General features: G+C 41.3%; 4 protein-coding genes across 6 annotated transcripts in view; all 4 read right to left on the minus strand.

The window, feature by feature from the left end:
- Positions 1-1,238, minus strand: part of BNIP1 (BCL2 interacting protein 1) — a 10,144-nt gene extending 8,906 nt beyond the window's left edge. The window contains exon 1 of the mRNA XM_072146166.1: positions 1,082-1,238. Coding sequence (XP_072002267.1) covers positions 1,082-1,165 — 84 coding nt within the window. The 5' untranslated portion in view covers positions 1,166-1,238. The remainder of the gene's footprint in view (positions 1-1,081) is intronic.
- A 7,576-nt stretch (positions 1,239-8,814) lies between these two features.
- Positions 8,815-36,546, minus strand: CREBRF (CREB3 regulatory factor). 3 transcript variants are annotated; one of them, XM_072146167.1, is made up of 9 exons: positions 36,393-36,546; positions 26,438-26,627; positions 26,212-26,337; positions 24,751-25,837; positions 24,333-24,527; positions 23,085-23,274; positions 21,796-21,869; positions 21,558-21,680; positions 8,815-20,631 (listed from the first exon to the last, which is right to left on the minus strand). In XM_072146167.1, exons 2-9 carry the CDS (start codon positions 26,546-26,548, stop codon positions 20,516-20,518), a joined length of 2,022 nt encoding a protein of 673 aa, XP_072002268.1. In that variant the 5' UTR covers positions 26,549-26,627; positions 36,393-36,546; the 3' UTR covers positions 8,815-20,515. The 3 variants fall into 3 exon arrangements, with proteins under 3 accessions (XP_072002268.1, XP_072002269.1, XP_072002270.1); XM_072146168.1 differs by lacking the exon at positions 36,393-36,546 and adding an exon at positions 35,784-35,831; XM_072146169.1 differs by lacking the exon at positions 36,393-36,546 and adding an exon at positions 35,504-35,743.
- Positions 36,547-42,426: 5,880 nt separating this feature from the next.
- ATP6V0E1 (ATPase H+ transporting V0 subunit e1) lies at positions 42,427-57,187 on the minus strand. Its single transcript, XM_072146170.1, has 4 exons — positions 56,997-57,187; positions 53,739-53,786; positions 45,103-45,215; positions 42,427-44,062 (listed from the first exon to the last, which is right to left on the minus strand). Exons 1-3 carry the CDS (start codon positions 57,098-57,100, stop codon positions 45,122-45,124), a joined length of 246 nt encoding a protein of 81 aa, XP_072002271.1. The 5' UTR covers positions 57,101-57,187; the 3' UTR covers positions 42,427-44,062; positions 45,103-45,121.
- A 5,794-nt stretch (positions 57,188-62,981) lies between these two features.
- Positions 62,982-66,872, minus strand: part of RPL26L1 (ribosomal protein L26 like 1) — a 3,941-nt gene continuing 50 nt past the window's right edge. Inside the window, exons 1-4 of the mRNA XM_072146171.1 lie at positions 66,778-66,872; positions 66,095-66,267; positions 64,824-64,964; positions 62,982-63,145 (exon numbers count right to left, since the gene is read on the minus strand). The exon at positions 66,778-66,872 is cut by the window's right edge and continues 50 nt beyond it. Of these exons, the coding sequence (XP_072002272.1) occupies positions 63,017-63,145; positions 64,824-64,964; positions 66,095-66,262 (438 nt within the window). The 5' untranslated portion in view covers positions 66,263-66,267; positions 66,778-66,872 and the 3' untranslated portion in view covers positions 62,982-63,016. The remainder of the gene's footprint in view (positions 63,146-64,823; positions 64,965-66,094; positions 66,268-66,777) is intronic.

Here is a 66,872-nt window from a genome sequence, read left to right on the forward strand (position 1 = left end):
GCTCTCCTCTCCCCGCACGCTGCCGTGTGCCCGCTGTGCTACGGTACGGCGAGCACCGGTCGTGTGAATCCAGCCTTAATCTGAGAGACAGCTTATGTTGCAGCTAATGTTGCATTTTGGTTACCTGTTGCCCATAGATTGCCCACTTCCACATCCTATATATCAATGATGGCGAACCTTTTAGAGACCGAGTGCCCAGACTACAACCAAAATACGATCATTTATCACAAAGTGCCAATATAAGCTGTAAATTGTTTTTGGTTTTCCTTTCAATCATACCAGCCACCAGAGGACACTGATGTAACTGAAAGCAGGAGGACAAATTCGGACTATCGCTGTAGCTTCTCTCCGGGGTCCTGCTGGGGCATGGGGCCAACAGGAGAACCTTCAAAGATTATCCGGTCATCTCCACACCTTTACGCTTTTCCTTCAGTCCCAAGCAGCCAAGAAATTCTAGGTGCCAGGGATCCAAAGTTATGGCTCCTATATTCCAGGATGTATCTGATACTGTCTTAGCCACTGAGGTGTCTCCTGTGGGGACAAATGAGATATGGCCTTGGCAACTCAAGGGTTAAAATAGCACTGAGATTAGTAAATCTAGACTTGCCTGGGACTGCAATTAGATTCTTTGAGTCCTGCCTGGTAAACTGTGTGCTAGGGAGGTAGCTTGAGTGCCCACAGAGAGCACTCTGAGTGCCACCTCTGGCACCCGTGCCATAGGTTCGCCACCACTGCTATATATGGTATTCCTACCTATGGCATCCATAGATCAGGTACCTACTTTTTCATGGCATCTTACTTCCCATGAATTTAGCACATAATTAGGCAGATCTGAATTATTTATTGAAAAACATCTTTGTGCATCCTAATGACAGCTGGGGTGCTTCACCTTTACCAGAAAAGAGGAAGAGACCTTCTGAGAAACTGAGAACCCTGACCTGAGGATCTGATATATTATGTATATGCATTATATGTATGTATATTTTGTTATAAACTTCCATTCATTCATTCATTTGCAGACCAGGAGAATGTGTAATACAAGTATAACGTATCCTAGAGGTCTAGCAGCCTCCCCCAGTACCTGGATCAGCGCTTTGATCTCCAGATCATACTTGACAATTTCCTGATGACAGATCTCGACGTGGACATCACGGGAAGTCGCCATTGCTGTTGTCTTGCCTGCTACAGAGCGCGACGTGGTACAAATACAAGGGAAAGCGTTCAGGCTTTGCCGCCACCTCTGCTGCTCTGCCGCCACCTAGTGTGTGGATAAGGTGTAGCAATGAGTCTTCTTACCAAGAAATTGTATAAATGTTCCAATAAGATCATCTATTATACTGTGTATAGTAAAAAGGTCACCAAAAGACACAGGACTCACTCTCTCTGCTTCATGGTTTGTGTTCACATCTTCTTCACAATTTCTGTTTTGCTGGTGGAGTGATTGCACAAGGAAACAAATTGTTTATGCATATGAAACGGCCAGGAGTTACTGAATGTCCCCCAGCCGCCCTGTGGTAATGATCACTGCATTCAGATGGTCAGACAGTATCAATAGTACATCCCTGGCCACCGCTGCCAGAGTGCGGGGTGGTCATATCCAAGGACATTTATTTATTTTCTAAGGGACAACATGGCTACAGTTATGGCATATTCTTTTCAGAATGTGAGAATCCAGATATAATGAGAGCTGTGCCTCCAGAACTCCCCCCCCCCCTTCATTTATCTTTCGCCACTTATAAGTCCTTTATTTCTCTTATTCTGAGCTTTGGTATTTGGCTGATGTTATGTATCAAACCAACATATGTGCATTGATACATTTTGTGTACAATTCCACTTAAGGCACATTTCACACAGCTTTGTTAACGTGACTCTGGGAGTGGAACTCTTCTGCATAATGTTTGATTTTTGAAAGGCTGAGTTGATAAATTTATTTAGGAATTCATAGTATCATAGTATATAAGGCCGGAAAAAGACGCAAGTCCATCAAGTCCAACCTTTAAGAATTAAATAAATGTTTTATCCCCATAACCCGTGATATTTTTGCTCTCCAGAAAGTCATCCAGGCCTCTCTTGAACATGTACATAGAGTCCGCCATAACAACCTCCTGCGGCAGAGAGTTCCACAGTCTCACTGCTCTTACAGTAAAGAACCTTTGTCTATGTTGATGGTAGAACCGTCTCTCCTGTAGGCGTAGAAGATGCCCCCTTGTCCTGGTCACAGGCCTAGGTATAAAAAGATCTTTGGAGAGATCCTTGTACTGTCCGTTCAGGTATTTGTACATTGTAATGAGGTCTCCCCTCAGTTGTCTTTTTTCTAAACTGAATAATCCCAACTTTAGTAATCTGTCATTGTATTCTGGTCCCCCCCATTCCCCTAATAATCCTGGTTGCTCTCCTCTGCACCCGTTCCAGCTCTACTATATCCTTTTTATACAGTGGTGCCCAAAAAATTACACAATATTCCATGTGTGGTCTGACCAGGGATTTGTATAAGGGCAAAACTATGTCTTTATCATGAGAATCTATTCCTCTCTTTATACATCCCATAATTTTATTTGTTTTAGCAGCAGCCGCCTGGCTCTGGTCACTAAAATTAAGTTTACCATCCACCAATACCCCCAAGTCCTTTTCAGCTCCAGTTTTACCAAGTAATTGACTGTTTAGACCATAATTATACTTTTTGTTTCCATGGCCCAAGTGCATAACTTTACATTTATCTACATTAAACCTCATCAACCATTTCTCTGCTCTGCTCTCAACCATTTCTACACATCCCTCTGTAATGCTAAACTATCGACCTCAGTATTTATTACTTTACACAGCTTAGTATCATCTGCTATTATTGAAACTTGACTGTGTAAACCCACTACAAGGTCATTAATAAAAATATTAAAAAGAAGTGGCCCCAATACTGACCCCTGTGGCACTCCACTGGTAACGTCAACCCAATCTGAGAATGTGCCATTAATGATGACCCTCTGTTTTCTATTACTAAGCCAATTGCTTACCCAAATACACAGATTTTCCCCTATTCCCAGTCTCATTTTATGTACCAATCTTTTATGCGGCACAGTGTCAAATGCCTTTGAAAAGTCCAGATATACAACATCCACAGCCTCCTCCAGATCCAGCCTGGAACTTACTTCCTCGTAGAAACCAATCAGATTAGTCTGACAGGAACGATATCTCATAAACGCTGGGTTATAAGGTTATGCACAGTGAGTTACTCGAGGATAGCATCTCTAACAAACCCCTCAAATATTTTCCCCACCACAGAAGTTAGACTCACAGGTCTGTAGTTTCAAGGATCACTTTTTGATCCTTTTTTTTGTATATTTGTACCACATTTGCTATGCGCCAGTCCTGTGGAACATAATTAGTCCTCAGCAAATCTTGAAATATTAAAAATAACGATCTGTCTATCACGGTACATAGTTCATGCAGAACCAGGGGGTGCTTGGGGAATAGAAGTGCTTCTCAATCAATTAGAATATAAGCAAAATGTTATTTTTTTCCAGTAATTCAGTTCAAAAATTGAAACTAATTTATTATATATAGTCATTATAAACAGAGTGAACTTTTTGAAGTATTTATTTATGTTGATGATTATGACTTAGGGTAGTTTCACATGACATTGGTACTGTGCATCCATTGCATTTTGTCTACGTTGTGTCTCCATGATATTTCTGTATTTTCTCTGCGTCCGCAAAAAAAAAAATGAACGTATAACATTGCTTTGAAAACATCACACCTGATATCTCAGCCTCATCAGTGACAAAAAAAACTTTTCACAACGTGTCATCAGTTTTTTTTTGTAGACCTATTGACTTCTATTGTTTTCCGTGATCTGCAACGGTGCAAAAAATAGGACAGGTTCCATAATTTTTTCCACTGAAAACGGATCATTAAAAAAAATAAGCCAATGGCTACACTGGGTAAGAGCCCTAACAGCCAAGGAAAACCCAAAAGTCATTATTTTAGAAAAATAGAATAATAAACCCAAAACACCTGCAAAGGCTAGCTAAGTGTTTTTAAAAGGTCCATTCGTCTGTTTAAGTATGTGACAAAATCATGGTGAAGACTGCTGGCAGACTGTATCAAGGCAGTCCTTGACACAGTCAAAAAGGAGGGTAAGCCACAAAAGGTCATTACTAAAGTTGAGTGGAAGGAAAAAGTGTAGTAGAAAAAGGTGCACAATCAACCAAGATAACCGCAGCCTTGACAGGATTGTTAAAAAAGAGCCATTTAAAATTTTGGGGGAGATCCACAAGGAGTGGACTGCTGCTGGAGCTTCAATATTCTAAATTTCTGAGGTAATGACCCTTAGGTTTTCCTTGGATGTAAGCCATAATTATGAATATTAACATGAATAAACACTTGAAAAGGTTCACTCTGTTGTAATATAAGAGTTTCACTTTTTGAATTGAATTACTGAAAAAAACCAAAAACTTTTTGCTGATATTGTAATATATTGAGAAACACTTGTAGGTCTTTTCCTGCCAAACAATGAGTGTTCACTTGATAAATGCTTGGAGCAACAGAACGCACCCCTTCAGGTAGAAGGAACCTGACCACCGTTTATTGCACACGTTGCGGATTGTCATGCAAAAAATTTTCACACAATATGCACAGTTTTTATGTGCATTTATTTATGCAGCTTGATCTATTTTGTGTTTTTGTGCATTTTATATGTGGATTTTCCACATGTATTTTTCCCATCCCTTTAGGCGCATGGAAAACTACACATGAAGATCAATTTCCGCACAGAAAAAATGCATCTTCTACATTACTTTTTTAAAATCACATTCACTTTAATGCTACTGTATTACACTGTGGATTTTCCACACCAAAATCTGCGTGTGAAATCTGCACAGAATCTGCAGCATGTGCAGATAGGCAATAGGAGTATTACTTCAACAACCCTATCTTGGATTCTTCAGTGTCTAGAACAGTGATGGCAAACCTTTTAGAGACCGAGTGCCCAAACTACAATAAAGACCCGCTTATTTATCGCAAAGTGCCAACACAGAAATTTAATTTGTGATTTATACTCCCTTCTCGGTCACAGTTTTCATTGATACCAGCCCCTGAGGCACCAATAAAGCAGAAAATAGTCCCAGGTAGAGCTGTCACTTTAAAATAGCTCTGTGCACAGCAAGTCCTGGGCTGTCTGGGACTGCAGGAAGATACCTGGAGTCATCTCTGGTGATGGCCTGAGTGCCCACAGAAAGGGCTCCGAGTGCCACCTCTGGCACCAGTGCCATAGGTTAGCCATCACTGGTCTAGAACAATGGTTTTGGTATCATATTAAAGAATATGAGCTCAGTGGGTAGAAGCCCTAAATCACAACATGAGAATGGAGGAGATGAGAGTTATGGAGGGTCTAGTGCAGTGGTGGCGAACCTATGGCACGGGTGCCAGAGGCGGCACTCAGAGCCCTTTCTGTGGGCACTCAGGCCATTGCCCCAGGGGCAGAACTTAAAGAATCTTCCTGCAGTTCCAAGCTATTTAAAAGATGCTGCTTTCCGTCATATTTTGATACTTACTTCGCTACTTGGGTCTGTAGAAAGAGGGAGAATTAGACATGGTCAAATTATTTTTGGAGGATCTCCTGCTGGCCCCATGATTCTCTATGCACAGAGGGACACTGGAAAGAAGCTAAAATTATACACATTTCCTATATTTTTACTGTTTTGCTGTCCTCAGGAGGCCAATATGATTGAAAGTTGTTGAACAAGGAGCAATACGTTACTGCTGTAATTTTTGGTTGGCACCTCGCAATAAATGAGCAGGGTTTTGGGTTGCAGTTTGGGCACTCGGCCTCTAAAAGGTTCGCCATCACTGGTCTAGTGGATTCTCAGATCACTAGATTCACCAAGATTTGGTCCTTCTGAATTGATTTACGCAGCTCAACAGAGTTTGCCTCTTGGGCGAGAGGTTGCTGACCTTTACCCTGTCACATGCTTAACTGGGTACGAATTATGAAGTGGCCAGCTTTAAATTTGCTTTCATTTTCTCCCCCCCCCCGTCTTCTTCCCCCTATGTGTTCTTCCCTATAGTTTTTTTATCCCTCTTTCCGACCTTGACTAGTCATATAACTGCGTTTATCTCCAGATTCATAGATCATAGAACCACAGGCCTGATCTGAACTGAAGGATAATGAAATGTATATAGTGGGGAAAAAAGTATTTAGTCAGCCACCAATTGTTCAAGTTCTCCCACTTAAAAAGAGAGGCCTGTAATTGACAACTGTGAAAGACAAAGTGTGAAAACTCCTCTGTCCTCCACTCATTACCTGAAGTTAGGGGTGTCGCTAGGGCAAATGATCCAGGGCCCAGATCTTTAGCCCTAAGGGTGAAGACACACATGGCGTTTTTGGGCCGTTTTTGGGCCGTTTTTACTAAGTGCGTTTTCAGATCGTCAAAAACGCATGCGTTAAAAAACGCATCCGTTTTTTGAAAACGCATGCGTTTTTGTCCGGTTTTCCGAAATTGCGCAATGAAAAACGGACAAAAACGCATGTGTTTTCAAAAAACGCATGCGTTTTTAAAAAACGGATGCGTTTAACGCATGCGTTTTTAACGATCTGAAAACGCACTTAGTAAAAACGGCCCAAAAACGCCATGTGTGTCTTCACCCTAAGCCTCAAATATCCTGCTGTTCAACATCATGTTAATGGGATGATTACCGTATAGCAGCACTACAGAGCCCAAACAGCTGTTTACATCGCGGCCATGAGGTCAGAGTTAAGGTGCGTATTAGAGTTCATTTTTTTTTTAATAGTAAAGTGTGTGTGTATGGGGTCTGGGGCATTCCTAAGGGCGGTTTCCCACGTGCCGTTTTCGTTGCATTTTTAAACTAATCCAAAACGCAAGTGGGAAGGGGTTTGGCCAAAATGCATATGTGTTTCCAATGAAACACAAAGAAACGCATGTGTTTCCTATAAAACGCATATGTGTTTTGGCCAAACCCCCTCCCACTTGCATTTTGGATGCGCCCTAAGGCTATTAATAAATAAGGGGGACTATTAGAAACTATGTGGGGGCTTCTTCTATAAGTGTGTGTTGGGGTTATTGCTATATGTGTATGGAAGCTACTATAAGTTTGTGGGGGGCTATTACTATAAGTGTTTGGGGGCTATTTCTTTATAGATGTTTCATCATGACAATGATCCCAAGCAAACCACCAGCGAAGGAGCGGTTTCATAGGAAGCATTTCAAGGGCCTGGAGTGACCTAGCCAATCTCCAGATCTCAACCCCAGGGACAACCTTTGGAGGGGGAGTTGAAAGTCTGTGTTGCCTAGCGACAGCCCCAAAACATCACTGCTCTAGAGGAGGAATGGGCTAACATACCAGCAGCAGTGTGTGCCAACCTTGTGAAGACTTACAGAAAATGTTTAACCTTTGTCATTGCTACAGTAATGTGTGGTTGATACACTGTCTGTACAGTAAAGGAAAGATTTGTTCACCTACTATGTTTTGTAACTAAACCAAGTTGTAGGTAGTGGGTTTACCAAACTATGGAAACACAAGGCATTTTTTCTTGTTGCCAAGACTTCACCCAATGTATGTCACCAGTAATCATGTGTGTCCTAGTATAAGGGCCATTACAGTAGGGAAGAGGAAATAACCGTTTGAAAAAAAGTAGTATTCTAGAAGTAAGGATTGATGTAGGTAGTAAATGTGTATAAGTGGTATTAGACTCACTCCATCTTGGGAACTTCTGAGCAAATATCCATCTTTACCCGGCATATAATGTAATGCTTTTCATGGAGCCAACTTTGCTGTCCTACTATGGCTCATGCATAAGGCTGGCCACTTAATAGGGTGTAGTCCTGTGTGTTGCATTTGACCTTCTAAATCCGTATATGCCCATTGTCTACCCACTACCTATGAACCACCCTAAAATGTCCTTTTACAGTTTTAGTTTTCATGGGGGCAGTCACTCTTAATTATTTGATAATTTCAATGCCCAGCATTAACCAACTTAGGTTCCGGTTTTAGGTCACTCAAAACATATTCCCTTAGTGTCTAGATATCCTGGTCCATGATGCCAAACTCAGATTGCGTTCATTGTTTCATGGTGTGATGTTACATGCAAGTATCACTACATGTTATTTACTGGACAGCATAGAGTGAACAGCAGATATATAATCTTTTTCCTAGGTTGCAATCCTGATTTTGGCCCAGTCAATGTGGATGTCCGATAATTTATGCCAAATTCACATAATGCCTACATACGTTGGAACAGTCAGGATTCAGCAATATATAGCAGATAACAGTATTTGTGCAGAGGCTGAACATGTGTTTGACTGTGGTATTTTCTGTAGCCACTGAAAGACATCCATCTGCATTGGATCTGGGTCCTTGCATCTTCTGAATTAAGACGACCTGCATTAATACTATTCTTTGTATTGCAGCTACATCCTGTGAATATTCCATAAATTACTGGAATGATCATTTAGCAGATTTTGGAAAGTTGAAGTAATGGGGCTACACTACCAGGAAAGATGGATGGATTATTATGTATGTATTTATATGTATGTATTTATGTATCTTTGTATTGTTAAATTTATCCTATCAATGTGTATGGTGCCTTGTATGTGAGAGTAGGAGTTTCTCTGATGTGCCATCACCTGTTCACAATGAGAACAGGGACAGATCTTTCAGAACAAGATGGCATATCAGTAAGCTCACTTTCTCATAAGGTCCTTAATAGGTCTGAAATGCAAGGACCTCAATGGTCTTTTTGTTTTGTTGTGCAAGTTATTGCAAAACACAGATCGCATCATTAAAGCACACACACAATTTTTCTGTGAAGAGACAAACAGCTTTATTAAATAAAAGGCAAACAGAAGATAACAGACTGAAAAAAACTTAAATACCAATATATATTTTTACAGTATCTTAACTTTTTTTTTTTCATTACAAACTCCAGATTCTGTTCCAGCTGCACATCCTCCTCCTGTGTGTTTATTGTCCATGATGTAGAGTCCTACAGTGAGTGGTACAATGATGACATATGCACATCGAAATACAGACCAAGGCAGTCTATATGAATACTTTACCTATTGTGGAATGGAAGGCTGCTCTATCAAGCAAAGAAAAGTGTGCGAAGGCCAAGTACAACAAACCAACCAATGCCTTTCATATAGGACTTTAGAATCGACACTCGCTGGAAGGAGGGGACTGAATTTCTACACAGCTTACAACTATGGACACCATTTAGCAGCCTGTCAATAGCAAGTAGAGCAATATCAATAGAAATGTTTATGGGTCAAACCCAATAGAATGAATTAGCAATAACAAACGTCTAAAATCTTAAAGTGCCATCTGCTAGATCACGTGCAAAAATAACATGGAGACCAAAGAATATGGGGCAAGGTTATCTTGTCATAGGCGTCTTTACAATGACTTGTAGCAGCATCAAGCAGAGCTTCCAGAGTATATCCAGTCCTGGGAAATGACTTGTCAGTGAAAAATTCCACAGTTTAGGAAAAGTTAAAAAAAAAAAAAGTTGAACATGAAGAAAAAAAGTGATGCAGAGGCACTGAAACAAATAGTGCAGAAAGTATAAGAATGTCCAATGACTACACAATAGTTCTCATTAGGATGGAGTTCTTCTTTATAAAACTAGCTCAGTCATATAGCTAATTTATTATTACATTAAGGAACGTCATTATGAGTAATTGCTTAATATACGCAAGAAATATAGATTTAGGTATATTTGATGAAGGTGCCATTTGCAAGCATGGAGCTCTCTCCCGGGGACCTTCTGACCATAGCAATGGCAGAATAAAAGTTGTCCACAACTCTGTGTACTGTAATTGTTTATATTACAGAACTACTGATAGAATTCTCTCAGAATAGATACATTGCGTCGATCAAGTAACTAAACTCACAAGGTAAAAGGGCTGGTATAAATACAACAGTGCTCAGATGGTCACTTGACTTTAGCTAATCCCTCAGTATACAGCCTTCCTTTAACAATACATACCAGTAAATAAGATGTTTGCTGTAACGGAAAAGGTGGGCGAGATTGACAAGAACATGAATGTATATGTCCATAGCACATAAAACGGAACCTGGCATACAATATCTTGTATTCGCCTTATCCCACACACAGAGATTGTTTGAAATCATTGCCCATAACAGGAGAGAGACACTCAAATAAACAATTTGTTTTCTTTGTCCATAACACGCATCATAAAGTTTTTGTCTTCAATGGTCCATGTCAACAAGGGCCTAGGACAAGCCCCATTTCAATTTAGAATGTACAAGTAAGGCACAGTTATAAAAGCCACACCACACGCACGACAGGCAAGGGCAGCAAACATAGGTCTCCTGAATAAGTGCTAAACGTGACCACCCCAAAAAAATGTACACGGTTCTGAGACCTGTTAGGTCTACTGCAGCAAACACTCCAAGGAGTATTTAGAGAAAATACAGTAATACTGGAATATAGTTTGTGCCCAATAACCTTATTTGGATGTTGGCTTCAGAATCAGGTATTCAGAGCACAAAATTTGGACAAAAAAGTGAGAGACCACCATGATAAATGCACCAAATACGGGCAAGTACCACAAGTAAAAAGAGAAATGCATGGCGGTCGCCTCTAAAGTGACAAGTATCTGCAATTCAGCGTTCTCCCCACAAAGGAGAGAGACAACCTAAAAACCCTAGAGAGACATCCCAAGGTGAAAAATCCAGTACGGTGAAATCCCTCAGCCTTGCGTGACGTGTGCATGCTGTGCAAAATGAAACATTGAGTCTCTACATGTTAACAATACACACACAAAGGTGAGTTATACAAGCAGAACCCACACCTATGTCACCTTACATAGCTGGAATCTGGCCATCCCCAAAGTAATGTACACAAAATGCAGAAATCAACACATATATTGTTGTTTTACACTGATTTTTTTCATGACAGCATTAAGTACACTAGAAGATTGACAATATCATATATGTACGGTATATATGTTTTATGACAATAGAGGAAGCAGAATATTACTGGCATCAAAGTACAACCATATCTAGACTGTTTTATTAAATACCACAGAGTCTCCTGGTTAATGTGTAAAGCCGCACAGCTTTCCTACAAAACTGTGTCATTGTGTGGAGGGTGCACGGTGGCTCCTGGTGGTCTGGGCCAGGCAGACAGTCTACTACTTGAAAGCTTTTATTGAATCATATTGGTCCTGGGTTACAACGATTTTGTCATTACCCTATACTAGATTGGCCTGAGAAAAAGGATGCGGGTGTTGATTTGTAAGAGTTTTTTTATATGATCGGATAGTTCCAACAAACATATTGTATTTAATACCTAGGATTTATTGATAAGAGATTTGAGGCAACTCTGCAGAGAGAATATTGAGTAACGTGAATGCTGTTTATGGAAAGAATCATAAAAAGTCCCTTATTGTACCCTCCTCATAAAGCATATATTTACCTTTGTTCCACATATATTTACATAAAAAGGTTAAATAACTTGGTAAATACATTATATTAGGATATATTCGCATCACAAGCCTTCTGTGCTATAAATGAAGCCCAAAGAGCCCATTGACTATTAAGGATCCAATTAATCTTCCATCATTTGGTTGGATGGAGACTCTTTACAGAGATTATGATGCAGATGTTAACTCTTAGTCTTAAGGGTCATGCACACTAATGTGTAACCCGTGCAAGTGATCCTTACCCCACCCCAAGCTGTGTGCTCTCAGCACCATGACAGAAGTCTATGCGGGCCTTAGGTTGTCTGCACATGAATGTGCTTGATCAGTAGAAACAGACCCATTTGCAGGTCAGATTCCACAGACTAAGCATATTGCAGTGGATAGGAGTCCTTGTATCATACAGAAATAAAAACAAGGAGGCTGTGTTTGCCAGCTGAACAGCAGTCTTGGCACCGTTACAGTGGTTACAGCATTGACGTTGTTGTTCAGCAGGCAGACAAGGACTCCATGCCTCATAGGTCTCTATGATGCAAAGACACCCTTCCATTGCACAGTGTCCAGGCCGTGTTATCCGACCAGCACACAGGTCTGTTTTCAAAACTCACAAACAGGGGGCCTAGCACCACATGGCCTTTCCAGTTGGCTGGTCAACCAAGCTCTTCCTACTACTCTCCATATACAGTATGCTATAGTGATTTTAACAATACAATTACACTCAATTAGCATTTCGGTAAGTTGTGATCAGATGTTTCCAATAGTCACCAGCAAGAACAATAAAGAGATATATATATTTACAAAAGTTATTCAACATATACTGTGTGTATACAATATATATATTTATTATATACAAAAAATCTGTAAAATATAGTGGAAAAGGTTAACATATGCTTTACGTAATTTGCCATGCAACTTATTCATGACCAACATTCAAAGATTGCACATTATTCTTGAAAAATCTCATGCAAAACAACATAGAAAGGTGTTAATACCACAACAATCAGGACCTGTCTAGAAGTAGTAGGATACAAATTTCGGGACTGTCTGACCATGTCCCTGATGACAAAGTCTAATAGACTACCATGTGATTTCAACCTAACCTGAGGCGTAACGTCCCTCTGTATCTTTACTGCCAGCGTCATTTATCTGTTATCATCAAGTATTGCTGCAGCTTACAGAGCAGTCCAGAGTTAGCAGCAAATGGCAGGAAACTAAATATATATAGGAATATAGATTGTTATGTAAAACAGATTTTTTTTTTCCTTAGAAACAAAGTGCTTTTCTTATATACACATAAATACTTACAAAATAAAGTGTCAGTTGGAAAAAAAAAAACAACCAAAAACTAAACATAAAAACTAAATTATCAAGTCTGCGCTCTAAACAAGCTGGCAATAACACCTCATGGCCAACTAGAGGCAGGAGAAGCAATGTGAAAAATAGCTGGGGTTAACCCTTCTGCGATTGCCTTTATTCATAAAATAATGGGAAGCGTGGCCTTCTTCTAAGATCGACTTCAGTTTTAGTTGCATAGAAAGACATAACTAAATCATGTTACTACTAGAATGCAGTAATTCAGTCTTTCATAAGTTGTGGTTATATCATTCTATGGAACTAAAATCATAGGGTAAATTGAAAGCGCCGGTGTGACCCTGGGCTAAGGGAAACACGTTCTCCACCATCTGTAGCGTTTACAACAAGAAACCAATTTTGCCGCTTTTCATTGCTCATTCAATGCAGATTTCAGGCTCACATGCAACAGATGATGTCCTACAAAGGTAAATCTGTAGCATAAGTGGCCCATTTACATCATGAACAAAAGGTATTGGGGAACAAAGTATAATATTAGGTTAGCAACCCAGAGAAAATGATAGTTGCATTGTGACTGGTTGTTCAGTGCAACAGATAGCATCGTAGAACGCCCCCATAATTCACCATGTTCAGCCTCATATATCAAAACGGTGTAGCAGCAAAACTAGTTCATAGCGACCAATCAGATCCGTTTTAATTTAATCGAGAAAGCTGGGCTGTGATTGATGGACAACAACACGGCCAGCTTTGTGGTCAGTCTTACTCAATTCTGCTGATGTTTTGCTTGTAGAGAAATAATTTACCCAATTATGGTACATTTTTAGCTCCCAGATTGTGCGGTAACTGAAAAGGGGTTGGCACTTTACCTCATATTTTTGTAGTGTGTGTGTGTAGTAAGTGTGGTGGGCAGGATATTAGGTAATTTACCAATATATATCTATTAATAGTTCTGCTCTGCTTCCTTAATATGTAAAGTGAAGTCTCCTGTCTTTTACCTCATCAGCCGGACATCCCTGACCATAAAATAGCAGGGCAATTGCTCATGGACAGAGATCATATAACCCTCCATCTGCGGCCATTTTCTATTCGGGAATGTCTGGCTGATGAGGTAAAAGACAGGAGGCATCACTTTACATATCAAGAAAGCGGCAGAACTATTAATAGATGTATTGTTAAATTACCTAATATCCTGCCCCAGACACTTACACACACGCATTACAAAAAACATGAGGTAAACTTCACAAAAGGAGGGCCTGAGGGCATTGTGCCAAAATAATAGTAACATTTTAAAGGGGTGTAGAAAGAAAACCTGTGGTTTATTGCTAATAGCAACTACTTGTGGCAAAGCTTTTATTTTTTTTTTATAGTACTCTTGAAAAATGAAAGCTGTGCTGTGATGGGTTGCTGTAGTAAACAAATATTTTTTCATTAAGAGACATTTTTATAAAATCTCAATGGTTCTCAAAAGGAACCAAGTAAAGTTCTAGTTTTTTATATTCAGAATGCACTGAAGAAATGAAGCGAAATTGGTTTCAATGAGAGACAACGCCAGTTTTAACCGATACAGTGTTGATACATGAGACTATGTGGTTAAAATTTTTCTCAACTCGTCTACAGCATACCAAAATACACAGGAAGTAAGTAAATACATTTTCTGCCACTTACTCTTGATGGTTACACTTACAAAACCATCTACGGTACATAGTGTAGGATGAGTACAGCAAAGTATCTCTACAAGGCAACCGCAAATAAAAGCACAGCAATCGCAAGTCATATCAACATCATCTTTGTCATTGATGACAAGGCCTAGCAAAGAGGAACCATAACATCTCATTCCAGTCCAATAGCAATCTAGTATACATGAAATCTCATAGGTTTCTTAAGAAGATCAAGCTCCCTTAAAAGAATATATATAAATGTGAAAAACATCAAACCTAGTAAAAGAGCCCACATTACATTGAATTGTATCAGCGTGTTTCCTGAGTCATTTGTGCTTTTAAAGACATCAGAGCAAGTATACTGGTGTGGACAGAAGCGTAGGTAGCAAGCTGTATCAGCCAGATGGTTGGAGTGTTTCCTGACATAGCCCTGTGTTTGTCATAAAGCAGATGCAAAAATCCAACGGATCGGATCTGTGGAAGTTGTGATGTGTTTTAAAGTACATTTTACTATTGAAATGGCTTGGGATTGTTTTTACAGCAGTAAAGGGCTGAAATATACAGTACATAAAATACCCTCTAGCAGTTACACACGGTAAAGGGTTTTGGCATTATAATTGTGCGCTACTCAGACAGGCACCCGCTGATGGTTGCCAATCTAATGGCCCTCTGTGTCACAAAGGATATGAAAAGTGCCAGCAGAGCACAATTGCGGCTAAAGAGGAATATTAGAGAGAATGTATCCTTACGAAGCCTGTATGTTACCAAGGAAACCTTCTTGTCCTCAAAAGCAGACCTTGAGGAAGCATACAAGGAAGCAATACCAGTTGGTTATAAGGCACTCCAAGATTTCTACCAACTCCAAAACCTAAACCACCAATAAGTTAAAACAGAAATGTCATGAGGAAGGATCTGGCCTTCTATCGGACAACAAAGTGCAAAAGAATAGGAGCACCTCCCAAAACACAGTTGGGCATTAATGTAGCAGCTGCTGAAGAGGAGGTCTTCAGTTTGTGGCCATGAGGCACACACTTATTATAACATAAGAGTAATAGGAGATCTGACAACTTACTGAGACTGTCTGTATTTGCTGCTTACATCAATCAAAATGCAATGCAGTGTCTACGAGATGTAAAGTACTTCATTTCCTTTTTCTATTAAGTACGGTAATCTGTCAATAATAATGGATAGAGATGTCCTTACTCTATTGCACCCAATAGGAGCGGGGGCAGGTTTTCACAAGCCCCGCAGGGGCAGACTGTGCACCCAGTTATCTCTCCATAAAAATAAGAGAAGGGACTAATTCAATGCATGAAAAGTGACTATGCAGACCTGATATAGGGTAAAAACTTACTGGGACGCGTTGTATATACAAGTAGAACAGGATATAGGTCGAGTTACCTATAGGGTTTTTTTATCAGAATATATAGTTGTCTATTAATTGACTTGATATTTTCATGAAAGAATCTCTCCCTTTATCCTGTTCTGCTCTTATCCTCCTATCAAGGAACTGACAGTTCCACTTGCAAGGGAATCTGTCAGCAGTTTTGAGCATAGCAAGAAGACAGTGTTTAATGGCAGTCCTGGTGTATTCATACCTTTGTATGTGTTGCTAGCAGTGGCATGAAAGTCAAGAGTGAAGTTATAATCCAGGTCTGCTGGGCTTTCAATGGCTGCTCCCAAGCCCCTTCCCTATGCTGTATCAGCATTTTGGTTGGATACTTACAACAGAGGGCAGGAGCTTTGGAATAGCTCATTACAAAGAGAAGAAAGCTCTTCAATATGCCAGAACTGTGTGAAGTTTATTATGGTCAAAACAGATGACAGAATCCCTTGAAGAATCCCATACAATGTACGTTTTTTTATCCTAAAGGCCCTCTCATATGAGCTGACCCAGCAGGCAATTATTGGGAATGGATAATTCCTAGGAATGTTCATTCCTCATCATTGTCCACACCAAAGCTGCATTTTAATGCAGAAGATGATCCCTACTATATGGGCATGAATACACCATACCATTTACAGGTGATCATTTTTATTTGACATGAGCCAAATATTGGTAATGACTATACCCAAAAATGTTACTTTCTGACATTGGGTTGATAATAGGGCCATAATACAAGCCTTTTTGTTAAAGTTTTGACTTCAGTTGAACTATCATACGTGGTGTTACTTGTGCACCATAAATCATGCCATCTTTTACAGTCAGCTACTTGTGTTACTACATCAGTAAGAAAAATTATTCTCAATGCCCACTGCCTGCAATGGAACATGATTGATTGCATTGATAATGTGCTGGAAAATAGTTTCAAGAAATATCCGTTTTTTATGATCTTGTCAAACAACCATTTGTACGATTTTATAAAGTACTATATCTATTGTAAGGGTGGAATCAAATCAGAAGCAAAACAAAACTGTGTATGGCCAGCTCTCTCTCTCTCCCTCTCTGTACCAAAACCTCTCATCCTGCATCTGGCTAGCTTGGCGCATTCTCAGGGGTACGGGTCAGAAATCTTCAACAGGTAAATCTAAAAACAACAGGTCCTATTAAATAAAAATATACTTGAAAAGTGCAGTAAGTTTTGGTATCAAGATATTATGCGATTTCGATGCCATGAGCTATTGTGGGAGACACATGACATGGTGCATGATAGAAGGGAATCTTCTTGTATCCTCCCTCACCATCAGAAGGTCATTTTTCCTGCGTTTGCCTATCTATGTGCATGCAGTGCCATGTCTGCAGAGAGTGGACCTCATTTAAAGGCTTTTTACACAGTCATATTTTTGTTTTGTTATTAAAGATTTCAGTTTTGACTTGGGGGGGGGGGGGGGGGGAATGTTGGGGTTTCCATCTCCATCCCCTTGTTTCAGGATTAAAATTCCAAAGAAGAAAAAAATAATTTTAAACGGGATGTAAACAGTACAAAATGACGAACACCGTGTATTTCCACCTCACAGCATCGCAATTTATACTGTGGGTTGAAGACACATTTGGATTCATCATAAATATTCTTAAGGAGAACTTCCGAGGGTGATTTTGGACACTAAACTAAACAGGTCCTTATGGACAACAGTGGCTGGTTTAGTGCCGCACACTGCCCTGGCGGTTTCCCCTTGAGGTGGCATGTAGGTTACATTTGTGTAGGAAATTATAACAATTGCCCTGCCATACACTTGTCTGGACAAGTATTCATGCATACTTGATGGGAAATGAAGAATAGGCCACCACGAGACACTTTCTGTGAGGGTTTATACCCTAGAGAGCATCCTGTACATATTAGTTAGGTTGGTCACCTAAAGTTTATTGCCACTTTTAGTGTATTGAAGGGCATAGCCACATTTCAATACTAAAAAGATCCCAAAGAATAAAACAGCCATGGGCTGACTGTATACGGCTTTGTACGTCAAGATATTGGGCCAAAAAGGGAGAGATTTCACATATGTGGCATGAACAGAACCAAAAACATTGCTGTGTAAAAAGCTTACCCCCAAGCAGGTCAACTGAAACAGACCCGTATACCATACAAACATCTTGTTATGGCCAGCAGTCCAGATATAACTCTACAACTACTAGACTCACCATTTACTAAGCACAAACCAAGATGATGAACTACAACAAACAAGTTGTATGTCCCCTAATACTGAAGGTTAAACCACTGATACCAGTTCTGTCATATCATATACCACGCCTGCATTCTCTATATACCTAGTGTGTACAAGGTATCTAAAATTCAAGGAAACTTGTGATGGATATTTCTGCATCACACATATTATTTTGATCATTTTGTTAAGACCTAAAAAAATAGAATCAACCCCCAAATCTCCAAAATACGTAAGGCACATCTAAGGGAGCCATTTCTCTTTTTGGCATAACATCTACCACAGTACCAAAACACAATATAAAACAAAAAAAAAGGCATAATCCACAACATTTATGCTTTATGGCATATACTTGAAGTCTCTTTTGGAATAAGTGGGGACAGAATGCACCAACACCATGGATACATGGGTGAGAAATGGAAACTCACGCACTGCTGTTTGCTTTACAGGGCAGAGACTGATCCAAACATAGAAAACAAGGGCTAGTGAGCCAACTACAGACTGGTCAGGTCCGAGCCCGAACACACATCCATTTACAATCACCAAGGTTTTTCTTTCTTACAGAGTTTATTAAACCATTCCCCTGCTGCAACTCTCTCTACCAAAAACGGAGTATTACTACACTCCATGCATCTGCAAAACTACTACATGCAGGATAAAACAAATACACATCTGCGAACATCCAAAGAAGCAATTCCTGCAGTACTAATACAAAAATATAAAATCTATTTTTTTTTATTATTATTATTATTTTTTTTAACATCATAAACATTTTACTCTTTTATGTCAGGTCATGCTCTGAATGATCAAGAACATTAAGAAAGGAATATTGGCAAATATTACAATATCTATTTTTCTCTCTCACTTTCGGTCTGAAGATTATTATATTGAGGTGCATGTTACAATAGCAAAAATAGATATTTATTTATTTATATATTTATATATATATCTCTTCTTTTACAATGCCAACGGGCCTACAAGTTTCATACCACCTGGCTAGGATGGGAAATATCAGATTGTGGAAGTTGAACTAGATAAATGAAATGTAGCAGCTCCGCCTATCCTCCAAAAATCTGAAAATTCTATATCTTAAAAAAAAAAAAAGTCTTTGTTTATCTACATAGGGAAATCGGTCTCTTGGATGTAGACAGAAGACTGTGAATGCACCCTCCAAATGTACATATGGATACTCGTAAAATTGGACCACTACTAAAAAAAAAAAAAAAGAAAGAAAATTCACAGTTTATTAAATTCCTTAGCTATCCCAGAATTCCGCTGACCTCAGTTTTATATTTATATATTTATATATATTTTTTTACATTCATTACAGTATCTTATAAGCTGTGCAAATCTTTACTTTGACTGGCAGTCTGCCACCTCAACGTGTTTTTTTCTTTGGTACAAAACAAAAAGAAAACAATCAAAGTAATGTGCAATTTTTGTTTCTCTCTTTCCAAGTAAAAGTACCAAAGAGAAGAAAAAAGAACAAACAAGGAAAAAAAGTGCGGCTTATAGTTCGAGAGCCACCTTTTTCATTTTTTTTTTAAACTTTTTTTTTTTTGCCTTTTAAGCTTTTTTTTGTTTTTTTTTTTAACCTTTTTATGTTTCTATTACAATTCACAGACTCTGTGGCACATATCTACATTTTCAACATGTTCCTATGTACATTCGGAAAAAATAGGAAGTCACAAGGATTTTTTTTTTTTTTTTCTAACATTTAAGCTTAACCCGATAATAATGCACCAAACTATGCATCTTAGGCCACTACACTACAAGGTTTAAAATATCTTAGAACATTTTTCTTTTTAAAGCATACAAAAAAATCCTTAACGGCTTTAAGCTGTAGGAGAGTCTTTTTCACTCAGCATATTACAAGGCACAAAGATAAGTCTTAAGATCATAGTCTCACTTGCGACAAACTATCAGCTATCGCAATGTTATTTTATCAGCATTTACACATTTTAGATAAAGCCACTTTTTATCAATTTGCACTTCTCCTGCATCATTTAGTGCAGTGAACCTGCATCCAAGTTCTGCATTTAGAACAGGAATTGTGCTTTCAATTCCCATTCCATATAGTGGCTTGTTATCACTTGTGTCTGAAGCTTATTCCAGCTAATTTTGGCATTAGCTCAAAACTATGTGAACCTAAAAAGAAACAAAAATCTGTTTCTGACTCTAAGACAAACACTACAAATACATATTTCCTATTTGCTTTTGCACATTTAAGTTGAATATATAAGATCTATGGCAATGATAGAATTGCTGCCAATAGTACTCTATGAACAAATAGCCACTAACAACCAGACATTGTGATAACACAGAGTTCCATGCAATGGGTACTCGCACATGTCAGCATGTTGCTTTGCTTATTCCGCCCAACACACCTGCTAAATATAATCATAACAGATGATGAGAGGATTTACATGCAAAAATTGAATGTTTTTAGTGCAGACTTGGGAGAAGACATGGGATGAAGACGCACTGGCGTCACACCTTTGAAGTGGGAATACGGAGTCCCACTAGGCCACCAGTAGGATCTCCCTCTGAAGTTTTTTCCAAAACCTGATTTACAAATTCAGATGTCTGGCCTGCCACTGACGAACCTGGGAAAAAAAAAAAATAAAATAAAAAAAAATAAATCAAGAACAATACCCAATTCAGTTTTAACATTTTATACACTTATAGTATGAAACTTATCACCAGCGGTCCCACACATAAATATATTTCTTTGTTAGATCACATAACAAATTAAAAAAAAAAAAAATATATGAATTTGGAATAATTTTTAGAAAATGCTCCCACATCTAGTGTTTCACTGATAAAACAAAGATTGTCATTGTTAGTGTGGAGCTGGCCTTAAATGAACTAAAAGTGAATAGTAACAAAAATAAATATACAATATTGAAACACTAATTTTTTACACCATGCTTGTAATCATCCCATCACATCAAGCATTGTACCAAGTAGCAGCATAGTCCCATTCAAGTGAATGAAGCCAAACTGCAATCCCATGGATATCCCTTAAATAATGTACATTGCTTGTCCAAATGCTGTGATCCATGGGGTATAAGGGTGTTAGACTCCCATCAATCTGATATCTATCCTTCAGTCCCATGCAAGATTTTCAAGGGATTTTTCAGTCAATATTTTGAATGGCCTACTCTCAGCATAGGACATCGATAAGGCTTTTTAGGGACAGCCTAACAGTTTTCCTCTACTTGTCAAATGGCCAAATGACATATCTGTAGGCTGCTATGCAGCTATCAGATCAGGTATCAGGCAAATATGGATTATAACTGCCGATTTGGTACAAATTGGCAGAACGCCTTTACAATAGACTATAATGGCCAAGATATAGTGACCAGGACAAGTGTGTGGTTCAGATGATGTTTGTGGCATATCCTGCTGACCATCCACAAGTTATGATGCTGCAGGTATTGGATGTATATCCAAGTTGGTCTTTATAGTACAACCTATGCAATTGCAGGGTAAAATGTAAAGTAAAAAAAAAAACCAAATGTACACATACCAAGGGTATCCTTAATAAGGTTATCCAGTTTCTCTTCCATGCTTGCTGACCATTCCTCCCATGGAATCTGCATACGAGTCATGATCTCTTGCTTGATTGAATTGATCACAAAGAGCAAATTATCTGGAAAATGGAAAGTATAAATATTCATGCAGCCCTAGCCTTATTTTTACTGATCCCCAGAAACAACTATCTCGACACCAGCAAGATATTATACAGAATATTATTGAGAACTCACCGTATTCGGTATTCAGACCCCACAGCTTTACTTTATTAGCTTCGTACTGCGCTTTTTTCTTTAGCCGACAAGCTCTGCATTAGAAAGATAAGCAAAGTCTGTGAAGAAAATTCTCTAGTCTTATCACTAATGAATTCAAGGGATGTCAGAAAGGTCAGCAAGGAATGCTCCACACTGTGAGAACACTGCAGCATAGTGTACATTCTGTGCTTCCTAAACAGGAAGGCCCATGTAGGAAAATATCACCAGAGAAGCTGCAATGAAACTCACTCACCAGTGTAGAGGGCGATCCAGAATATACCTTTGTTTATATCTCTTATGGATTCCATGGATCACTTCTGTATATTACTTCCCTGGTTACTTAAAGCCAGAAAACACATGGTATCACAGCATCGCACAAATATAAAAGTTTAACGCACTAAAAAATACCAAAGCAGGCTTTAATCCTGATTTATCCAGCTAACCTTTAACCTACACAATTGCAGCTTCTAGTTTCAATGGTTAGGCCGCACTTCCCAGAATGCAAGTCATCAAAGAAAGGTGAAAGATTTTGAAGCCTGTAGAAATGTGAAAGCTAGAGACCGAACTTCAGGATCCAAACAAGACAGATAACGCATACTTTAGGTGGAGCACAGCAGTGCGAGAACACAACCCATATAAAAGTTATGTTCTCCAGGCCAGCTATCCATCCTTCACAGTTTTGTACATACAGCTGTATTCAAAGAACAGCATACACTTTAAAGAACATCTACCACCAGGATGAAGGATTGTAAACCAAGCACTGACATGCTGGTGTGTGCCCCTTCTGGCAGGTTCTGCTCTTCCTTTAGCTTCTTGGGACCTTGTTTTTACAGGAAAAAAAAAAAGTTTTAAAACTATGCAAATGAGGCTGAGGGGCGGCAGGCTCCATAGATGTCTATGGAGCCTGGAGCTCCTAAGGCTCATTTGCACAATTTTTAAAACCTTTATTTCTTAAAAAACACGGCATAAGAAGCTTAAAGAAGAGAATATCCTACCAGAGGGGGCACACACCAGTATCAGTGTGCTTGGTTTACAATCCTTCATCCTGGTGGTAGATGTCCTTTAAGAAGTCCCGTGGTTGAGCAGAATTGCATTTTTTCAAGGACCGAAAATACTTTTGCCATTTATAGACCCAAATAAGACAAAATGTTCTTATAATTCCACATAAGCATTTATACTAACCTTGATCATTTTGAAGAAATCTCTTACACCTCTCTTAATTTAGAGCGGTGGTTTAATCATTCACTGTAGAATAAGGGGAAAGTTACCTGGAAGCCAGTTTGTTTTTCTCTTTTCGAGAGCGAGGCCTGGCAGTCACAGGAAGCTCGGATACAGGCGTCAGGTCACTGATCACTTTGTTCAGTTTACGCAACTCTCCTCCAATCTGTAGAAGTTTCTTGGGGTTGGGAGTTAAATCTTCTACATCTGTTCTGCGAGACTTCTTCACAGTGTATTTTCCTGCAGGAGAACACATTCATTGTCACCAGTGATTATACACAAACATCAAATATATATTCATAGATATATAAATGGTCCATACAAAAAAAATATGGTGGAAAGTTGTTCCAGTTTAAATCAAATCAAAAAAGACAAGGGAGCACTGTCTCCGTCTGGAGAAAACAAGGTTTAATCATCAGAAGCGACAGGGCTTTTTAACTATGAGAACTGTCAATCTGTGGAATAGCCTGCCTCAGGTGCTGGTCACAGCAGGGACAGCAGAGAACTTCAAGAAGGGTCTAAATGCCTTTTTACACCTAAATAACTTTGACGGCTATGTTATATAGAATGGTTTCCTCTAAATCCCTTCCTCATCCAATCTGTTCCCTTCCTTGGTTGAACTTGACGGACATGTGTCTTTTTTTTTAAACTATGTAACACAAAAGCGATTAAAGTTAGGAAAAGTTATTAGTAGGCCTTGGTAAGCACACACATATAGAACATAGATGAGCCTACAAAACAGCAAAACCCAGTATATTACAACTAAACTGGTTAAAAGACAAAAATAAAGCATGATAAACCAGGGACCCTTACTCATAGCTCCAGGCACTGACCGTGGTAATTTTCTTATATTTGTTATCCATGGCCTCTACCCTACCAAAATCAACTTTTAAAAATATACTAATGAGCCTGAAGGACTCCTGTGCATTTTACCAGAGTCCCTTCTTGCTTTAGATTGACATGCTGTTAGACGCTGCCCCCTCAGCACTCTGCCCTCCTTCTGTCTGATGTAATCTTACTGCAGCAGAGTAAGTTTCAGTACACAGTGGGAGGGAGGAAGTGCTCCTATGCAGTGTAACAGCCTCAGAAGCTACAGCTTAAAGAAGCTCTGGTAACTCCCCTCCTTCATCTCCAGACACATGAGCATAATTTTAAAAGTTAATGTTAGAAGTAAAGAGGCCATAGTTACCAAATATAAGAAACGATCACAGTGCCGGATCTATGAGTAAGTGTCTCCAGTTTATAATGCTTCATTTTGATGATAGATTTTGTTTAATAACCGCTGAAGAAATACCTACCATGATGGAAACCATTTTTCTGGTACATGTTACTGGGCAGCGTGTCTCTATTCCACTCAGATGGTCTCAGCATTGCTTCTTGTTGAGATGGCATTAGTTGCTCACTGTATTCCCAAAAGTACCGCCGCTTTCCTCGTTTTCTCGATGACACAGCAGTTATCCCTTTTAAGTCATCAACTGAATCATTTTCATAACCTGTTTTAAGTAGAAAATGCGCAAACACAGCAGTCATTGGTGGGTACAGACACAGTCAATATGAAGCACCAGGTTCAACTCATACACCCAGGATGTTAAAGTGTCTACCATGAACTAAACTTATTAATGGGGTTATTGGGCATACAACATACTGTACTGTGCATGGGGTGATGCCCATAGTTATACCATATAACAGCTCATCTGTATATATTTAAACCATTACCTGGTTCAGAGAAGGTGTCACTAATATCATCTTTATCATCTTCAAAGTCTTCTTCCTCTTCTTCTTCCTCCTCCTCCTCTTCCTCTTCATTTTCAGAGAGCTCATGCTCACTACCAAAACCCTCGTCATGATCTTCTTCCTCCAAATCCACCTCCTCATCTTCTTCTTCCTCCTCCGCACGTGGTGCTTCACTAGCAACTGGCTCAGTAAGTCCCTCAGAAACAAAAAGAGAGTAGTTGTGTTCCTCCTTCTTTTGTGAGGGGTCGGACACAGAAGCCAAAAGCGTAACATTCCCGTCAACGGCAGCTACTGTTGCCACATTCTGTGGTGGGCAAAAAAGCTTTTGAGTCTCTCTGAAAGGCAAGATGGCACAGCTTTTGCGCCCAATAGAAGTCTCACCAATTGTCCTTTCCTGCTTTTTGGCCATTGCTCCACAAAAACAAGTGTTCTCTTTAGCTGCATCGAGTGCAACCACTGTGCTTGTTGGACGAGCAGGAAGTACGGAGCTGATCTTTACCTTGGCTTTTTTTACATAGTCCTTGCATTCCACATGGATATTGATCTTCTCCTCACAAGAAATATTAGTCTTAGCTGCCATCTGAGTACTCGCAGCTGCCTTGGCAACTTTTAGTGAGCAATCAGGCGATGGCATATCTGTTGGAGAAGTCTTAGATGTGCTAACTGGTGCAGTTAGTCTTCCAGAGGACACTTTTTTCCCTGGAAGAAATGCAGCTCTGACTCCTAACAAGCCTTCTGGGTAACAAAGGGAGTCCACCACCGACTGAGAATCCTCGCTATTAAGCTGAGCGAGGGTAGGCGTTTTACTGATAACCTCTTCATCCTGATAGGGACTTGAAAAATCATCCAACCCAAGATAATCCACCTCCTTGGTTCCCCAAATATCACAGCTTGTAAGCTTTGTATACTTGGTTAGATCCTCACAATAAGTGTCCCACTGCTCCCAGTGACTAGACAGGGGTGGACTCGTATCAAGGATGTCAGCAAAGGTGTCCAAGGATTCCAAATCTTTGCAGTCTTCAAGCATCAAGTTATCTGTAGGGCTCTGCTGGTAGCCTAACTCTCGATCCTGAGAAGAAAACATGATGATATGTAAGACATTTTGAAGTCATTAGCCCTGTACTTATGAGGCACGATTAGGGTAAAGGAAGCAGTGTAGAAGCTGTGCTCTTTTTTGCATTTTGCACTTATATTAACAACTGAAACAAGTGTGTGACTGTTTCAGTCTAGTAATGAGAAAGTTGGCAAGCAAACTGCTTAAAAACTATGGCTCCCATCTTGCCAACAGATTTGGCACTGCACATCAAGTGCATAGTTGGTTATGCTGGTTAGGATTCAGAACAACAAGAATTGGACCACTGATGTTATCCAAATGAAAACACGTGCATTTAGTAGAGTCCAATCACAGACAAATATGTGGCCTTTATGGCGACTGAAGCTTACCAATTCATACATGAAGTCTGGGTCGGAGGTGCTCGCCAGAAGTTCTGTGCTCATTAGAGACTGCTCTGCAAATGCTGGACTGCGAAAAGCATCTCCAAAAGGAGGATCCATTCCACTGACACTTGGCTATAAGAGGAATAGAAAACAATATTAAAATTGTCAAACATTACAAGGTACCACAATTCTACCAAACCTCTGCCAAGTGTAAACAGCAATAGAAACTCACCTGAGGCATTTCAAAGTCAGGCTCTTCCAGACTAAATCCAAAATGGGAATTCTTATTCTCCAAAGACCTTCTAACCAGCTTCTCCTTTTTTGTATCAAGAAAAGTATACATGCACTGAAGAGAGAGGATTCACAATAGAAGACAAGGGAATCACAGGCACTCGGTCCGGAGCCTGCTTCACGTACAGATCCTAAAAGGGACAGAATAAGCAAAGTAAAGACTTATTACAGAAGGAACTAAAATACCATTAGCTACATATGGGAAAGCTTGTTACTAAAATATTGTAATACTGCGACAAGAATCTCATAACAAGTAACTTATCACATCGAACAGAATGTGATCCTGTCAGGTGAGTATTTTCTACCCTATCTAGGGGAAGTCCATCATGCAGAAAGAAGCTGGGGATATAAAGAAAGCAGAATAAATCCTGACATGGATATTTTAGGGGGAGATTTATTGCGTCCATATAATATAAGCCCTGCCGGATACATCAAGAGGCATAGGGCTCCTGATTTAACTGGCGGGTAGCTGCACCGGCGGCCAAAACTACGCTAGCTGGTGCAGTTTTTCGCAAAAAAAAAAACCTTGCGACTGTTTACTTTGGAAGTTCGCACTTCCACTAGGACTGAAATTGGACCAAAGTTTGATGATTTTCACTGACCAACCACAGCACATACAGGTTTAAACTTTGAGGATCAGCCTTGTATTACACCCCAGAAGTTTCCAGTGCAGGACTACTGTATAACACATCCCACATCTAACATGTATGGAGCTCACAGTCCGCTGAATGCATCCCCCTGTGCATGTATGGCATGTAGTTACATCAGGGTTAATAAACGGCTAGACGTGCAGTATGTTAGTAAGGCTGACAAGCCTCTCTTACATAACCTTTCCTCTAGATTACACAACCCATCAGGATTCTGACAAACACAACATTTAGAAACTATGAATAAAGGATTGGAGGCAAGGCACATTTGTCACTGCCAGTATATGACAAATTTCACCAGTGGAAAATCTCTGCAGATATCAATGACAAGGCATTGCTTGAAGCAGAGAACAAAGACACTATATTTTCGGTGTAACAGCATATTCTTGAAAGTATGGAAAACCAAAAGCAAATCAGATTATGTTTTTCAACTCCTGGGTTCGACTTACAAAATATTATTACATGCAGCTACACAAGAACATTCCAGTCAGCCAGAGAATGGAGCAGTAGCTGAGCATTTGTACCATTATTCCATGTACTTGTGGCACCTGGTAATTGTGAGGACTAGATGCCCCATATTCTTCTCCAAAACTACATAGTCATATGCTCAGCTCCTCCTGCTCTACAATACACCTTAAGGGTGCAGTCAGCCACGGCGATTGCACTGTGTTGTGTTTATAAACGCAATGCAAGTGCACAGGGTGGGCCGAAGCCCAATCACATGTATTTCCATGGAAACACATGCAATCTGTAACCACCACCGTGCATTGTCTAAAGGTTGTATTCTACACACATTGGGGGTCATTTACTAAGGGCCCGATTCGCGTTTTCCCGACGTGTTACCCGAATATTTCCGATTTGCGCCGATTGTACCTGAATTGCCCCGGGATTGTGGCGCACGCGATCGGATTGTGGCGCAACGGAAATCGGGGGGCGTGGCCGAACGAAAACCCAACGTATTCGGAAAAACCGCCACATTTAAAAACCGAAAAAGTGTCGCTTGGGGAGCGCTTACCTTCACCTGGTCCGAGGTGGTGCATTCCGGCGCGATGAGATGACTTTCAGCGCAGCAGCGCCACCTGGTGGACGGCGGAGGAACTACCTTCATAAATCCCGGCCGGACCCGAATCCAGAGCAGAGAACGCGCCGCTGGATCGCGAATGGGCCGGGTAAGTAAATCTGCCCCACTATCTGCAGCAATAAATTGGGGATTGTAACTCTGCAGCAGAAACCCCCAACACTACACTAGCACTAAAGATTTTCTGTGTGCAGCTTTGGTTTCTAAATGCTATAATATAAACGTGGCTAACACAGACAATTTCCCCCCACTAAGAGTTAAAAGGGATATTCCAGGAATCAGAATAATTCACATACAAATGAGTACATAAAATATAAGCTAATATGTAATTTGCTGTTATTTAAAATTTTGCTCCCCTTAGCAGAAAAATGCTGACTATAATGAACAATTAAAATACTACTGGCCCTTTCATCAGTCCATTGATTTCCTCCGTGCGGAGAAGACACAGGACAGAAGATGGCCGCTAGTCACATGTCCACATCACATGTCCTGCACCTGCCTGGGGTGAGACGTCATCTCAGTGATGCAGAGCAGTGATGGCAGTTACACATCATTACTATGGTAACAGAGCAGGACAGTCTGTTAGATCATCACTGGGAGCAGAGCATAAGAGAGAGGAGGAGGAGTTACTGAGAACTAAAGGATCATGGGACTTGTATTTTTCAGTGGCAGCCATCTTGGTGATAACTCCGCATACTTTAGAAAGGCCATACAATTTTGTGAATCATAAAATCAAACTACTGTATTTAAGCTCTGTTTTTCTGACAAACGACATTGGGTTTTATAAAAATTTATATATATCATCAGGAGGTTTTGTATCATATTCGACATTCATATTTCCAGAATAACCCTTTAACATTTATTTTAGTTGCCTTTGAGATGAGCCCCTTAAAAAAGGCATTTGAATAAGCCCATAAAAAACAGCTTAGTCTGAATATAGTGCATAAAACCTATAGTTTCTCCAGATTCATGATACAAGGTTTTACATTGTTTTACATATGGGAACTCTGTTTTTTGTGATCTACTTGGACCCCGACAGATCAGCAAGTTATTCACTTTTCTGTGAAGAGGGGAAACTGTGATATAGTTGAACAATCCCTTTAAGCTGCAGTGACTCTGTTCAGTCACTACAAAAGCTTCTGCTTCCTATTTTTTCCCCACTGTGAGACCTGTGAGGTGCCGGGTGTTGGACCACCTCCAATCTGATATTGATGACCTACAATGTTATACCAGAAATCACATTTGACGCCTCATTCACAGGTTGCATTTAATGCAATTCACAGGTTCACAGGTTGCATTTGCAAGTAGTCCAACGCAACGTATGAATGAGGCCTAAGGCTGGGTTTCCACAAGACGTTTTCATTTTAACCACAGAAGATGGGCTGTTCCTGCAGCCTTAAATGTATGACTCTACACCTTAAAGGGATTGCCAGGAGTAACTATAGACAAAATGTTTGATGGAGTATACTGAAGTGCTGGCCAATCCCTTTAATATGTCATATTATGGCCCATAGCAAGCAATCACAGCACAGCTGTCATTTTACCACAGCAAAACACAACAAGAAAGCTGAGTAGGGGTTGGCTGTGACATATTTCATAAGTTTTATATGTAAACATCAACTATAAACTTGTTTTTTTCCCTCATAGAAGAGAAGTCACTCAGACCTATGGATTTCATATTTTAAGGCAGGCGGTGGCACTACCTGGAATATGGTTGAGGCAATAAGGTTTACATACTGGTCTCAATGTTGCTAATGGAAACCTGTTAAGCTAAGAAAATGAAAGCTAGAATCTGATTGGTTGCTACGGGCAAAACTAACACCATGATTTACATAGGATTCATACTGACTTGTTAGCACCAGTGAGAATTGTGATTTCATTGTATACTCTGCAGTGTGAAAATGAAAACTGAGAACTGATTGGTTGCCATGAGCAACATCAACAGTTTTGTTTTCAAACAATTTTAACAAATCTTCCTCTAAGTTGCACATATCCCTACCCATAAACTGTGTGTGAGATGTACGTATATATATACATATACATATATATATATATATATATACACATATACACCCACACACAGACCTCTTCCAGTACTGTGTATGTATAGTTTACAACCTGGTGTATAATATATATAAATTCAGACAATGTATGCCAGCCATAACGTAGTACGGCAGGCATACATCGGCGCTGCGGAGAGGAGCAGGGGATGAGCGCATCTCACCCCTGCCCCTCTCCATAGGCATATGCAGCGCAGAGCGCCGTATCACGTAGAAAGATAGGACATGTCCTACCTTTCTACGGGCTACGGAGCGGTACGATGCCATGAGCCCGTATAAGTGTATGGGGGACGTATGTTGGCCGTATATATACGTCCCCCATACACGTGTGTGAATGCAGCCTTATATAGTTTATACCCATTCCCATATACAGTGTATGCACAACCCTCACTGTATAATGTGCATTTATATTTTATGCAGTATATAACCCCAATGTACAATTCCCAAGGGTTTGTAGACTTCCTTTAAACACATTCGATTATAAACAAAACAACTTTTCCGTAAGTCCCCCCCATTTATCAGTTTTCCCCCACAAATAAGCAGCTTTTGTCATGTTGGACAACTTTGCCTGTTACTTTAACAATAAGCAGCCGTTCCTTTGCTACCCTCCTCAGGTTAGCCGATCAGAGCAGCACACTGAAAGGAGGATTTATCACAACTGGGAGCTCAATATACTAGGAGGCTCTGGCCAGAAAACTAGCATACAAGCCCTGATACAATTCACCTCCATGTCTTTTTTTAATCACAGTTTGTTTACACATACGAAACTGTACATTAGCCGGCTAGATGGGAGCAACTGCTGCTCGATCTTGGACAGGGTGCGATCTTGGACAGTTCTTGGGGCGTTTTTCTTAAGTGTAAGCAGGAAGTGAAAGCAGTTGTGAAACAGATTCAAACCAGCCAAACAAGTGGTAAACATACATAAATGCATGTGTTTTCAGCGCGTTTAAAAACGCACCAGGAGCAGTCCAATAACACACTGTGTGTCAGCACCCTAAGTCCCTTCATCCCAGTCTGTACACAACTTTCTGTGTTTGTTTCCGTGTATCAGGCTGCACCACAGACTCCTTCAGCTGCAGCTTATGCAGACTATACCGCTTCTTCTGCTGTTAAAGATTTTTTGACACGTAGCCGCAGAACAAAACAATGGAAATAAATAGGTAAGCAACACAATATGAGTATTGTTATGTACATTTTGATAGCTGGAATCCGGTACAACAATTTGTATAAAATAATAATAAAACCAGAGAGATGTTTAAAAGGGAAATACTACATTTTGCATTGATTTATTTAAATATATAAGAAAACATACAATGTTCTAACAAACGTACTGTATATACTAGAGTATAAGCCGAGATCCCAAATTTTAACACAAAAAAACTGGAAAAACCCATGGACTCAAGTATAAGCCGAGGGTGGGAAATGTATTGGTCACTGCCCCCTCCAGTATATAGCCAGCCAGCCCCCTGTGGTATATAGCCTGCCGGACTCCTGCCCAAAATATAATGCCTGTAGGAAAACAAATAAACAGTGTACTCACCTTCTAACACATCCCCGGCAGGTCCGTCTATACAGCGATGCTCTGGCATCAGCTCCATGTTTCTGTGCGGTCCGTCGCTAACATCATAGTGTGTGCTGACGCCGGCGCACGTAGTAGAATGTCAGCGGCTGACGTCACGATCCCAGTGACAGACAGCGCGGGGACACGGAACCGATGCCGGAGCCATGCTGTATAGAAGGACCTGCGTTGGAAGGTGAGTACAGTTTGTACGTTTTCTTGACTCTGGGAATTTATTGTGTGTCTGCGTATGATAGAGGTCACTCAACCCACCCACCCCCTCCCCCATCCCAGCACATCACGAGCAAGACTCCTTATGTATCCATCAGCGGGTGCACTGCCGGGCAAATCTACGTCAGGTCCAATTTGGAGTAGTTTTGTGTAAAAACGAGCAAGCTAATGTTATAAAGTACCGCGTGGATGCGCTTCCACATTACATGTGGCTTAGACAGAAAAAATTATCGCAGAGTGCAAGAAACTTACTTAAAACCTGGCCCTGAGTAAGCAACTTCGTCAAAACATATCTTTATTAAAGCTACATCACAAAGTGTGTATTTTTAGGGCAGACCATCTCTAATTGATGATATCACATTGAAGAAAAAAACCACATCATAGTACAGCAGAAATGCACACAGTTAAATAACTTATATTCTATAAAACTCTTAGCCATCTGTTGGGGGAGAGTTTCACGTTATGGCCCCTACCAACAGACAGCAGATCACTAGTGTATTAATTTACGACTGTTCGTGGACTATCACTTTTGTACTTTATAGGGGTAAAGAAGAGTCTCACTGGGATATCCTCTTCTGCACTAAACGATGTCCCGCATTATGTCATAAAGCTTCCTGAAGGTCATACTTGATGCCAAGTGAGCTGCCTTAGGCCGCGTTCACACGATGCTTATTTTTTTTTTGCTTTTTTTGACACATTCCAAAGGCTTTAGTCTTGATCACATGCGGAAGTTACATTGCGTTTCAACTGCACTTGCTAAAACGCAGTGTAACTTCAGCATGTAATCACGATACAAGCCTTTGGAATGCATCAAAAACACACAAAAAATATATAAAACAACGCAGTGTGAAAGCGGCCTCACAATGTTGCTAGAAGAGGCGTGGTTTTCCTTATCCCATTCTGGAAAACTTTTATATTTTCGCAGAATCCACCTAGGGGAGCATCCACGGCTACAAGTCTCCACACACCTACACGGCGGCCATAATTGGCAGGAGAACTTCCCCTCCCTAGTCATAAGCCTCTTACTCAGCCAAACCAGTTCCCTACGCTGTACTGAGGAGACCCAACCAGGTCAAAGAAACAGTGCTGTCTAGAGTTGGAAAACTGTTCCTTCTGGAGTAGATATACAGGTTTGGTTATAATCCCACATCATAAGGCTTCATATAGGCCATGCTGGATGTCAAGGGAGCTAAAAGTGGCATGGTTTTCCTTATCCCATCCTAGAAAACTTTGCATATTATCCCAGAGTACCACAGGAATAGTATAGTTAACATAACCTACCCTCAGAAGCTCCCACCCAGCAGTTGACTTCTAATAATGTAGCCCACCAATAGGACCTCAATAAAGACAGAATTGGAAATCCACTGACTCTTTCCTCCCACGACTCCATACAGTATATTTGAAAAGAGTATTCAAAGGGAAGCGGTCATCAACAATAAGCCTAATAAACTACTACCAGAGTATTGTCAAGCAGTGTTTTTTGTTTCTTTTATGGTCCAGTGTGGTGACATTGTCCATAATAATGAACTTTGAAATGAGAGGAGTATAAGTTTTATACAGTCAAGGAGGAGGAGAGTTGAACTCTGAAGTCAAGGTGAAGTCACTGAACGCCTCCTTCTCTGGGATTGGAATCATAAATCAGACTTCAGGAGATCAGGTTAGTGATGTTAGGAGGCTTTCTGAGGAAGAGAGCTTGACATCAGTGTTAAAATCTCCACCTTCTTGACTTTATACAACCAATTTACATCTCGCTTCAAAGTAGATTTTAGTAATATGAAAATTAACTGCAGCGGCTATTGGGGTGTGGAGCAGCCTTACCTCCCAGTGCCCGGCCAGGATAGTACAGTAGTCTCTGCAGTTAATTTACATTTTAAGAACTTTTATTTTATTAATAAGTTAGATTATGTTCCAGGATTATTAAATTACAGATCAGGGCAGTGGCAGGCAGGAGGAATCTACCATCAGACATACTTCTGATGGTAGGTTTCTTTTAATGCCAGACTTACTGTAAAGTACTTTTAGATAAATTAACTTTCATGGCCTATCCCCAGGCCCCTCTACCGAGCAGATGTTCAAGCACAAACCAGCAGTACACTGTTTTTGCTGGCTAGAAACTGTAACTGCAGCCACAGCTCCCGTAGAAGTGAATTTGAGCCTCAGCTGCTTACAGTTATTGCTTACAGTCACTATATAGAACAAGGAGTCTGTGCTGAACAGATGATTGTCGTAGGGCTTAAATATCTGTACCCCTCCTACCAGAAGCTGACAGACTATCCCAAGGCTAAGCCTTCAGTGTTAGCGTTTAGAAAAATTGTGAAGTAAAACCCTTCAAACAAATAACTTTGTAATCTGCCAGGTGCATGGAAGATTTTTGAAGCAAGTTGCCCATGCATACTGTTAGGCTAAGTTTCTGCAAAGCAGACCATGCGTTGGCCAGATTTCATTGACTGAGTACAGTGTTGGGGGCAGGAATTGTGGTGATATCTGTAATAGTTTGGCACTGCTGCTTTGTTTCCTTGCATCACACTTCACTATGACATAAAGGGCGCATGTATCAAACTTTTGGCTTGCCGTCTTCTTTCATTTTTGAGACTTTTCATGGCGTTTGTGTTCATTTGCAACTTTTTTTGCGCCTTAAACTGTCTCCCTTCAAAGTTCGCCATTGTCTAGTTTTCTGCAGTGTTCCCTGAGTTATCACCTGAATCCAGATGCGAATTTACAACTTTTTAAAATAGTCGCACATTTTGGTGCAAATCTAAGGCTGCCCCTTACCAGATGTAAAAATTAAATTTCGCAGACTTTGAATTCACTGTAGACCAAACGCCACATGTACCAATAAGGAAAAACCGCTGAGATACATCTGACCAGCATGAAAGCCAAGAAAAGTCTCAAAAAACAGACTAACAAAGCCAAAATTATGATACATGTGCCCCACGGAGTCCCATCCTTTGCACTGTGTTTGGTCCACGATCCAGCCAGCACATAGTCTGGTGTTTCACAGGTCAAGCACAATAGTTTGGTGCTGACATTTTATTGTGGACCAGGTCCATAGCACACCTATGATGTTGGCTTCATATCCCGCGTCTCCTAAGGATTGTAAGCTACCCTAAAATTTCAGTGCTTGACGAAAGCTAAAGTAAAAAAAAATAATAATATAAGCAATAATCAGACTAAATCATTACATTTCAGCATGCAGATAAACATCTTGGATAAACGAAGATGCAACACCCTGGAATTACTCAAAATGACTCTGCTCTGTGGATGGGATGTCTGTAACATTACAGCTCCATTGGTTATTACAGAATTCTTACCGTCCCACAGAGACAGCCCTATAGGGTGACAGTATCACCGCACTGTTACCTTATACATATGTATCTATATTATATATACACAGCTTATTAGCACTATGATGACACTGCATATCCATCATTACCTGCTAAGATAAAAAGTGCAGCTACAGCTGTCCCATGTCCCACAGCACTTTACATAATGTCTTGTGGTGGATGTAATAAACAGCAAACACAAAACATTTCTCCAAAATACAGAGCCTGGAAAGTTCCAATGTCTCAGCCTTGTCTTTACCCTCAGCTGTGCCCACACCCTACAGCTTCAGCACGTAGTACAAGGACAGGTAAAGCAGGTGAGGAGAATGAATGGCATGGAGGTGGCCTGCACCCGGAGACACAGATACAACAAGGAACCTGCATACACACCCCTTTTCTGGTGTACACAGCCAACATGGCCTCAGCTCCAGCTAAGACGCAGCCTAACTTTAACGTCATTCCCCATGCAGCAGCTAATTGGACGACAGGCTTGCCATCAGTGCTGTGATTGGTCAGCTCAGAGTGCCATTCATGCGCACGCTCCCGCCCTCTTCCTTACAATAAAGCTTCTGTGAGCGGACACATAAACAATCTCCTGCTCCATTCAATGTGAGGGGCGGGAGGGAGAGGGGAGAAGGGAGAGCACCACCGCCTCCTCCCCCCACATCATCACAGCTAACAAGGGGCCAGGAACAGGAGCTAGCAACAGCGGAGGATGGTTATGTAAAAGAGCAGGCTCCGCCCCCCGGAGCTCACACCCCCTGGACATGCAGAGCCCTCTACCCAGCAACACACCCCCTGCACAGGCAGCTCTGCAAGTAAACAACAGGCTGGGCACTGAGCTGCACTGCCATGTAGAGAGCGGCGCTGCCACCCGTGTATAGAGGTCACTAGCCTGGGCACCACGCCCCCTGCCGTGCCCGGGCACACTGCTCCTGCCACATGCCCTGCTCCCTGACAAGTGTCCGCTGTGCCCCAAGCAGCTGCCCGGGCTCTCACCCGTCACTCGGGGCGCTCAGGCCGTGCTCGCCGTGTGCTGTCAGCCGCTCATCTGCCGTCGCCGCCGCTCTTCCCCCCGGACGGTCTCCATGCTTTCTGCTTTGTTTTGTTTATTTCCTTCCTGACGGGTTCCCGGAAAGCGCGTGACTCCCCGCCCACGTGACCAGAGGCAGGACCAATAGACGCCGCTTGGTACCCGAGCCTGGCCAATCAGCGGCGCAGCTGTCAGGGGTGGAAATTAAGTGGGGGGGGGGGGGGTAAGTGAAAAGAAGTCCCGAGCAGGAAGAGAGAAGGAGAGAGGGCACAGCAGAGAACTCGTGCCCTGCCCCACAGCCCGCTCCATCACTGCTCCCCATACTACTGGTGCGGGCACAGCGCCCGGGGGAGAGGGGGCGCCCCCTATGTGACGTGCCGCACAATGTGCCCCCGGTGTGTGTGGTGCGGGGAATCCCTCAGTGGGAGGGCTCTCCATTCATTCATCTACATAGCGAGGAGGGGGCGGATGACTTGTGTGACAATGTGATGTGAATGTAGTAAGCGATCAATTGTACACGTTACACATCAACATGGCTGGGAATTATTTGGTTGTAACTCACTGTCCCCCCACCCCCTACATGTAGCTTCTATGTCCTACAACACCTCAGCGAGTCTACATTGGCATCTGTCATTCAGCCCCCCCCAGAAAGTATGATAGCCCTCCCTTACATTAAGTTATGTACCCCTAGTAGCCCGACTTCTTGTGGAGCACTCACTCTGTATATTACCCCCTTCTTGTATAATCCCTCACACACTATATGGATGCCCCCTGATGTGACCCATCAGCTTATAATGCCCCCCTTCCTGTAGACCCATTGTAAAAACCAGGGCCAACCTTAAAAATATGCCTTCCCCCTTCCCAAGGTAGTACAATGTATGCATTGTCCTCCAAATTAATAACAAATTATAACATAAACAATCCCCTCTTTAATTCAGATATGTAGAATGTCCCTCAAATTATGATAATATATTAATAATATTATTATAAAAATGCGTTGCATATGTGAAGTAGCATCAAAAATGAATTGTGGATGAGTTTTTTGACTGGGTCCTCATCAAATGAACTTATTTCACAAATAGGCCATATAGGCCTTTTTTGTGAAATAAGTGCATATGTGAAGTACACAGATAAAGCACCAAGCTCAGTATGTTTATACAGCACCATAACCAAGTGTAGTACAGAAAGATAGCCCCAGAATTGGAACACAACTAAGCACATAGATACAGCACCAGAACCTAGCTCAATTCATAAAATCAGTACCAGAACTGAACTCCAAACACAATTACAGCCTGCATCCAAAGCACATAAAAACAGCACCAGATTTAGGATCCATACTTAAAGGAAACCTACCACTTGAAGTGGCAGGTTTCAGAAGAAAACACAGAGCACCAGCTCAGGCTGAGCTGGTGCCGGTGCTTATTTTTGTTAGTGTTTTAAAACGCGGTATCGCGGTTTAAAACACTTTTTAAACTGTATAGCCGGCGCAGGGAGGTACACGCTCGGCGCTTACCATGCGCGTGACTACATAGGAAGTGAAGGAGAGCCGCGCGCATGGTAAGCGCCGAGCGCGTACCTCCCTGCGCCGGCTATACAGTTTAAAAAGTGTTTTAAACCGCGATGCCGCTGTTTAAAACACTAACAACAATAAGCTCCGGCACCAGCTCACCCTGAGCTGGTGCTCGGTGTTTTCTTCTGAAACCTGCCACTTCAAGTGGTAGGTTTCCTTTAAATACATGATGAGTGGAGGCCACAATAAGAGGTTGAGACAAAAGGGGGCCTACACCAAGAGGGGTAGATGAGAGGGGGCCTCGATAAGAGAGGAGAGAAGAGGGGGCCACAATATAAGGGGACCACAAATGAGAGAAGTGAGAACAGATGGGCCACAAGATAAGGGCCCACAAGATGAGGGGGGGGGAGTACCTTATATACTCGAGTATAAGCCTAGTTTTTCAGCACAAAAAATGTGCTGAAAAACCCAAACTCGGCTTATACTCGAGTCAAAAAAATAAATATATCTAAACCTTTCCAGCGACCCCTGTATATCTTCTGTGTGATCTGTCCGGCAGCGGCGGCAGGCTATATACACTGGGGCAGGGTCTGGCAGGCTATATACACTGGGGCAGGGTCTGGCAGGCTATATACTATGGGGCAGGGTCCGGCAGGCTATATACTATGGGGCAGGGTCCGGCAGGCTATATACTATGGGGCAGGGTCTGGCAGGCTATATACACTGGGGCAGGGTCTGGCAGGCTATATACTATGGGGCAGGGTCTGGCAGGCTATATACACTGGGGCAGGGTCTGGCAGGCTATATACAATGGGGCAGGGTCCGGCAGGCTATATACTGGGGAGGCTGTGACCAATGCATTTCCCACCCTCGGCTTATACTCGAGTCAATAGGTTTTCCCAGTATTTTGTGGTAAAATTAGGGGCCTCGACTTATACTCGGGTCGGCTTATACTCGAGTATATACGGTAAGTAGTTTCCATAAGAGACGGAGATAAGACTGGGTCCACAATAAGAGGTAGAGATGAGAGGGGGACAGCAGGAGCCGAGGCTTGCTTTCAATGTACCTCACTTTTCAGCAATCTTGGGGCTCAGCACTTTCAGCTGGTGGGTGGGATTTTTTTATTTTCTATGTCATACAACACCTCAGTGAGTCTCCATCTGTTTTGCTAGCCAGATGAAATTCAGGAAAAAAATTACATTAAAATTAGATTATGAGGGACGATGATATTTTATTGCATTCACTTGTACCCCTGATTTTAATGTAAATGTCCACTTTTAGCCTTTTCCAAATCGGAGAGCTCATCTGGCCATTTCTCAGTAATTTTCAATGGGGCGGGTACTAGAAAGGGCACCTGCTTTCATAGTTACTTTTAGCCTTAGCCATTGGGTCCTCTTGGCAAGAAATAATCTGCCAAGGTTCCTGCATCTTCCTTACATGTGCCCGCTGCTAGTTCCCAATTAGCCCTTTGGTGTTATACATGGCCTCCTGTGTTCATTTGACTGACAGGGCCCAGAAGATTTAGTGTTTGCTCATTACAGACCATGAAATCCCAAGGAGGTATGTTAGTTCTGAATATGTATTATTATTTTCATCCTTTCAGTTACTGTAGTTTATGCGTCTTGGTGTATTGACCTTGATCTGGGCAATACCGAGGGCCAGTACTTTGGTTGAGTGAGATTCTTACTAATGCATTTTACCACTACAAGTCGCCCAGCTCTCGGCTGCTTCTGATCTGTACCGTGGCTAGCGTATGATCGGCCCAGGCTCTGATACTAATGAATACCGATGTTTACTCCCCAGAAATCCAATTTGGTCAATCCCTGATAATACTGTTTTAAACACCACTTCCTAACTGGGGCCCCCTTTGCTTGTTAGGGGGGCTATTACTAGTTATCTAAAAGGGCAACATACAATTTCTGGGGCTACTTATTTCCATTATCTCCACCTGCCGCTTGCATTTGTGGGCACTATTCCAGTCCCAAAAACACAGAAGTGGAGAACCCTGAACTTGTCAAGCTCCATACACATATATCCTATGAACTTGCAATTAATTTAATGAATGCTTGTCCCCAGCATTTTGCTCTACCCTTCTTCTGCTGACGAGAAGACATTGCTGATCACTTAGTGAAATGGAGAGAGAATTGTCCTTCTTTGACGCCATGGTTAGTGTATGGACTTTAGTCATTCAGTCTAGGTTCCATCATTTTATATATCATACCCTCACAACTTCAAAAAATTGGTTACCTTGCGTTGGACCCCTGCTTCCACTGCCAAACTGATGCAAGGGGTTGTGTGTGTTTTTGCTTTGGCAGTGCAATGGCTGCAATGTTAGGATGACTGCATGGCCCATGTTTGCAGTCCTGATGGAGTGGTTTTTCCATGAAATCTTTCCAGCACACGGCCTGTGATTCCTGGAGAGCCTTATAGTCACATTGGCTTCTTTATAGTTTGGTTATTTAGATCCGCTGCAGTGATGGTTTGTTGGTTGGAATGTATTGTTCTACTCCATGTCTTGGTTTAGCACAAATGCACATGGATAAAAAAAAATAATTAAATATTATATTTAGCTCCAAAATTGTGTGCTTTATATACTTTATACATGTGTACTTGAGCTGCCGGGAACCTTCATGTTTATTTCACTAGAGGTGATTCAACATTCATTTTGGGATTCAATACCACTGAATTGTAATGAAAACCCTCAGCGTGCTATTGCATTGCTGAAATGGAGAATAATTCCATAACATGATTCAAAGTGTGCCGCTATAAATTCTGGAGGTATAGTATAAACTGTAGAAAGCCATGGGTCCTGTATTACAAGAAGAAAACAAAAAAGAACTCCTGCTGCTGCTGCTCCTTTTTTACAGAGGCAGGCGCTTCGATCCAACAACGTCCGGTCACCAACTACAGCGTTGAATCTAATGTGGTGTCTGACACACGGCAGTGGTGGGGTGGACTTGCCCTGCTTATTTATGCAGATACATGGCACGAACAGGAGACGGAGCAGTACAACGGTAGCGCCAGAGAGGGCGAGTATAACTTTTTTTCTGTTTTCTTAGACCCCCAGCAGGTTATACATTTTTGTTTAAACCCGCACAAACCCCTTTAATAAAAAATTTTACACTGTACTTGCCTCCTCCTGCACCCTTGCAGCAGCTCTCCTCTCCTGCTGTGTGTAGTACTGAAGCTGGCAGGCAGGCTGATATCATATCATTGTGCCTACTGGAATCTACACACAACAGCAGCAGAGGAACAGAAATAATGTAGAGAGATGACAGATGTCTGTATTATCACTGTATACAACCCTGTCGTTGTCCTGAGGATGCCCAAAGAGTTTATGTCCTGGGATAGAGCCCGAAATCCATGACAGTTGGGAACTATGAGTGAAGTACTGTGTCTGGTCACTGTTGCCCCTTCATTCAGCAGATTTGGCAGCAGAATAGCAGCTTAACCCCACACGTTACAAATTAATCTTCAATCCTAAGGAATAGCCATGAAAAGTCTGTTTAAAGAAATATTTGTTGACTGCTGGCTCTCACCCAACTTACCGACCAGTACTGTACCAATACTCAAGGGTATAATGCCATGAAGTTATATACAGCAGAGGTTTCTATAATCACCAGCTTTATTGTACATTTAGTCTTCTTAGCTTAATTTTTGGAAATTTGATTAATAATGAATCCAAAAGGAAGATAGCAGCTGCAAGAGTGCATTTGCATTCCCTATGACATTGACTATTCAACTTTAAGAAATAGCTGAGTCACTTGTAAGAGACATGTTTGCTATGGATACAGCTATTCATATTAAATAGTGTTGTCACACTGTCCAACCTTGGCAACTTGCCTTCCCTATAGCCACATTAATTATATATATTTGTTAAGTAGTTATTGATTGGGAGAAATGACTGGAGAGGTCGACTTGAGTGTGTGTAGTGTCTATGTATGATAAGTAGACTTAATTGCATAATGCTTTATGCATTACTAAACCTTTGTTGTGAATATATATTATATATCACACACACGCCATGTTTTGATTCTTTCTTCTCCTGCCGTGAGCAGTGTTTCTGAAAGACTTCTCAAGTGTGCACACAGCAGATAGATAAGGACATAAGGATAAAGATGAATTCTGCACACTTTTTTCCATTATTGAGTATATACATATCACATATATAGGCAAGTGGAGTCTCTGTATACCTTACATACAGCAGGGAACACAGAATTAAAAAGGATAGACAACTATGCTTTTTTTATTCTGCTTGCTGAAAATAAAAGTGAATGTTTAGTGGAGGCTATAAACAGTGTATGGGAGACTGATAATCCCAGCCTCCAGTAAAAGTTTACCTATTTTTGTATTCCCCTTTATATTGACATGTGAAATGACATGTTTGATTGTAAAATGTTAATTTAACAACAAGCAATAAGATAATTTATATATAAAAACATTCAACTTTCAAAAAGAAAATGACGTTTTACACAGGACCTACACCAAGCTCATGTTCCATACAACTATTTTTATTCTATTAAAAACACAAATTCCAAGAGTCTGACTAAAGGCACACAGTGATTGGTGGTGAGGACAAGAACCAGGAACGGCATGTGCTTTGTAGAAATTACGAAGAAATTACATAATTGGGGCACACATATTTGGAGATGATTCAAAACTGAAAAGAAATAGACTCAGAAATGTCCAATAAGTTATAAAAATACATAAAACATAGAAAATCCTTTAGCCACTTAAGTGGTCCGTTTCAGATTTAAGAGATCTAAAATTATTTGGTGATATTAAGTTAAAGCATAAAGGAAACCTACCATCAGGAAAACACCAACTGAGGTGTCCTGATGGTAGATTCCTTTATGGTTACCAAGACCTACACTGCCTTTACCTAATCTTTTCTCATAAGGCACTAAAAACTTTAGCTGTGTTCATGCAAATGAACTTCAGAGGCTACTGGGTTCCGAGGCTCATTTGCATGAAACACAGATATATTTTTTAATTAGGAGAAAAGATTAGGTAAAGGCAGTGTAGGTTTTGGTAGTCAGAAAGGAATCTACCATTAGGAATACCTTAGTTAGTGTTTTCCTGATGGTAGGTTTCCTTTAAGTTATCAAAAACAGAAGTAATTATATCTTTGTGCCCTGCTGATCTTAACCCATGAGAGGAGTAAATCAAATGAAGGCTGTAGTGCTGTAAAGTCCCAGCATTGAGCAACCTTGTCACCAGTTCTATTGATGTGTACATAGTGTTATAACAAATGAGCAACAGTCACATGATGAGTTTTATATACTGTATATAAAAAAGGCCAGAATTGTGGCGAGGAAAAAAAATACTGTAAAAGTTTCCATTTTTCCTTAGGTTTCAAGTTTTCAATATAACCAATATAACCCTTTAACTAATTTCCTTTTAGAGAATTCAGCATCGGTGTTGACCATACAAAAGCTGCAGACAGTGTTGGTTACAGGCCCTAGAGAACCTTGTAATAAGTAACAGCAGGCCTGTGAAAAGTGAACTTTTAATCCTGGTTTGCAACTCCTGAAAAAGTTCTGGCCTGAAAGAGCTTTCTGCTCTTTGTAATGAACAGTTCCACAAAGTCTCCCCTCTGCTTTGATCCAAAATCATGATACAGCTCCTACTCCTAGCCGAGGGGCTGAACAATTTTAATTTCTTTTCACAGTCATGCTGCTACTAGCTACATACAAAGGTATGCTCACACATCTCTACACCTTCTACTCTATATGATCAAAACTGCTGACAAATTCCATTTAAGCTGACCATTCACATGTGATGCATATCAATTAACCTACTAACTTTGGGGGCATCAGCTCACAATGCAATGTGCATGGGGCCTCCTTTCAGTCCCAAAAACATCAAGGGAGTAATCCTTTTGTCCTTGGAGAGATAAGACACCACATCTATGTTTATGGAAGGGTCAGCAGGGGCAACCCAGTCTTAAGATCTCAGATAAAAATTTCATTAAAAAGTCAAAGTGAAATCCAGACGTATAGAATAAAGAGATGAAACGTTGTGTCAAAGTATTAGAAATGCAGGAGCAACTGAGGAATTTCAAGTAATACACATTTTAAGGCATTTAGGTACTGGAAACATTAAGGCAGGTCTTCAGGTCTCTTCCTAAAATAAGAAAAACAAATAGAAAACAGAACCGTTAATAATTATTATGATTATCATCATTATTATTATGAAAGCAATAAGGAAAGAACATATATAATATTCATTGAGTTACTCGCATTGACCTTTATAAAGCAGTATGTCCCTTACAACAATTTGACATGACTGTAGAAACATGGTCCATGTTGCTGGCTGTATCTTCCAAGCCAAAATAGGAACAAGGACTTCCAGCCACATATCAATGATGCTTTTAAGGTAGTCACAGCCTACCCACAGGACTACTACATTGATAAGTAAGCCTGTTTTCAGTATACATATGTCTCTCCAGGAGTCAGCACCTCACAGAATTACAGAGAACAGCGATGCCAGTAGTAGATCTGTAGAATTACACAATTTGCAGATGGGGGCAGAGGTTCATTTCCCTACCATGATCCGCAGAAATAAGAGACATGACACTTATTTGCTGCGGATTACAATTTGGCTTTGTAAACGCATTTCTGGTGCACATTTTGTCCACAATGTAGGCATGGGATTGCCATAAATCACAAACACTACAATACTACTGTACTATGCATGTCTGCATATAATACATAATGTGTGCAGATACCCTTTGGGTGGATTCACATGTGGAACGTTTGTTATAGATATCCGTGTAAAGGAGTCGTGGAAACGGCAAAATACCTGCTGCAGGTGAACATATCCTTACAATGACCAGTTTTGTAGTTTTAGATCTTCAATAACCTGTGTATGTAACTGGGTTTTCCAGGTTACAGATAAACTACCAATAGGTAATATCACCAATAGGGGTCAGATCCACTGACAACTTGATGTTGCACAAATCAGAATGGGGTTTGTAAGAATTACGTGCATAACCCTACATTCTCATTTATGTAACAGAATTTCAGACAAAAACCATTTCTCTACCAGAAGACACAAATGCTCAGCAAAGAAGGAGACAGCCAATGTATAAAACAGTGTGATTGAAAATGACAGGCACAGCCCACCTCTGGCTTCATTACATAGTAGTCACTTTCTATTCTTACCTGGAGAAGGGGATCTGTTTTAAGGCCAATGGTTTTTCAGATAATAGATCACTTCAGAATTTAGCTGAGGTCCAAATAAAGGATTTAACTGGGCCAGTATTGCAATAAGCCAGCTGTATGGGAAAACAGATCACAGATCATGACCAAATATCACATTTCGTATATATTTGCATATCCCTTATCAATGCAATAAAAAAATATGATGCAAATGAGGGGAAAAGGACATGAGAAAATAAAGCTATTTCCGCAAAGGGGAAACAATCAAGCATTGTAGTTATGTAATAAATATGTTGCCCTATAGTAATGTATAAATGCATTATATGAACATGTACCCTTTCAGCTGGAGACACATGGGGCACACACACTTCCCAGTCCACCCAGTGGTAGTTTAAACATGTAGAAAGCTCTCGTCATCCACTATACAAGGGAGCGGTTTAACCCGTGTATGCCCAGTATAATAATGCGCTTAATCTATAGAGGGACACACATTCTATAAGAGCTTATTTACACAGGGCTCTGATCAGCTGAATAACTGTTCACATGATTGTTTGCTCCCAACCATCGCTCTGTGCCAATGTTATTGTTTGTATAAAGAGTTAAAAACAGCTGACATGGGATATAGATCACCTACTGGGGGCTAATGGCCCAAACCTCACATAATACAAAACAATGGCTCACTGTACATTGAACAAGCAAGCACTGATGGACTAGCTAGGAACATCAATCTGTGCTCAATATGGGAAGATTACCTGTAAATTAAATCTCCCCCCTACTCTACACTTTTATTAGCAGAAGGAAATCTACCATCAATATCAAGCACAATAAAGCAGGGGAACTTAGGGCAGAGTCAGGCAGGAGGAATCTACCATCAGATCTACTGACCTGATAGTAGAATACTCCTGGTAGGTTTCCTTTAAAGGAAATCTGCCATCATAATCAAGTATGATAAACCGGGGACACTTACTCATAGATCCAGGCACTGTGACTGTGGTAATCTTTTTAAAATTGTTTATCATGGCCTCCTTCCTCAAAAAGCAACTTTTCAAATTATGCCAATGAAAGGTTCTGGGGGGAGTTGCCAGAGCCCTTGTAAGCTTCACAGGTTGTTATACTGTGTCACCCTTCTCCCTCCCTCTGCCTGCTGTAATCTCACAAAGTGGGAGGGGGAAAAGCTCCTGCAGAGTATAACAGCCCCTGAAGCTACAGCATGGAGGGGCTCTGTTAATGCCCCCAGCGCCCTTCAGGCTAATAATCATATTTTAAAAGTTGATTTTAGAAGAAAGGAGGCCATGGATTAGAAATTAAGAAAATTACCCTAGTAACAGTACCTGGATCTATGTGTAAGTGTCCCTGGTTTTTAATGCTCGATTTCCTGTAAAGTGAACCTGTCACAAGGAATTTTTAAATGATGTCAGGTTCCAATAACCTATGCTATGCTGGTTATACAAACGCCGTTGTCAGCAGGAGTGTATATAAGTGTTATAGTAATGTCACATAGAATTATCACTTCTACCGTAGGAATATTAGTGTTACTGAATCCTGTTCTCCACTCTGGTGCACATACGTCAGTACATAAAGCCATGAAAGCAGTATAGAAGAAGCAGTGCGCCATGCTGTGCATTATTCTGTATCTGAACAGTGCACTGCTGCTGTGTGAGAGGAGCATCCTCCGGAGGTTCATACGCCGCACTCTTCAGCTTTGTTTTGTTGCATTGCAGGGTTTAGGGAAAAAAACACAGCAAGCTAGGCAGAGATTGCCGAGCTCCCGGATGGAGAGTGGTTATGTAACGCTGCCCCAGAAATTCCAGCAGCTACTCCAGAAGGATCCCTTGCTTCAGTACACTGCTGGAAAATAACATGAAGTATTGTGATGGCCATAAGAAGAATAACTTCCTTATCGAGAGAGAAACGACTGACCTGCCACAGTGTTACAACCACAAGGACAGCGCACTGTCTCATCAGGAACATATCCTTACATTACAATGTGCCAGCACAACCTTATAGATATAGTAGCATGGTTGCTAGGTTGCACATTGGAGCCGTGTCAACTGCAAACATTTCACAGATCAAAGACTACACTAAGCCATGGTGCTTCTATCCAAAGCGGAATTTTAAAGGGAACCAGTCACCCCATTTTTCACAATTACAACTAGTGACAGGTTGCCACAGAGCCCTGTTAACTAAATCCCACCCTTTTTTTTTTAGCTAAAAATTGTTTTCCTCACATCCCCATAAAATCAACTTTATGTTATCCTACCTGGCATCAGAGTGGGTGTGTCCTGCTTATACAGCCGCTCCCATCTACGCCTCCCCAAGCCATATGCCTACTCACCATTCAACACTTCATGTCATGTAACCAGGGTGTGGTCATCCAAGGTCCTTTACCTCCTAACATTAAAAGAAAATCTACCACAGGATCAAGCATTGAAGACCAAGCACACTGACATACTGGTGTGTGCCCCCTCTAGTAGGATCTTCTCTTCTTTTAGCTTCTTATGCCCTGGTTTTTAAGGGAAAAAAAATGATGCAAATAAGACTGAGGGAGCTTGGAGCCCCTAAGAATTATTTGCATAATTTTGTAAAAGCAAGGGCATAAGAAGTTAAAAGAAGAGCAGATCCTACCAGGGAGGGCACACACCAGTATGTCAGAGTGCTTGGTCTACAATCCTTCATCCTGGTGGTAGATTTCCTTTAACATCTACCTCATGTATGTATCTGATCACATGAAATCACAGCATGCCCCCATGAACTTATAGTTTTTCTTACACCTCCACAGAGGAACGCGATGATTTACATCATCAGATACATACATGGGGTAGATGTTAATGTTACTGTGTAATGGACCTTAAATGACATCACCCTGGTCACATGAGATGAAGTGCTCAATGATGTAACGGAACTCTCTCGACGTTCCAGCAAAGCACAGTGTAAAACATTTGACACAGGTTTTTCTACCCCTGATAATGAGTAAACAGCTGTATATCTCAGAGACTACAAGTTCTTAAAAGCAAGCACTCACTCCTATTGCTCTATATTACTGTTTGTAATGTATTATTTTATTTGTATATGTCCCCTATAATTTGTAAAACTCTACGGATTGCAATGGCGCTATATAAATAAAGATTATTATCATATGTCTGTAGTTGGATATTGGCAAACGGTCCCTAAAGAAAGGAAGCATTTAGGAATAAGGACAATGATTTTTTATTCATAATTTTGTTTATGAAGTATTTATTCTGAGTGGGTTAATTTAAATGACAGGTTTCCTATAATTCATTCCTTATAGATAGGGGTAATGTGCTTGATGGCTAAAGAGTCCAAACCAAATGGTAATGAAATAAATCACTTCAGATCTCCTACAAGCAGCAGACTAGTCCACTATGGTACAGCTGGATAGCCAATCTCCTGAGACTGAGGAAGAGTTTGTGAGCTCGGTCCGATATGAAGTATAGAAAGGCCTACGGCAGAGGCGTCACTCAGTGAAATTCTGAGCAAACATTGTATGAAAATAAACTTTTCCAATGTTTAATCGAGCTGTGCCCAGAATATACCCCCTAGTGCCCTGGAAGGTGCATCTACAGTAATTCATGACAGGGCACAGGCCGCCCTATGAGTCTGTAGTAGGTGACTGGAGTCATCAGCTTTCACGTCAGAGTACATAAATCCACTAGAGGCCGATGACACCATCTATTTCCTGCCCTCCCTTTATGGAAAATGGCAAGAAAGGAGTAAAGCAAAAAAAAAAATCATAATACATGCCCTCAATTGGGTGGTTCAAAGAGTTGGGCAAGGATATAGAGAGAATAGGACTTACATCTTCTGTTCCCTCCTCTACACACTCTGTGCACCATCTTCTTCTGATCTGGTGATAAAACTCAATACCAGATCAGGAAAACTGATTGTGAGAAGCAAATGGAAACCTAGGGTGGACATTTGACTAGCTATCAGATGCCTATATTGCCATATAGGTTTCCTTTAACCCCTTAACGCCACAGCCCTTTTTCATTTTTGCGTTTTCATTTTTTACTCCCCATCTTCAAAAATCTATAACTTTTTTTATTTTTCCATGTACAGAGCTGTGCGATGGCTTATTTTCTGTGTAACAAATCTGTATATACTCGTGTATAAGCCGAGTTTTTCAGCACAAAAAATGTGCTGTGTCCTGAAGACAAGTGGCGCGGAAGCCTGAAGAAAAGCGTCGCGAACATCGGGGGAGCAGCTCTGCACATCGGGGCCACCAGAGGGTGAGTAAATAAGTTTATTATTTTTTAATGATGGGGGCAGGCTGTATTCCACTGGGGGCAGGCTGTATTCCACTGGGGGCAGGCTGGCTATATACTGGGGGGGGGGGGGGTCTGTGACCAATGCATTTCCCACCCTCGGCTTTTACTTGAGTCAATAGTTTTTCCCAGTTTTTGTTGGTAAAATTAGGGGTCTCGGCTTATACTTGGGTCGGCTTATACTCGAGTATATACGGTACACTTCAAAATGATGGTAATTAATATTCCATGCTGTGTACTGGGAAGCAGGAAAAAATTTCCAAATGCAGTGAAAGTGGTAAAAAAAAGCCCATTTGTGCCGTATTCTTGTGGGCTTGGATTTTACAGATTTCACTGTACTCCCCAAATGACATGTCTACTTTATTCTTTGGGTCGGTACGATTATGGGGATACCAAATTTGTATAGGTTTTATAATGTTTTCATACATTTAAAAAAATTAAAGCCTCCTGTACAAAAATTTTTGGGGGGATTTTGCCATCTTCTGGCGCTGATAACTTTTTTATACTTTGGTGTACAGAGCTGTGGGAGGTGTCTCTTTTTTTGCGGATTTTGATTATGTTTACAATGTTATCATTTTTAGGACTGTGCAACCTTTTGATCACTTATGGAATTTTTAATTTTTTTTTAAATGGCAAAAAAGTGGCATTTTCGACTTTGGGAGCGATTTTCCGTTATGGGGTTAAACGCAGTAAAAAACTATCACATTTTGATAGTTCGGGCATTTTCGGACGCGGTGATACCTAATGTGTTTATGATTTTTACTGTTTATTTATATTTATATCAGTTCTAGGGAAAGGGGGATGATTTGAGTTTTTAGGTTTTTTAATTATATTTTTTTAAAAACTTTTTTATTTTTACTATTTTTCAGACTCCCTAGGGTACTTTAACCCTAGGTTGTCTGTATGATCCTACCATATACTGCCATACTACAGTGTGCTGTAGTGCTGAAGTAGCCTAAGGTCTTCGGAAGACCCGAGGCTACCATGACGACGGATCGCCGCTCCCCGATGACGTCACGCCATCAGCCCATGCGCTGCTATCTTTTTGAAGGTGTCGGCAGCTTTGCGATCAGCAATATGCAGCAAAGACTTACCGGCTATGGAGAGGGCTCAGCCCTTGAGCCCTCTCCATGCACCCGGCATGTGACGTAATACTACGTCACATGTCGGTAAGGGGTTAAAAGGGAACCTGTAATCAGGAGCCTTTTTATGGCTTTGACATGTCCCCATAGAGAATAGTGAACACATTGCCAAGGTGATTTTAAAAAAAAGATAAGTTAGAAAAAAGTTTACCCTTCTCTCTGCAGAGCGGTTTTCCTAGTCCCATGGGAGTGGCCAGTGAGGAAATCCCTCTGTCATGAATCGATTTCAAATTGGAAAGAAAAAAAAAACTCCCCTATATTCCCCAACTCAAATGTGTTGTCATTTTCACTGAACGATGTAATTTGTACTTTTAATATGGATAAATAAAATACAAGAAGTTTTAAGAAGTGTTGCTTCTGCACAAAACATTAACAAGCAGGATCTGTTTGCACTTGGGACGCTAGGGAAGGCAAGAGCGGTTTCCTTCATGCATCGATTTCAAATAAAAAAAAAAAAATCCTGTGTATATCTCCCCCCTCAGGACATCATACATGTCTGCCCCACTGTGTGTGAGTAAGATTACCACAGTCACAGTGCTTGCATCTATGATTAAGTGTCCCTGGTTTATCCGTACTTCATTTTGATGGTGTTAACCCGCTGATCGCCACCAACTTAAGGGGCTTTGCTCCCGGTGACCCCAGGCTGTCTCGTTTTAACCCTTTCATTACAATGTGTGTAATGGAAAATAGCACCCAAATTCGAAAATGGCACTTTTTTGCCATTTTTAAAAAAAATATAAAAAATTCTGTAAAAAGTGACCAGTCCTAAAAATTATAGCATTGAAAAAGTAATCAAAAATCGCAAAAAAATTACACCACACACAGCTCTGGGCACCGAAGTATGAAAAAGTTATTAGCGCAAAATAATATTTTTCTTTTGTACAGAAGGTTTAAATTTTTGTAAATGTATAAAAACATTATAAAACCTATAAAAATGTGGTATCCCCGTGATCGCAAAAACCCTAAGAATGAAAAAGACAAGTTATTTGGGGCGCACAGTGAAGGATCAGGTCACACAGCGCTCCCAATAAAGATGAGTCCTATGTAGTATTTATCAGGCACTCGATAGACAAATCCAGAAATAAGCAAGAGTTAATGTGAACCTTCAGAAGGAGCACGTGTCATGGAAACTGGGAGCCGGCCAGGAGTCTGGACTAAATGAATCTCATGACAACCTGCGGGCCTGCTTTCCATCAGGGCAGAGAAGAATTCCACCAGAAGCTGTGAGAGGACGTTATCAGATATATTATATGCCTCCCATTACCATCAACCCCATGGGGAAGCCTCCTGCTAGGCTTCACAGACTGCCACTTCCATAAGAATGGATATCTGTATGTTGTATCAGTATAGATCCCATGATTTGATTGTGATATTCCCATATTCAATATTACTGTGCAAAGTGGACAATATGATTGTCAAGTTGTTCACCATTGAAATATTTATATGATCCACTCTGTAACTTGTCTTATGTATATTATGTACATAACTGTTGATAAAAAAATTCTCTTCTTATACATGTTTCAGTTTGTGGTGGAGGGCTGGTAATTTGACTGAAATATATATATTTTTTTTACTTTGGATGTGTACCTAATATCCAACCACTATTTCCAAGCAGTGGCATGTTTACACCCTATTCACAGGATCGGTGGGGGTCTCAGTGCTGTGCTTGCAATCTCTGTCAGGTCCATAGAGATGATTGGAGCAAAACGGACATGTGCCGTCGTCTGCTCCGCTCATCTCGGGGAGCAACAAGGGTTCCAATAGAGGTAACTCATTGTTCTAGGGGTCTGTGGGGGTCCAATCACTGAGACACCCACAGATCAGTATGTTAGGCCCTATCCTGTGGATAGGGTCTAACTTGTTTCCTGGAAAAACCCCTTTAACAATTGTTTCATAGGTCAATGTCAGCATGTGGGCACGATCAGTGTGCTGAAACAGGAAGAGTCTTGTAGAGAAGGCAGAGTGATGCTAAGAGTGTTTGTTCTTATTAAGAAATAACAGCCACAAGCTGTATTTGGCAATGTCTGATTCCTAACAAAAAAAAAACATGCTTAGGCCCAGTTCACACTTGGGTTGGGGTTTTTCCATAGAATCTCCGCTTAAGGAAAGCATAACAAACTACAAACAGAAGGTGGAAAAGTCTTTAAAGGACTTTCCATTACACATCTGTTTTTAAAGGGAACCTCTCCCCAGATTATCACTAATTAACCTAATGAGAGGTTCCCTTAAAACTTATTCTAACTATTGCCCACAGTTTTTAGCTATAAAATGCATACTTTCTATCCCCAGAAAATCATACCCTGCCAGAAGGAGCTGCGAGTCACAAGGGGAGTGTATTATTCCTGCAAGACAGTGTGTGACCCCATCTCCAATATACAGTCAGGATATTTTGGGTTGCTTGTTCTTTTCAGGATGAGTTGTGTTCTCTAAGGGGGTTGGCCATGTTACATCATGTTTTGTGTAATGTGTGTGTGTTGGGGGCAGGATATTTGGCTATTAAAAGTGAAGCCTCCTGTCTATTACCTCATCAGCCAGACATTCCTGTCCATAAAATGGCCGGGTCATATGATCTTATCTGTCCATGAACAATTGCCCTGCCAGGACCTTGATCTTCTATTTATTAATAATAAATCATAAGGTCCTGGCAGGGTGATTGCTCATGGACAGAGATCACATGACCCTCCATCTGCAGCCATTTTATATTCGGGAATGTCTGGATGATGAGGTAAAAGACAGGAGGCTTCATTTTACATATCAAGAAAGCAGCAGAACTATTAATAGATGTATATTAGTACATGGCAAGATTGTGTGTGGTGAACAGATTATACTGATTAACCTTCTGGGATTTTTGGAAAACAAAAATCCTGCCATAATAGAAAAATGTATTATCTGTGTCAGTACTAGTGCAGGAATAACACATTTATATTAAGAGTTACCATGAAATAGCCCCAGCACCCTGTGATCTGCTGTGGTACAGATGCCATGCAAGGGGACCCCCCCTCTCTAAACCTAATCTAGAAGGATAACCATCCAAATCCAAATCCAGGCACAGCATAAAGCATTGTATATGTACTGTGTCCTCACTGTGTTTGGTAGACAGACAGGGTCATGTTTGTTGGCCAACAAGGTTTGTCAGTAAGATATGCAAGTAGCTGGTAGAAGGGCGTATCAAAGTCACTGCATTGTGACACCAAATATGTCTGTTTATACTCACAACAGGTAGCAGCAGACCGCACACGTCACCAGCATTGTATTGATGACCCTGGAATGGAAGCACAAGCAAGGATTAGAGGTCAGATCTTCAAATCCCCTGTTTAATTAGACATGCTCCTCCATGAAATTTTATGGGGTGATTTATCATTAGACAACTGCTCAAAATCCTGCAGCTTTCCACCAGTCTGATTTATAGTCCGGTGTATGAGTCGTGTTAAATGCCTTCTGATGTGTGTGCTCTATGTGAATAGACTGCACCAGTCCCACGTATGTTTAACATCTGCTCAATTTCTGCCTTTTTGCGATGTTTTTACACAGGAAATTCTCAGATACCTCAAACATAAAAATTGAGCAAAAACTTCCCCTTATAGTAGCAATGGACCCATGTACACCACCTCCTAAGTGGTGTAGTTTTGTGATTAAATTTGCGTTCGTTTTAAAATTCTCAGTTGATTAATGTGGTGTTACACTCTGATGTATTTTTTCCGCCATTACGTGACTTTAGAGATGCGCTTTTTTCTCGCAAAAAAACAACCCAAAAATTTGCGACAATTATACGCCAAGAAGCTACATAGGTCTAATGATAAATCTCCCCCTATGATTCTGTCAAAGATTGTGGGGCACTAAAACACATCTGTACGTAAAGATGAAATTATTAGACTGGCATGCTACATACAAGCCTGAACATATTGGTCCCACGTCAAAATAAAGTTGTTAAAGTTGTATTATATTACAAAAAAAAAAAAATGTACTTTGCTTATGGTATTTATTTCTGCTGCTTTTATTTGGGAAATCCAAACATACAGCACACATTTAATAAATGTGACCAAAAAAAGGATAAAACAAATTAAACTTTATAAATATAACGATAGTGTTTGCGTGGGTTTCCTCCGAGTCCTCCGGTTTCCTCCCACACTACAAAACATAGATTGTTTAGATTGTGAGCCCCATGGGGACTATGTGCACTATACAAATAAAGGAATTAGTATTATGGATTACATTGCCTTAGCCCTATTTATTATGTCGTACAGAAGTGGGTATTTGTACAGCAGAAATGGATCCTACAGAGAACTATAACGGAAAGATGTGTACATTGTCTGTGTTCCACTCCAGGTTTCTGTGTCAATGGGGCTATGCATACAGTATAGGTTCCTTGTAACCTGACCGGTTTCTCTCCCTCCTGGAGACATCTGGGAGTATCTGGTTTTGAGTCTTCAAACACTGAGAACCAGCTGCTTAAACAGGTATAAGCAAATCTAAGTTTACACTATAAACTAGGCACCAAGCAGTGTCAACACAAAAGAAAGGCGTCCTAGCTGATGTAGTGTGTCCCTCGGTTACAAGGTTTGCTATCCTTGGAAGAGCTCTTTATACAGAAATGATATCAGATATCAAGGTGCATAAAGGCTACAAAGATAAATACATTATACATAACATGTAAACAAATGGAATAACTCCAAATAAGAGGAGAGGATATAGATCAGTGGTGGCGAACCTATGGCACGGGTGACAGAGGTGGCACTCAGAGCCCTCTATATGGGCACCCTTGCCATCACTCCAGGGTAGAGTTTGCCAAACAGGACTCAAGGCCTCTTGCTGTCCCAGGCAGCCCTGGACCCTAGAAGGAAGCTACAGTGATATTCCAAACTTCTTCTCCTTCTTTCTGTATTGGTGTCCACAGGGGCCTACACAATTTATGAAAGAGCAGGGAGTAATAAGTTACTGCTTAAATTGTCGCATTGGCACTTTGCGAAAAAAAACTTGGGTTTTAGTTGTAGTTTGGGCACTCGGTGTCTAAAAGCTTTGCCATCACTGATATAGATGATTATTAACCTGCATCCGAGCTCATGTATAATACTCCTCCATAGTACTGGCAAAAGACTATATGTGTATCTCTATTACAGTGCACTTGTTTTATACAATGTCTGTCCCCTTTTCTGAAATGTAATAAAATGTTTGTGATTATATATTTGAGTTATATACAGAATTGCTGTAGGAGTCTGGCTTTTTTCATGTAGGTCATAAATCAGGCATCAAGGAAAAGGAGGTTCTCGAGCAAGTCCATTAAAATACAGGGTAGTGTGCACAGCGTGAAAAGTTGATGCGTTTCGGACAGAACCATGTCCTTAATCGTAATAAAGTACAAAATGGATAAAACACAAGTTTAGACAAAAAGCAGATGATGTGGGAAGGGGAGAGGCCAAAAATCACACAAGATGTGGTGAAAACAATCTGATCAATTACAGAAACGTTACCATAATGTGTTATACCAAATGCACTCTGGTATTCCTTGCATCAGACAGGGGGTAATGAATTATGCAGAGAATACCCCCTTATGTTCTCCTTGGGCATAAACCAGGAGGGCAGTTATTCCAGGAGTTTTACTTCTAAGCTGGCATTCATTACCTGACATGTTTCACATGTCAGAGCTGACCCACATCTAGTAAACATTTAGGATATATTTTGGAATAATATTTGCCATAAATATCAAAGATGTGAATTTATACGAGGCACAAATTTAGTGACTGGTAAATATTGGTAAATGAGCCTTGCTGCTTTCTGGGGATGTCCGGCATCTGTCATCATTTCCTATCAAGTGCACATGAAGGGGACTGAGCTGCCCACCAGCCAGCATTGTGGAATTGCAGAAGACCCCTGCGGACTCAAGATTGATCCCATATTCCGAAGGAGAAGGAAACTACATTTCCCTCAAAGTAAATACATGCTCTACCTCTATTTAAAAAAAAACAAAAAAAAGCTTCTTGTCAAAACCAGATATCTAAAAATGTCAGAATGAATTAACCCTTTCACATCTGCCCATTAGGCTTGCTTACACTGATGCAATGACAACCTATATAGGCTGCTACATAAACATGAAGGGTGCACCACAACGGGGGCAACAATATTACCTCCCTAACTATAATATATATATTTATAGTACAAGGAAGAGAAATTAGGCTCCAAATCCACAACTTTTGCACCTCCTCTAATCTGCAGGAGGGGTCACATGGTAGGAGCCCCTGACTCATACAGAATTTGGAAGCTGGAATATGGGGAAGTTGTGGCTGATCAGAGGAGCAGCTTGTAAGGAGGAGACTACAGCAGTGGTGGGGGGTGGCTGGGTCTCCTTCACCTAGGGAACACTCAGGTCGTCACCCAGTTCTTACGTCTCAATGTTCCGACCACCCTGGCCCTCAGCCCCCGATATAACTGCAGTCATCACAGGATCGTTATGCCAGTGACAGCTCTTCACACTCACCCTCTGTTGGGTCCTTTAGGCACAAACCAGGGCAGCACAGCGCCCACAATGCCCCAGAACACGGTCATGACGATGATAGGAACGAGGAGCCCGGGATACGCCATGTTGTCACCTCACAAGGCACAGACAGAATACAGAACTCCGCAACTACGACTATCAGTCATGTGACTAACCTACTCCCATCACGTGACGAGCAGCACACGCCCCGCCCTCTGGAATGTAACACGAGATGTAGATTAGTTCCAACTCTAGAGGCCAAATTGTTCTGCTGTCGGACATTGTTCCGGAGACTTCGCACATTTTAGATACTTTTCCATTTCTACCCAATGTAATTGCTGCAGTGTAGTAGAAGAAGCGACACTGTATAATAAAGGACATTACCACCATGGCCAAGGATTGGAAACCAAGTTTTCCTTTAGTTTCCTTTAGCTCTTAATTTTACAAACAAAAAGGTTTTAAAATGTATGAAAACGAGTCTGAGGGCGCGCTCACACGAAGCGCTGCGTCACGTTTTTCATGCGTTTTTGATGCAGTCTTAGGCTACATGCACACTGCTGTTGCCCGGCATATCGTAGCACGGCGGGCACACGGCACACTGCAGGTGATCAGTCAGTTGGGATCAATGCAGTGCGCCGTCAATGTGAACAAAGAAGGCCTCTCTTGATAGGCGGAACGGGGAGAGAGGTCCCTATTGTACCCTAAAGAGGGAAGAAGGAAGGGACCTATTGCACCCTGGTGTGACCTAAATTCGGGCCCGCAGCCCTAGGCGACTGCCACCCCGACCGGAACCTAACCCTATTCTCGGTCGCCTAACCCTGCACTTGGAGGGAAGAGGGGGGCGAGAAGGGGAAGGTGTAGGAATGTGGACAGGGGTACTAGGTCAAAGGAAGTCACAGTCAAGTGCACTAGTGTTGTGGCAGATCCTGGGAGCGTGGATCATGTAACAGTGCCAAAGGGTTGGTGCTGACAGAAGATCCGAGTCAAAGAAATGACAGTACCGTATAAGTGTCCAAATGTGGTGTATTAGGTCAAAAAGGAGGAGTATAGTATGCGTGCCAAGTTTATATGTCAAAAATCCCAGGGGAGAAGAATAGACATAAAGCATACTAGTAGCTGCCCATGGAGATACCCTAGTGCAGTATAATTTTCAAAGGGGGGGGGGGGGGTTGCTGTCAAAGGAGGGCATCCAATACATGAGTATGGGTATGGATTCCCTTGTAGGTCAGGATTCCCTGTAGGTCAGGATTCCCTACATGCCATGTTTCACCTTTATATGACAGGCTCTTCAGGGGAAATGAGACCAATATATTCCTGCACCTTGGGTGGACAGAATGGGGTATCTTCAGGTGAAGTGATGCACCTATGGTAGGGCCTGGGTAGATGTGGCTGGGGGAAGGGAGCCCTTCCTAATACCCAGCCAGAGAGGGGAGACGTATACCAGGGATGGTGAACGAGCCGGTACAGTGGTGCTATGGAGACGCGCAAAGTTGATGGGCGTCTGTGCTGAGTAGTCAGTGGAACAAACTCACATGTGTGTGAATGTAGCCTAAAGGCTTCAGCCTTGATCACATGCTGAGGTTACATTGCGTTTCCACTGCATCTGCTAAAACTCAATGTGATCAAGGCTGAAGGTTTTGGAATGCACCAAAACCGCATCAAACAAAACGTGACGCAACGCATCGTGTGCGTCAATTAACAGCTATGGAGTCTGGAGCCCCTCAGACTCATTTGCATAATCATGCTAATAAGAAGATAAAATAAGACAAAAACAAGTATGTTAATGTGCTTGGCTTACAGTACTTGATGCAGCTGGTAGCTTTCCTTTAAGCAGTCTATTTCACTCTGGGATATTTTAACAAACTTGGTAAAAAAGTGAAACTAAAAGTTACAGAAAAAACTTTTTGTTAAAAAAAAAGGAGAATTAATGTTACAGAAAAACATTTCTGAACTATGTGTGACTTAAAAGAAAAAAAAATCATACTGCATACTGATACATCAGGGTCTCTTGGTAGCAATGCCCCGCTAGTATCTCTCATGTAATAGAGTTGTAAAAGGAGTGGAAGACACAACACACATGTACACAGAGCATTGGTGGGTTTTAAGAGAATGATCAGTGGTCCGTTCCCTTACCAATCACTAGAACACCTCCATCCACTTATCAGTAAGGCATCATTATTGATATCTTCAAAATATCTGTTGTAACTGGTGAAGGGTGGGACACTTGGCACCCCACCAGTCAGCCGTGTAGCAGGGTGGTTCAGCATGCATTCCCTTTTGAAGATCCCTGAATGTACAAGTTCCTTTAAAGTCTGTATTTTGCCCAAACAATTTAGCAGTTCTTGTACTGATGAGCTCAGAATGTATGTGTTTCTTTGAGATGTCAGTGATTCATTTTATACTCTGGAAAGTCCTGTTGTGAAAAGCTTAAAATGTTCTTTTAAAGTCAGCCCAGAAGCAGACACATTAGGCGTCGTGGTCAGGTTGAATCGCAGCACCTAACAGGTTAAAGAATATCTACCATTAGAAAGCTACATATTAAGGTAGATCTGCTGGTAGGTTCCTAGTAACATTATAAACACTAATCTATCTTTACCTAAACCTATGATAGGTTCTCAACTAAGCTATTATATTACTATATGCAAATTTTCAGGAGAGGCTACTGGAGCGTGGAATAGGCTCTCCAGGCTTTGGGAGTAAAGGCTAGTACTCGCCTCAGTAGCCTCTGCTGTGCCTTCTAACACTCAGCTAATGCACAGAGTTCCAAAGGAGCTGGAACCACAGAAGGAGTGTTAGAAAGCGTACAGATAGGACGGGCAACAGAGGCTACTAGGGATTGTAGTAGCCCTTGCTCCCACAGCTCGTAGATGCTACTCCACTCCCCAGTAGCTTTTGCCAGAAATAAGCATAATGTTAAATAAAGTTTAGCCTAGAAACTATCATAGGTTTAGGTTAAAGGGAACCTGTCATCAGAAATTGGCCTAATAAACCACACATGGTTCACATGGAACTAGGGGTTTACCTAAAGCGTAATGCCTTGGGGAAATTTGAAAAGCAATGGCGTAAATGGCTGGATTGTCTAGGACTAGGGACGGAGGAATAGCTCAAAAGATGGATGCAAGTGAATCCAAGGAGACTGGCAAAGGCTGGGATAGCGCAGGGGCAGTGTTGTGTTACAGCAAATGAAGTCCAAAGCTTTTGACTAGATGGAACCAGACCGCTGGGATGGGGGTAGTTTCTGGGAGGTTTCTTTTTTTTTCATGGGGGGAGGGGAGTTATTTGTATAATTTTATGGTCACACACTAATTACTGTATTCATAAAAACATCGATGTATATTTTAGAATGGATACTAATGTACATGCCTGAATAAAGGATTTTTTTTTTTTTTTTTTTAAAAAGAGATACGTGTTTAGAAGATAAGGAACCCAGCATCAGATCTACCTTATTAGACTGGAGCAGTTCCCGGCCAGTGTCAGCTGTGGCATTCACCTCACAACCGCCACGTAAGGAGAGGGCTTAGTCCGTGAGCCCTCTCCACACACCCATTCACAACTAGCCAATGTTCCAATTCAACATTGGCTGATAGTGAAAGGGTTAAGGCAATCCTAGAAAATAATGGTCCAGTAGTGCCATAATTAGATTTTTTACTTTTTTTTTTAAACTTTTTTTCAGGCAATGGCAGAAATGGATCCAGTAGGAAAGATAAATAGCAAACAGCTCATTTGGTCATAAAAATGTCAAACTATTACAAAAGAATTTTTAGAAACAGTTCTTTACGTATACAATATTATCACTAATATTAATCCCTCCCCCCATTTCAGCTGAACCCACTAAATAAAAACCGGTCTGCGACTCTTCATCACCCCAGGCACATGATCGGGCACGATCACATACATGCAGCACTCTCTATACGTCTCTTGGATAGGTTCAGGGCATACAGCAGCTAAATCATAGACAAACCAGCAGGCGGTGAAATCCTTTATACATTGCATCCAGCAGTAAACACAGGACAAGGAAGCGCAATAGACTGAGCATTAATGACCTCGGTACAGCAGGATGAAAGCCTATGGGAGGCAGATGCCACTTTACAGAATCCATCCCCTGCCTCCATTGAACATATTATCTGGGGGACCATGTGAACATATGTGGCACGGCAGAGTGGGAATATTTGTCTACTTAGTGCAGATTTGAGATTTACTGCAGACTTTCTACATGGGTTTTTATTAATGCTCGTTTGGTTTTCCCTTTCCAAGCAAAGAATAAAAACACAAAAAAAACAGCATCAAATTCACATCACAGAGCAGATTTTCAGACTTAATGTAAAAAAAAAAAAGCCTTTTCTGCACAAAAATCCACAGTGTGCGCAGATAGCCTAGAAGTTAATTTAAAATTTTTTACAATAGAATACACAGGTGGTCCCCTACTTACAGATTGACCTCTTATGAAACTCTGAATGTTACTTTAGTCCCAGGCAGCAATGGTCATCTGTAAAGTGTCTAATGAAGCTTTATTAATAATCCTCAATGCCATCAAAGCAAAAAAAATGTTGAAAATCTAAATGTCACTGGGGCAATTTTTTTTTCTGGAGCTACAATTATAAAATATACCAGTTCTGAGTTACATACAAATTCAACTTTGCAAACCTAAAGAACCCATGTTGTACGTAACCCGGGAACCGCCTATATTATGCTACTTTAGTGGTTTGACCATCCTTGGATTTTCTTCAGTGACTATTAGACTACATAGGCAGAGGTGGATTCTAATATAGGCGCTAACATTCTCTAACATTTAAGATTTGGACATTTTTTCAATGTTTTATCTTGCATACTAGAGTAGCCACACAATGCATCAAGCAGGCGCTTACCCATCCGCTGGTATCATGCACTGTGAATTTAGGAGACAGCTACCTGTCTTAGGAAAACTACCTACCACACAGATTCACCTGCAGTTGTAAGTGACCCTTAAAGGAAACCTACCGTATGAAATAGTAGGTGTAAGCTGCAAATACCGAGTACCAGCTCGAGCTTATTTTCGTTAATGTCATTAAAAGCTGTATCGCGGTTTAAACTTTTTTTAATCTTTATATCTGAAGCAGCTTCGACGCACCAAGCGCACAACATAGGAAGTGCTGGAGAGCCAGTGACATCACGCACACGGTGCGCCAAAGCTGCTTCAGATATAAAGATAAAAAAAGTGTTTAAACAGCGATACAGCCGTTAATGACATTAACGAAAATAACCTCCAGTACCCTGAGCTGGTACTCTGTATTTGCAGCTTACACCTACTTTTTCATGGGATAGGTTTCCTTTAAGTATTAAGCTGGATGTACCCTTGATTGGTTAAAGGGGTTGTCCGAGTTTAGAAAAAAAAAAAAATATGTGGCCGGGAGCGGGCTGCCTAAAACAAAGCCGTACTTACCTTCCGGTGCCCTCCCGTATCCAGCGCTGCCGTCGCTCCGGTCCGGGCACCATGTAAACAAACATGGCTGCCGGAGCAGCGCTGCATTCAGCTTCCGGCCGGACACGACAACCTTCCGGCCCCCATACACAATGCTGTGTATAGGCGTACCCGGCCACGTCCGACCGGAAGCTGAATGCAGCGCTGCTCCGGCGGCCATGTTTGTTTACATGGTGCCTGGACTGGAGCGACAGCAGCGCTGGATACCGGACGGCACCGGAAGGTAAGTACGTCTTTATTATTTTAGGCAGCCCGCTCCCAGCCACACACATATATATATATTTTTTTTTAAACTCGGACAACCCCTTTAAGGGTGCAGTCACACATGCCATTTACATTGCGCTTAGAAACACAATGCAAGTGGCACATGTGACTGAAATTTGACGAGACTGCATGCATCTGAATCACTATAATAGTTTAAGATCAAAAAAGAGGATTGAATAGAATAAGCCCATTATTACTGGATGAAATTACACAAGAACATAAATTGGAAAAGTCCACTAAAAAGTAACCAATAAAGGGAGCCACACTTTGTAGAAACTGAACAGTTCTTTTATTGATAAAGTTACTCCTGCATTTTCTCAATGCTTTCTTCCTTGTATTTGCCCTTCTCTTTGCCAACCTGGCGAGACTTGGCCTTGCGTTCCAAGATCTTCTTGCGATCTTTGTCGAGCTTTAGTCTGGTGATCACCACCTAAATGAGAGAATGCAACTAGTTAGTATTATAGTTTCACATGAGCATTTTCAGACTGTATATTTTCACACTGTACACTAAGGGCAGCTGTTCTAGCTAAAGGAATTAACGTTTTGCTTGCAGCAGCCATTTATCCCCGACATTGCATGCAGGAAGAGCAGACACTGTTTGGAATTGGCTTCTCATAATCACATACATATTTTACTTTCTGGTATATGAGGACAGATGCCCCTTTCTGAGAATTCACCCCACTGTTAAATGGTATAAATCCCTCAATAAATGTGGCAGAGAATTTCTCATGTAGACAGACCCAGACATCTCGCTCTACATGTGAGGGTGCCCTGTAGCAGAATACAGCCAGACTAGTTCACTCAAAACTAGTTGGTAAACTGCTTGAAAACAGTCTAACTAGCTGATAGTAGGTGCAAAGTATAACTCAGTAGTTCTGAGCAAACCTGGAAATTATGTTTGTGTACTGAACTAGCCTTGGCGGGTGTTAACCTGCTCACTGCATTTTGCCGGCACCGGGGAGCAAAGATCAAACCCTTAATGTCAATAGCTTTGCCGACAACATTTAAGAGCAACTTTATCCCGTGGATAGGGACTTACTTGCTGATCAGTGGGGGTCTCAGTGCTGAGCCCCCTAAAGATCTCAAAAACAAGGGGTCCATCGGACTAATCAGGCAGACGGCCCTGCACGACCGTTCTGCTCCATTAATCTCTATGGAGCTGACGAAAAGCGCCGCCTGACCCCTCAATGAGCACCGAAACCCCCACTTATCAGCAAGTTAGGTCCTAACTTTAGTTTGTGGGAAAACCCCTTTAAAACATCTCCCTCAATGTCTTTGAATTTTAAGACATTTAAGGCTGCATTTTAAAGCACAATGATGTTCTATTAAACCTAATCGGTGAAGGCCCCAATGTGTAGCAATCCTAGTACCCAATAAGTGGATGCTGAAGCAGCAAGATTTTTTTTTTTTTTTTTTTTTACTCCTCTTAGGGAAGATTTGGCAATCTGTTGTCCAAAAGGTATTTAAAAAACCCTTGGGTAGGCAGGTAAAAAACCAAAACATGTACTTTCCTCCTGGCGTCCATCGCTGTGATCTCTTTGGTCATTGTCTGTGCCAAATAGGAACAAGGAAGCTAAGGGGAGAGCAGCATCCATGCCCCTGTTTACAGGGGACACAAACCGGAGAGATTGCAGCGCTAGAGCCTGGGCGGGACCGCGGAGGCAAGTACATTGTTTTTTTAATGCCCTCGGACAACCCCTTTAATGACGGATTTGTAATCTGCACCACTGGTGCACACATTAAACTGCCAAGGGTAGTGGCCACTATCAAGTTAACCCCCTACAACATAGGAAAAAAGGTGAAAAGTCAACCCTTGGTGATCCAGAGAATGTAGTCCACACCTGAATGGAACAATACTCAGCCCTGACATAGCATCCAGATAGTGACCACTTGGCCATCTTCAGCAGTCCCAGAGAACCGTACAACACCACACAACAAGATCATTATTATTAATCCCTAAAGATGAGGAAAATGTTCATAAAAAACAACAACCAAGAAGTTGCCACTAGAGTATTAAGAAAATTCCTAATGCAGTCCAAGCCCATAATCATAAAAACCACCCAAATTAGAGCTTAAATCACAGCACAATGTAAATGAACTATACCCACCTTGCTGGGGTGAATACCAACATGAACAGTGGTGCCGTTGGCCTTCTCACGCTGCACACGTTCAATGTAGATCACATATTTCTTTCTGTATACCTGGACAACTTTACCAATTTGCTGGCCCTTGTAATGTCCACGAACCACCTGCAAAAGTTTGAAAGTGTTAAAATGCAGTTTCAATGCATAAGATCTTTCTGCATTCGTTCAGAATTGCGGTTCAAAATATCCACGTGGCATGGGGAGGGGGCTCAGCCTGATCGCATATGCATTTCAACAGAAACGCATGCGATCAGTACTGAGCATCCGGTGTTTTGCATATAATAGGCATATGTGATCGGGCTGGGCCCTTCCCCGTTCCATCTGGATTGCGTTTCAAATGTGAACACAGCCTGACAAGCATAGAATAGGAAAAACATGAATTAGTGTTCCATCTGTAAATGAAGTGTCTAGTCACTTGACTGACACTGCTCCGCATTAGATGCCTTTCTCTCCCCATAGCAAGCCCTTCATACACAGGTATTAAAGGGAAAGTCTCAGGTGGAGAGAGGGATCAGAACAGTGAGCAGAAATTAAACCAGATAAAATAGACAGTTAAGGACTCTGCAGCATCATAGTAGGAAGTACTAGCCAAATTCTCACATAGTAGGAAGTACTAACCAAATTCTCACATAGTAGGAAGTACTAACCAAATTCTCACATAGCTGTAAAACCATGGTCAACTTTCCTTAAATGGAGAATGTTCCGTCAACTGAGGTCATATAGTACCTTTATATAGGGGGAGGTTGAAATTATATCCTGTACAACTGATGCTGTATAATCCTAATATTCTACTATATTAAAGACATGTTATGCCTGCAAGAGGCGCTGGCTCAAATTGTATTCCACAAGGGGATTTGGCAGAGCTGTATTTGCCTACTCAATTTATGGAAAAGTATTGACACAAGTCAAATGTATCCATCTATAGGAAACCTATGAACAGAATAGCCTCTAGTTTGGCTGTAGCTAATAGGTTTCTATTCACTGACAGCACACAGATTATACTGGATGATATAGTAGAAGTCATTAATGTTAGATCAGTGGGCTGTAACATTCACCAATGAGCTGCCTCCAGACTACATACAGGTCCCAATATAACCCAGAAACACTGATTAGTGAAAACCCATGATACGGTGAAGACCGGACCCACAGTTCCGAACTGGCAACCTAATATAACCCAACAAGCAGCATGTAACAGGTAGTCAGTATGACAGAAGCAGCAAATGAGAGCCACTTACCTGGACTTCATCGTCCTTGCGGATGGGCATAGAGCGGACATTGTACTTCTGCCTCAGCTCCTTGGACAGGGGAGAGGACATGATCTTCCTGCGCACATGAGAGGGGGCATTGAAGTGCCTTTTACGGTTCTTGCTGCGGTCCGAGGTTACAAACGGACTGAACTTCATGGTGACTGTGGAGACAAGAGACACATAGCCTGTCAGAAGCATGGAGAGTCATTGCTATACCTCCTGCACCCTACACGTATACTGGCCTGGTATACATGACGTACAGCCAATGTGCTCCACAGCAGTCAGGCTGAGCCCATGTTATACCACACTATGACTAATACAATCCTATGGACTGCACCACAGCGCAGCTCCATGTAGTGCCCCGCCATCTTTATTCTCTCCCGTCACCCAGCGCTTGTCCGCACAGTACACCCCGGGGAACAAACCATAACGTGCATGGAGAGGTGGAGGCACCACATTTATTACCAAACACGAGCCATGTAACTACACGCACCGGCGGACTAGTCCATTCACCCGAACTCCCCCGTAATACACACAACACCACAAATAACTTCCATCAGAAGGCCCGAGGAGACTCCGCTACACGGGGACACTGTAACGGGGCACAGCAGGCGCGCCGCGGGAGAGGATGACGCCGGATTACAATTCACATCGCTGTGCAGAGCTCTTACCCAGCTGCACAGTCCACTATGGCCGCCGGAAAAGAGAAATAGGAGCAACTTCCTCTCACATTAGTCGACTATCGAAGTCTCGCGAGAAGTGGGAA

This window comes from Engystomops pustulosus, chromosome 4 (genome assembly GCF_040894005.1).
Source record: "Engystomops pustulosus chromosome 4, aEngPut4.maternal, whole genome shotgun sequence".
NCBI lineage: Eukaryota > Metazoa > Chordata > Amphibia > Anura > Leptodactylidae > Engystomops > Engystomops pustulosus.

What these genes read in the sequence shown, in the direction of transcription:
- CREBRF (XM_072146167.1), bottom strand. Translation starts at nt 26,548, where the DNA reads ATGTATACTTTTCTTGATACAAAAAAGGAGAAGCTGGTTAGAAGGTCT. An exon ending in CTGACTTTGAAATGCCTCAG is followed by an intron (nt 26,338 to 26,437) that starts GTGAGTTTCTAT and finishes TTCCTCTTATAG; the next exon opens with CCAAGTGTCAGTGGAATGGA. An exon ending in AAAAACAAACTGGCTTCCAG is followed by an intron (nt 21,870 to 23,084) that starts GTAACTTTCCCC and finishes TTTCTAATGCAG; the next exon opens with AGCTTGTCGGCTAAAGAAAA.
- ATP6V0E1 (XM_072146170.1), bottom strand. Translation starts at nt 57,100, where the DNA reads ATGGCGTATCCCGGGCTCCTCGTTCCTATCATCGTCATGACCGTGTTC. An exon ending in CCTAAAGGACCCAACAGAGG is followed by an intron (nt 53,787 to 56,996) that starts GTGAGTGTGAAG and finishes CTTCCATTCCAG; the next exon opens with GGTCATCAATACAATGCTGG. An exon ending in GCGGTCTGCTGCTACCTGTT is followed by an intron (nt 45,216 to 53,738) that starts GTGAGTATAAAC and finishes TTTCCCATACAG; the next exon opens with CTGGCTTATTGCAATACTGG.